This window comes from Clarias gariepinus, chromosome 2, assembly GCF_024256425.1.
Source record: "Clarias gariepinus isolate MV-2021 ecotype Netherlands chromosome 2, CGAR_prim_01v2, whole genome shotgun sequence".
Lineage (NCBI taxonomy): Eukaryota > Metazoa > Chordata > Actinopteri > Siluriformes > Clariidae > Clarias > Clarias gariepinus.
The window spans coordinates 33,573,355-33,635,093 of record NC_071101.1 but is presented as its reverse complement, the minus strand read 5'-3'; the positions used below and the strand labels follow the sequence as shown (position 1 = coordinate 33,635,093).

Below are 61,739 nucleotides of genomic sequence, written 5' to 3'. Positions count from 1 at the left end.
CAGGTTTCAGGAGCTGCGAGGGGGAACTTCTCCCCTCAGCGCCCGCGCAGGATCGTGCGTCGGAGTCTGTTCGGACCTGTGGATCACGGCGAGCTGGACCGGGACATCGAGGCGAAGCTGCGCGAGATCTCCGGAAAGGAAGAACAAGCGTGGAATTTTAACTTCGCCTCCGGGACGCCGCTGTTCGGAGATTACGAGTGGGAGGGAGCGGCGGCGGAGGCTACGCCGGCGTTCTACCAGGAGTCGGTAAAAGCAGGGAAGAAGAGGCCTGATGCTGTGCAGGTTCAGCCGCACACAGAGGCTCCGAACCGGAATGCAAGAACCGAGGGCACGCGCACAGGACGGAAGGCAGGCTGCACTAAGACGAGGAAAGCACGCGCACGGGTTTCTACATCCCCATGCCGCATTACAGGTGGGAGAGCAGTTTAGAGACTCAAATATAATAATAGTAATAATAATAATAATAAAAGTGCCTAAAAAACGTGTTGTTTCCTTTTTGCAGATTTTCTCGTCAAACGAAAGAAGCCAGGACCTGAGAGAGTGTCTCAGAAAGCCCTCAGCTCCCTCTCCTCTGAGGAAACGCCACGGACACGACTTCGGTGAAGGTACATAAGGAGATTTTTTTTTAAATAACCGTAATGTTTATTTTTAAATTTACCCCTTAGAGACCAGCACATTTTACTGGATTCCGTCTATATTCACATGTCTAAATGTAATTGTTTATAGAACCAAAACTATACTTCCATATTGTGATGTTTTTGATGTGTTTGATTTTTTGTGTTTGACTGACTATTTACATTTGATGTGTTTAATTTAATCCTGGATCTCAAAACAGAAAACTGAGGAAGGTTTAAGCACAAAATAATGGGCAACTTCATGTTTTTTTTAAAAAAAATTCAAAGGCGAAGTATGTGCGTTAAGACTTAAAATTATAGAATATTTTCGTTAATAGGTCTATAATTTCTGTACCAAATTAAAGGCAGACAGGCAAAAGCCCTGATTATTCAAAGCGCATTACACAACACCACCAGTAGGGGGCTGTACAGCTCCTCACAGCCACTGAATGCTGACAGATCCTTTAGACATAGATGTGGCTCAAAATAATAAAATACATTTATTAACATATATTTAATGATATGTAATAATACAAAACAACTTATATGTTTGTAAATGACTAAAAAAAAGTATTATTTTTATTGTCATTTATTGTCATGACATACGTTTTTATTGTTTCTAGTTTGGCTGGCTGTGACATTATCAGCAAGGAGACCAGACTTCGCAGGCAGTCACGTTGTGGTGCATCTGCAGGACCTGCTGGCGGGAGGAGCCGAGCTTGATGGACAGTTTGCAGCCTGAGCCGCGCCTCCGCCTGAGCCTCCCGAGTTGTTCCCGGCCTTGTCTCAGATTTGCTGGAATGGCGACCTGTACACTCCAATTTCGAGAACTCTATGTCTGCTCCACCTCCCGGGTTCAAGGACACCATGTCTGCGCCATCTCTTGGGTTTAAGGACGCCGTCTCTGCTCCACCTCCCAGGTTCAAGGACACCGTGTCTGTGCCACCTCCTGGGTTCGAGGACGCCGTCTCTGCTCCGCCTTCCGGGTTTAAAGACTCACAACATGTACACATTAACACACTGAGTAAAACAATTTGTTTTGCTGGAACACATAACAGGCTTTTAGGGATTTTCAATGTTTTGTTACCTGATGCCTTCAACCTAAAGAATTTGCCTTAAGTACCTCTGTAGATGTTAAAGTTATTTTTTTTTTAACACTTTTGTTGGTTTTTATCTACACAACTGTTACTTGATTTATTTTATGGCCACATTTTATTTAATCTTCTTTTCATCAAAGCTGGCTTAAATTTTTTTTGAAGAAGAAAAGCTGCTTCAAACATAAAGTACTATACAATTGGAAACATTGTTGGTCTTGTTACTGTTTCTGTGCACAAATCCAAATAAAAATATTTTCTTACCTGATTGTTTTTTCTTCCTTTTTTTTTTTTTACTGGACCATTACAAAGAGATGGAGGTATAGAGACATCCTAGAGACAGAAAAACACTCAACTTACTCAACCCACATTCATTTCTTTCTACTATCAGGGCATTGTTGGGATTCTACTGTACATTTTTTAATGTATCCCTGTCTGTAGTTTTGTAAAATTAGGCACTTCAACTATTACAGGATTTATTCATTTACATTAATTGTTTTGGATTACTTTGAGAGAATAAGTAATGTTCTATATTCGTTACATAAGGAATAGTACTTTATAGTTCTTTGCTGGTAAAAATAACCATTATGATATCAACTGTCTGCAACTGTGGTAATATTTTGATCATATCCACCATTCCTTTTCATAATCAACTTTAATTGTCTTTTCATTGTAGTAGCCTGGTTGGAAGTAACGTACATACATGAAATGCCTTGTTACTTATTTAGAATGATACAACATTGCTGAAATAAGATACCTGCTGATGTGAATTGAAAGCCATTAACCCAGTATCCTACTGGGGCCCTATATCGTGGCTCACCCTGTGCTCTGATCCAGCTTCTTAACAAACTGGGATATATAAAGAAAAGAGGAGGGTTTTTTTGTTCATAAAAATATTATCCACTATATGTATCACTATTAGTGATTGCTGTGATACTCAACAAGCTAACATTAGAATTGTTTTTAATTAAGCTTAGTGTCCTGACCACTGCACTTCTCATATACTGGATTATAAATGAGCACATTACATAATAATAATTGTAATAAAAAAAAATAACATAATATGCATTTAAAGGGATGGCATTCTTGTTTCTAACAGGTATCCAGGTGTCACATAACAGAATTTCTAAATGTTATAAAGGCAGTACCAAAAGTAAAGCAAATAGGAACATAATTGTTTTGTTAACTAACATAAGTTGTTTAAACTGTACATGTCAGTAGCTCTATTCAGAGGTACTACTGAACATACTTTCCATTACAAGCAGATTTTCACACCAAACGAAAGAAGCCAGGACCCAAGAGTCTGTCTCAAAAAGCCCTTAGCTCCCTTTTTTTTGAGCGAACGCCACGGATATGACTTTGGTAAAGGTACATGAGGAGATAATGTTCATTTTTAAATAAATTAAAGAGACCAGCATATTTTTGGTAAGTTCTGTCTATATTCCCTTTCAGAGGCTCCTCTTCCATCATTTTTTAAATTGGCCACAATCATCCCACTACATTTACCATGACGTGTCTAAATGATTACCGCCTTGTTGCATTAGCTCCAATACTGATGAAGTGCTTTGAGAGTTTGACAAAGGGCAACAATATCTCTTTCCTCCAACCTGCATTCGATCCACTCCAGTGCGCCAAACCGCTCAATAGCAGATGTTCTTTCCTTTGCTCTCCACATGAGCCTTGCACATCTGGAGGATAAGAATACCCGTATAAGAATGCTGTGTGTCTATTTTAGCTCAGCATTCAACACGATCTTCCACCAGGAACTGGTGAGCAAACTGTGCTCTCTTGGAATTTGTACTCCCTTGTGTAACTGACTACTTGACTTCCTCACTGACAGACAACAGTCGGTGACAGTGGGAAAAAACACCTCCAGCACTATCTGTACCCCCATAGGTTTCCCCTCAAAGTTGTGTCCTAAGTCCACTGTTGTTCACACTGATGATACATAACTGCAGCTCCATATCTGCTAAAAATCATATCATTAAGTATGCAGATGACACTACAGTGGTTTACCCCATTAAGGACAACAATTAGGTGTCCTATAGAGGGGAGGGGAAGCGAATGTTGAACTGGTGTAGTAACAACAATCTCATCCTTAACATCAAGAAAACCAAAGAGAGCAGCCCAGACACACACCGCTTGTCATTAAGTCGTAGAAATAGTCAGTAACACCAGATTCCTTGGGATACAACTAACAGGCAAATCTCATTCTAGCAACTTTCTAACATGGCACTATAGAAAGCATGCTGAGCAGTTGTATCCTGATCTAATTTGACAGACATTCGGCCTCGGATAGGAAATTGATGCAGTAGTGAAGATGGGCGAGAAGATTATTGGGGTTTCTCTTCCATCTATCCAAGAATCAGAGACTCCACACATCCTTTCAGTGGACTGTTCACTCTGCTGCCCTCTGGGAGGAGGCTCTGCAGCAATGTATACATTACAGTTTTGCTCTTTTTCGTGTAATATATTAACATCAGTCTTTCGTGCAATATATTGTCTTCAAAACAAAACACAATTTCGCTCAGAATGTGCAATACTATTGGATGTTTTTAAATGATGATAAAGTACACATTCATTCAGTTATCCATTCACCCTGATTATTCAAGGCGCAGCACACAACACATCAGGGGGCTGTACAGCTTCTCAAAGCCACTAGATGCTGACAGATTCTTTAGACAGATGTGGCTCAAAATAATTAAATTCATTTATTAATATTCATTTCATTGAATCATACAAAACAACGTATATTTTGGTAAATGACTAGAAACAGTTTATTTATTTTTTTGTCATTATATAATAAAAGGGAATCAGCTAACCACATATCACTTAACCAGAAAATGATTATCTTTTCATTTAAATGATTATCAAAACTGTGGTTGACTATGATTAATATACTGAAAACGTTTATTTAAATATTATGATTTACAGTATAGATATAATATAATGAATACTATGACATTAATGTGCATGCATTATGTTAAATAAATACATTGTTAGACCAGACCTGTGTAAGGGATTACTCCTGAAGGACACTCTGCACCTGTAGTGTGCTGTGTTTTGTACTTGGACTTGGCATGTGTATTTATTGTTTGGCTGTTTGTGACATTATCAACAAGGAGACCAGACTTCGCAGACAGCGTTGCGATCCAGCGTGATGCAGGAGACGTCGTGGAACATACGGTGGCCCCGGAACCGCAGTTGTGGTGCGTCAGCAGGAGTTCAGGGATAAAGTTGTGGAGGAGTTTAAAGCAGGGTCAGATTATATTTAAAAAATCACAAGCTTTGATCTTCTCACAGAGCACTGTTCAATCCATCATCCGAAAATAGGAAGAGTATGACTTCCCCTAAACTGACAAGCCAGGTGAGAAGTGCATTAATTAGAGAAGCAGCCAAGAAGCAGCCTTCTTTTCTTAAGAAGTCTACTAGACTTCTTATGGTTTTCTTTTAACAATGGCTTTCTTCTTGCCACTGTCCCATAAAAATCAGATTTGTGGCCTGTAGCCCAGGTGGCAGAATCTGTCTAGAGAACAACTATTAGTTGTGCACTAAAGAAATGTGCGGCAGAAAACTAACACCTTACATGGTGGTGGCAGCACCATGTTGTGGGGATGCTTTTCTTTGACAGGGACAGGAAAGCTGGTCAGAGTTGATGGAAAGATGATGCCAAATACAGGGCAATCTTAGAAGAAAACCTGTTAGAGTCTGCAAAAGACTTGAGACTGGGATGGAGATTCACCTTCCAGCAGAACAACGACCCTAAACTTACAGCTATAGCTACAATGGAATGGTTAGGATCAAAGCATATTAATGTGTTACAATGGCCCAGTCAAGGTCCAGACCTAAATTCAATTAAGTAATCTGTATCAAGATTGAAAGTTACTGTTCACAGACTCTCTCCCATCCAATCTGAGTGAGCTTGAACTATTTAGCAAAAAAATTCACTTTATAGATGTACAAAGCCGATAGAGACATACCCCAAAAGACCTGCAGCTGTATTTTCAGTGTAACTTTTAAATACAAATGCATGCCACTTTTCAGATATTTATTCGTAAAACATTTTGAAAACCATTTATCATTTTTGTTATACTTTACAATCATTTGCCACTTTGTGTTAGTCTATAAAAATAAAATCCCAATAAAATACATTTATGTTTGTGGTTGTAATGTGACAAATTGTGGAAAAGTTTGAGGGGTATGAATTTTGCAAGGCACTGTACAGACAAAAATGTTGTGGTTCCTAGTCCTCCAATGTATGAAATGTAAAGATATCATTAAAAACGAGTTGTGATCAATGTACAGACAAAACATTTAATTTATTTATATAAATAATAATATCTCAGGTCTTGATGTTTCACACAGGTGTTGCCTCACATCAGAAAACAGCTTGACTGTTGCTACTTGCCTTATTTAATTTCATATGTGTCAGTGACACTCCTTTAGATGTTAAACCCCTTCCCCTTACATGGAAAATAGATTCTTTGTAAATACTGTATTTTTTAATTGTCGATGGAACTTTAGTTCCCCCAAATCGAAAAAAGCCACCTTCTCTGCTCCAGGGCTCCTTCGGCTGCTACGATGCAAATATCCAGGTACGCAGAAATGCAAACTTAATACAAAATGACTCCTCTGGTGCTCATTTTATTGCTGTCCATATTGCACCGAGGTCCAAATAGGACTGTTCATGTTTTTCCCCTACTTTGTAGATTCGCCATTGTGATTTTTGTGTAATTCCCTTTTTTTGTCTCGACTCCATTGTCATAGGGGCCAGGAAAAACAACACCCCAAAAAAATGCAGTTCAACAATTTAACAGTCTAAAAGAGACCACCGCTTACAAACACACAACACAACACATCACAAGAAACTCGCGCCATTTTGGCGCCTTTCCAAAAGTCCCAAAGACCAATCAGAAGAGAGCGAAGGCGGGCTCCTGAGCAGAGGGTGGTCACTTACTGACCAATCCGATCGCTCTATTGTGTCGCTGCACGCTGCTGTCAGGCAACGAGCTCTTTAAAAAAATCGAGCATAGCAACGCTGCGTGTCACTTCAGCTTAGTTTGAACTGGTTTATAAGAGTCACGAATTGGCTGTTTTGAATTTACTGTCACCCTGAGGGTCTTACACGACTTCCTGACTTTATCTAATAAAGAAATGACGGAAATGTCCAGAGTTCAGGTTTCGCTTAGCAGTATTGGACCTGCAAGGGGGAACTTCTCCCCTCAGCGCCCGCGCAGGAGCGTGTGTCGAAGTCTATTCGGACCTGTGGATCACGATGAGCTGCACCGAGACATCGAGGCGAAGCTGCGCGAGATCTCCGAAAAGGATGAGCAACGGTGGAATTTTAACTTCGCCTCCGGGACGCCGCTGCTCGGAGATTACGAGTGGGAGGGAGCGGCGGTGGAGGCGACGCCGGTGTTTTATCAAGAGGCGGTACAAGTAGGGAAAAAGAGGGCTGTTGCTCTGCAGGTTCAGCCGTACACAGAGGCTCCGAACCGGGAGAACTGCGCTCAAAGCGACGCTGCAAAAACCGGAGCTGTTTCTCGCGAGGACACGCGCACAGGACGAAAGGCAGGCTGCACGAGGACGAGGAAAGCACGCGCACGGGTTACTAAATCCCCATGCCGTATTACAGGTAGAAGAGCAGTTTAGATAGTAAAATATAACAATAAACCCGAGCTTGTCGTATAAAAAAGTGTCGTCTTGTTTCCCTTTACAGATTTTTACGTCAAACGAAGGAAGCTAGGACCTGAGAGTGTGTCTCAAAAAGCCTTCAGCTCCCTCTCCTCCGAGCAAACGCCACGGAAACGACTTCGGTGAAGGTACACAAGAATATATATATTAAATGTATTTGGGCCACAAATTTTCCCGACTGCTTAGCGTGTGTTATGGCGGCAGTGGACTAGGTGTGGTGAGGAGAAAGCAGCGGTCAGTGTTTGTTGTTGCAGTAGAGGAGGGAGGAGGGGGTCAGGGTGAAGGTGGGGGAGGGGGCGTGAGCGCGCGCTGTGGCGGGAAAAACACTACACCACTAATGGCGAGGGTGGAGAATTCTTATCTTTATTTTATTTTCTTTGCCCACTTGTGGTCCTTAAAACTTTTTCTATATTCGACAAATCGATGGATTTTACTATCTTTTGCTGAACACAAACTGCCATTTTCTTTTTCAGGTTTGAACAGCTGAAGAAAACTGCTCAGAGTGAAGGAATGCAGCCCTCGTGGACACATGATGACGGATGGGCAATGTGCTACGTGCTTGAACAACACCTTAGCTCCTCATCTGAAACTTCACCCCATACTGGGAGTGTGGATGATCTGGAGGACTGCTGAAGAAGCAGCACTAATGACTGGGTGGATGTGATCTTGCTTCTCAAGAACTGATTTGTGAACCTGCCGAAGAATAGCACAAAAAGCAATTAAATGTAGCATTTGGACTGTTGGACTGTGTCCCTGACTTGTGTGTTAACACTGTTTACATAACAGCCTGGAGGTCTCTCCATATCCCCATGCTGTTTACTTGTAACACTGACCTGCATATATTCCGACTAGTCACTCCTGGACACCTTAAGCAGTTAGACATGTTTCTTAAAGAATTACAGGAAGTCTTTCTTTCCCCTGTATGCTGATTCCTCTGATGTTTTACATAGCTTTATGCTGGTGTTGTAGCTGGCAGCTAATCCCTGACTGTTTGCTTGATCCTCTATTTGGATGCATTTCTGTTAAACAGCGGCATATTTCTGTTTGTTTTTTTATTTATGTGTAAGTGCACATTTCACTGTAATGTTTAAACAGCTTGACCAGTCTGTTTCAGTCATGGGGACAATCGTGAATTTGTAAAAAGTCTTTGTTAATTCTTATCAAGATATAAATATTGAGCCTAACTTTATTAGTTTCTTTGTAGAGAAGTCACTAGTTTGTAGTGTAGCATTTTTATGTTTATGAGCCATTTTGTTTGTCACTACATTTTGAAATATAATATGTTCATCCAATACTTTGTGCGTTTGTAATGCTTTTTGTAGTTAACATTAATGACAGCAAAAACAGGTTTTGTAGAATGTCCACAATTTATAATTTTTTTTAATGTTAATGTTCAGGTATTTAATACAGCAAATCAACTAGTACAATGCCCCAAATTGTACTGATTTAAGTTGAAGGCCTCAGCTGATGCTCTGGTGTTTTTTTTTTGTTGTTGTTTGCACATAATTGGGCAAAAACTGTTCTAATGAGAAGCAATCTTACAGTTTGTGATGGTTTGATTTGTAGTTTGAGATGCTGTACATTTCTCCTTTAACATCAAATCTTAGGCTAGATGGGGCTCACCAAAAACTAGTGAAAATTAACTGAAAAAGTGGAGTAATGTGTGGGGATTGTTTTCTTGATGCACACTGGGTCCTTTAAAGAATATTTACTATGCAAATAAAGTCCTACTATCCTAAGAAAAGAAAGAAAGAAATACTCACATAAGTAAATATAAATAACATTGTAAGTATATATGATTGTCCAGGTAAAAGTCATATCATAAAAGAATAACCTAAATGCGATCTCCTATAAAAAAAAAAATTCTGAGCAGGTATAACACACCTGTCCCTCCAGAAAAGAAACCTCTGTTGTATTTAATCCTCCTGTTTGCTGCAGACAAAGCAGAGCAGACAAATCCTGTTCCCGCAAGGCAGTGTCACTTACACCTGTCCGTGTCGTCATCACAATGGGAAATGGAAATTGATGCTCGTACCACAAGAATTGACCAGGGCCAGAGTAATTGGATAATCCTCACAGGGCTGAGAATGAGACATTTTGATAGAATTATCTTTGGCTTTGTTATATAGTAGTATGTGTTGCAGGTATAGGTGCTGTACTGTTTGGAATCTAAGGGCCCTGATGTGCTAGTCTTAGCAGGTAGAGTGTCTCCATATTCTTATTTCACACACAAATATTTGCTTCTAACATTTGAATCACATGTTAATGCTTTGTAATATTGCTTTAATGGGCTTTTAGGTCACTCAGGTTAATACTTCAGTACATAGCTGGTCTTACTTATCGACTGTTTAAAAAGAACAAAGCAATGCATCTGGTTTGAATTTGGACATTTTAACTTGATGGTCTGTGGGGATTGACTTACTTTAGCAACCTAGTGGTAATTCAAGGATTGCATGTTTTGGTAGTTTAGTGTTGGACTTATTTTTAAGAACCAGAGGTAGCCGTTTGGTTTTACTTCTTAAATGTCATGGTGACTCAGACCTGTGTAAAGCAGTCATTCCTATAGTATGCTGCAATATTTTTTGACTAAAAGCCATAACTCCTGACCATCCACTAGAGGAAAAAAGGTCCCTTTAAAGAATGAAAATGGTGTCATTCCAAGCACTAACGTTGCAATTCCAAGGTACACTGAATGCAGTGATTGTTTGTCCCACAAGTGTCATATCTGCCTGTCCATTCTCACCTACATGAAAGTACTGTATAATCGCTATTTGTATGGGATCCCCATCCTAACACATAACACAAGTCTAGCAAAGTCACTCTGAGTCATGATTGTGACAATGTACATACGAACATGTTGTGCATGTGTTATTGTTGGTTGCCAGGCTGGTGAATCTAACAGATAAGTCTTTCCTGGTATAAACATTCTTTTTATGGTTTCACAAAACCATCACATTAATCTCTGCAAATATACAACTGGACCTGTCACTTACATGTAAATAGTGCACATATAATCTAGCATTAGTGTGTAACGAGACACACTTTAGCTGTGAGAGTAAAGACAGGGTGTGAGTCAAAACCCAGTACAAAACATTTGCCTCGGTCTGTTGCCATGTCATTACCAAGCCCTACCCTATACACACATAATCCTTGCAGTGAGTGACCTCATTACCACCCTTATGGTCTGAAGTAGATGCACTGGAGCATGGCTCCATGCTCATAACACATAAATGTGTGTAATTACAACCAAAGTAATTAAGACTGTGTGGTTTTACACATCATTCTTTATATGAACTCTGCAACACAAGGTTCTCATTTAAATTTATGTTTAAATTAATGTAAAACATTTAGAAGACGCCCTTATCCAGCCCAGTTCCAACATTCATGATTTTTGCTTTGAATTGCCATGAATTCAAAATCATAATGAGTTGGAATGGTAAGTTTGTGTTTTATTGGGGTGTGCCATGGTGACCTTGGTTACCGTGGCATGGTAGTTTCTGTACAGCTATCTGTGTCAATTTGTGGCCTTCAGTAATCAATCCACGGTACAGTAGCCATTAAAACGTCATGTCATATGACAGTGGTGCACCTTTGGCACATATATTGCACATTGTCACAAAAAATCTGAGCTTTACAGAACTGCATTTTAGTTTCTAACACACTAGGTCAGAAATTAAAGCTGTGTCGAGGGTTAGTACAGTCTGAAAAGTAAACACTCTAGACATGTAGGCATTAGATTAAGTGCCAATAATAAGTGTCAATAGTGTCTGGATGGCACTGTGAGGCAAGAGTTTTTGGAAAATGGTTTTCCTTTCTTACTAATTTTTTAATATTAGAGGAATTCATATCACACTGGGAATTTTTATTGTGCAGAATAATGGAACACAGCTATTAGAGTAAAAACTTTTTTTTTATTTCTATAAATAATCCCCTGCTACACTAATGGACTTACCCAGAGTTTCACTAGTGCTTCGATACCATCAAGGTAGAAAGTTTTCTCAGTACGCTAAAGCTATAATCAGACCGCCTGCATCACATCTGAAACATTAACCTTCCAGGAACTAACGATACTTGTATTGAGGTCAGGACTGTATGGGGGATGTGGCAATAAATCCCAGACGAGTTCCTTTAATGTACAAGAGGTGTTGGTAAATGATTGTGTGTACAGTTCCCATAGACAAATGCATCTTTCTCCAAGTTGACAAATTATTTATTGATTGTAAAGTATCAGGTGTTCTATATGCTGAATTTTCATGAGAACAACTGTGTGCTCAGATCCACCTTGCCCAAGATGAGATTGTAAGTCATACATGTATAACCTTATTTAAAATGTTTGCACCATACATAGAGTCTTATCATCGTGCTTTGTTTGAAGTCTTCTGTAAATGTCAGTCTGAATCAATAACCTGACCTTAGCCCTCTTTGAATTGAGAAATTAAATGACATTAATGAGAAGATGCATTGATGTCCCTGACAATAACTTCACATTAATAAATAAGATTAGCCCAGAAGCCAAAAAAAAAAAAAAAGAAAGAAATCAACACAAATGTGGGTGTTAAAATGGCAAATAAAACATGTCAGTCAGCCTATAAGGACTTATGAGTTGATGTGGAGGTTTGGAGGACCTGGTGGACCATCAGGCTTCCAGGGAAGAGGAACCAGTTGTCCTCCTGATCAGAGCAGAATATGTGTGTGTGTGAGTGTGTGGTGATTGGAGGGGGTTTCTTTCAGCAGATGTAATAGCTTCCTGAGTACTGGTGGTCACACGCTGTCTCAGTCACCTCGCAACTGTGTTGCTGTGAGCACCAGCTGGCCAACCACAGACCGTGAGGCAACCAGGTGGAGGAGCGGGTCCGGGTACGAGATCACACATACATCATCTCACATCCTTACTATTCTGTGACAGATGCACATTCAGATTAGAGATAAAATAAAAGTTTTGAACATATTACAGAAACAATTTGAAGTAGCCACAAATAAACAGAAGCAACATAAATATGTACAAAAGGAAGCCCTGAAGCTACAAGTAACAGTATCACACATAGACCGCTTTTCTTCTTTTTTTAATGCACTCATTCATTAGTAAATGTTTTGTCATCTGATGCTTATCATAAGATTTTAGCCTCATGATCTCTGCTAATGATAATACTGAGAATTATGTTTGACACATCTACCTATAGCAAGGCAAAGGGGCAAAACAGCTCATTTAAAACTGCAATAAAACACTACTAAACACTACTACATTTAGTATCTAAATCACTACTAATGGTTTAGATATCAATAAATCTTTAAATCTATTTTTCCCCATTTAAAAATTTAAATAATTTATGGTATTTATGTATTTCTGATTTAGTTGTGTGGCCAAATTACATAACACACACACACACATTGTAAGAAACTGCATTGATTTTACCACACTGCAAAACTTTTTTAAAAGCTGATTTAAACATTGTCTGTTTCTTATTTTATATTACTTATATTAATGAGTAAAAAGTAACACGGACATGTACTGTAAACCACCACCAACTGCAACAGTAAAAATAAGGAAACAATAAGCAAACATACAGTAAGTGTGTAGGTAGAACACAGGTAGAAATGAATGAATATAGTAAATTATTACAGAACAACAAAGCCGTTGAAAGAGAGAGCGGGTGTGTGCATGTGTATGCAGAAGAGAGAGAGAGGAAAAAGGGGTACCTGCATATCTATATACATTAAGCCATTTGGCAGACGTTCTTATCCAGAGCGACTTACATTTTTATCTCATTACACATCCGAGCAGTTAAGGGGCCTTGCTCAAGGGCCCAACAGTGGCAACTTGGTGGTTGTGGGGTTTAAACCTGGGATTTTCCGAACCGTAGTCTAATACCTATACCCTATATAGCTACCTATATAGCTATTCAGTCAATCAAATGGCAGCAGCACAATGCATCAAGCCATACGCACCCTGCCCAAAAGCCCAGTAAATGTCCTCTACAAACACCAGAAAGATAAGGGGCAGGTCGGCCCAATATCCCAGAATAGCCTATTCCCCCAGTCCTTTACACACGCCCTATGTGCATCTGCAGCTTACATACAGCATCTGACAGCTCGCATCAGAATGAGCAGATTGATTTGGGCTTGGCTGGCAACTCAGCTTTTTTTTTTACAACCATGTTGAGCGGAAAAGGGTACCTCAGTGTGCACCACACACCAAACCTCAGCTGGTTTGGTCATAACAGTAGAAGACCATATTAGGCTGCAGCTCCTGAAACACCCAAAACTGACCCATCTGGCATTAGCAGCATCTAGGCCAGAAAGACCATACCAGATCCCCACCCAATCATTATGCTGGGAAAGCACCCCCCCCATCCCCCCTGTCCTCCCACCCCCCAAAGCCTTGTGCCAGATCCTTTACACTTCACTGCCACTACTGTGTCCATGTCATAAGAAAACGGCTGCAAAAAAATTTAATCTCTCTAAGTAAGTAAGATAGTTTTTATTAGTCAAAAGTTGATGTTATTTCCTTGTTTCATCTTTTTCTAGCAGGATCAATTCACCCCTTTTAAAGTGACAGGGAGCATGATTGATAATTTGCTTTTAAATTTTAGAAATAGGTCAGAAGGTGTTTATTGATTTTCAGTTGCACATTATAGATTTATACTTATCTGCTCTTTGTAGTGTGTAATCATTTCTATATTACCAATAGCTGCTCTAAGATAAGTGACAAACACTATTGCATGTGACTGTACCTGATTAAAAAGCGCTATTTAATAATAGATTTAAATGTTAACAAATTTGGTGGGATATAAGAGGACAAAAACACCACTGGAAGTGGAAGTCATGTGACTCATTGAGTTTCATTGATTATTTAAAAAACAAAATCACTTACTTATCGTCTATACCGCTTTATCCAGTATACAGGGTCATGGGGGCCTGGAGGCTATGCCAGGAGACTTAGGGCACGTGACAGAATAGTCATAGTGTGTGTGTGTGTGTGTGTGTGTGTGTGTGTGTGTGTGTGTGTGTGTGTGTGTGTGTGTGATTGTGAATTAGAGGGCTGTGTAAGGACTGGCTTTAGAGATGTGAGGTGTCATGATCTTTTCACTTTGGGAGAGCACCACAGCTTTACTCGCGCCAAAGCTCACAGCTCTCTTATTCCAAAAACTGTTTTACATCCTGTGTGTTAACCAGTAGACCACACAGCCGCAAACACCCACTAATATGCACTGTTAGACATTATTTGACATTAGCACTTTCTCTAAAAGCTTAACCATTAGAAGTCAATGAATATAAAAAAGTGGCTAAGTAGTATATTAGAACATGCCTGTGAACCCTGGTGGGAAAATAGTATTTTGCCAAGTGTGGGATTCATCAGTTGGATATTTCCAATGAATAAAAAGTCTGTGGAAGAATTCAGAGCTGACCTACCTACCTACCTACCTAACCCATCCATCCATCCATCCATCTAGGCCATAATTCTGAATTATCTGGGAAAAAAGTTAAAACCTTTACTCACAAACTTGGCATGCACTTCTCTACTCTCAGATAAGCAAGTGTTGTAAAATCAACATCCAAACTTTTAGCATCAATAAAAAAGCACTATTTTAGGAGTTACACTGTATATACAATGTTCCAACTTCCCACTTCTGAGGTAAGTAGAATGGAGCATAAACTGCCAGCTGACAAATGTTACTGGTCTCAGTTCGGAGGTGTGAGGTACAGCAAAGAAGTGTAGTGGGTGATAATACCCCACATGATGGTGTGAGCTAACAGGAAGAAGTGTCATGGAGTGTGATAATACCCCACAGAGTTCCACTGGTTTTTAAACCTTTACCAGCCATAATCCTGTTCTCTGCCTGCAGGCCTTTTATAAGAAACAAAAATACAGCTAGATGTTCTAAGAACCCAAATGATCATGTTTTTTTACTCTCTAGTGCCCCTATCATTTCTGCTACCCTCCTGCAATGCAAATGACCTCATGCGTATTTAAATGAGTTGTCCTATCCATTGTTGACTGAGGTAGTGCTGAGAATGGTGGCAAGCTTCAATAAACCTTTGTTACGTTGCTCTTAACCAGTCAATGATTAATGCCAAAGAACCAGGATTTCCACCATAAAAAGCAAAAAGGAAGAATTTTGGGGATTGTAAAGTGGAAGTTGTGTCAGAGATTAAGGACACAATTACTGTTCCTGAAAACTTGACAAACAACCTAAAAGAAATCAGCAAGAATTTGTGACTGAAATACAAAACGACATTAAAGGATTTTGATAGAATTGACTTTTGCATCAGGCTCAGCTATTCACACACACATGATGCGTGATGCCCTCACGCTAGTCTCACACCCAACTATCTGAAATGAATTTGTTAGTGGGGTTCCTAGGAGGGATGGTGGGAACATGCCCTCACAATTCACTAGTCTCATTCTGTTTGGTGCAAAAGTCTTTCATCGGACTCTACCTACCAGATTACTATACTTAAAGCAGTCCAGTGGTGACCATAACTAAAGCGTCCTGAATTCTGTGTAGGTCAGGAAATTAAAGCAACTTATTTCTTGTGCAAGAAGATTTATTGTAGAGCTTGTTATAAAAAAATGCAGCTCTACAATAAATGCATGGTATGTTAATTTAACTGAAATTCTCTATATACCCACACAATGTCAACAATTCATATGTCTCTTAAATATTGTGAATGGTTCTATGTTTGGGTCAAAGTTTCAGGAAATTTATGTTCAATTTCCATCACATATTTCTTTATAAATCCAAGCTTTTGTGTGGGACACATGAGGTACACATGTTTCAAACCTATTTTTGAGGTTATGCACCGTTAATAAATGAGGACCCTGGTGTGAAAGCTTCTTGACCATCTGTTCTTGAGCTGAAATATGAAATGGCACAATGGCTGTGAAGGTTAGCTTTCACTGAAAATTAATCACACATCACTTGTCATACATTTATCACCCTCTCTTTCCTTTACACATTTACCTCCAAAATTATACTGTAATATAAATAATATATTCAACATATGAAAAATTGGACTGCTGTATAATTTAGCCTTTGAAATAAATGGGTAATTATTGTTTACCTGTCTTGTATAACAAACTAGAGATATTTTACCCCCAAATCACATACAATTCACATATATACAGTATGCATATATATGCTTCTTGGGTATTCGCTCCTCACTTGTTTAGATTAACAGCTCTTTAAATTTTTTGTCTCACTGTATCACAAGCTGTAAATACATCACATAATTTAAAAAACATAAAAAAAAATTAATTCTGTTTTAAGAGTATTTAATATTTCATGGAAATCCAACTTTTTTTAAACAGCAGATGTCTTGACATAAGTAATTGAAAGTAATGTTTTATTCATGTACAGTACGCTAGTGGCACCTAAAGTTGAAGCCTGCCATTTTACTCAGTGAGTCTGTTGGTGGGCAGCAGAAAAGTCACTCCCAATGTGCTGGCAACCTCATTCTGATAATTGCAAAAAGAAAGAAGAATTAGATATACTCTACAACATCTATAACAGTAGGAAATAAAAATAGTTATGAAATGACATTTTATAAAAATTACATCACACATTATTATAAGGCATTACATTTAGCATAATTAGTTATTTAGTTTATTTTTAAATACATATTTATGTGTAAAATTTTTATATATTGTATGTCAGTGGACATATTTTATATTGGAAGTGACAAAAATCAGAAAAGACAAAAAAGTCTTTGTAATAAAAAAATCAATTTAGGGAAAAATAAGATTACAGCAGCAAAATTACTTGAAAGCATAAATGTAAAGTAATATAAATGTCAATAAACAAACTCATTTAGAGAAACTTTGTTTTCAGGTTGGACTATTGTAATGCTGTCTGGTTGTTCAACTAGATGCATAAATAAGCTTCAGCTAGTCCAGAAAGCAGCAGCGAGAGTCCTCACTAGAACCAGAAGATACGAGCACATCACCCCTATCTTATCTTCACTGCATTGGCTTCCTGTGAAATTTCGCATTGTTTTAAAATAATACTCTTGACATACAAAGCATTAAATGGTCTTGCACCGCAGTATCTTTCTTAAAAAGCCAAAAATTATGGAATAGTCTTTCAAATAGTATTCGGGACAGTGTTTAGGTCCAGGCTAAAAACCTATTTATTTAGCCAAGCATTTTTATAAATAGATTTGCCTTAGGTAAAGGAGCAGATCTGGAGGACTCATGGACGTAGAGTATTATGGTGAACTGGTATGTTTAGATGCTGTCTTCCTCACTCTCATTGATTACTCAGGTTTGTTGATGGTGAGGTGATTGTTTGCTTTACATCTCAGGAAGCCCTCATGTCTGTGTTTCCTTCTGGCTCTCCCTTTTAGTTATGCCGGAGTCTCTGCTTGTACTCTACACTAAATATTCATTCTTATTATACATTATGTGACTGCGACCATAACTAACTGTTATCTTTCCTCTTCTGCTCTCCGCTCTCCTGTTCTCTCTCCCCTTCTCTCCTTTCCCTCTCTCCCCCTCTCTCTCTCCTTTCCTCTCTCTGTCGAGCTACACGCTTCTGGTTAGAGATCTCGTCACATGGATGCCCCATGTGTCTCTTTGGGATGCGTCTGGTGTCAGGGGGTGGTTTCACTCTACCATGAAGATGGTTCTGGCCTCGAATGGTGTTGAAAACTGTTCCCTGAGGACATGACTTGGCTGCAGTTGCTTGATAGTTCAAGACTGGAATTTCCTACAAGTCTACCTGAGTCTCCAATAACAACCTGGACTTCATATTAACATCAATTAACATCAACTATTATAGCCGAACTGCCTGCCACCTAACACATTGTATAAATGCAAATCAATTCCTGCTTTCTGTTTTACCCAAATGAGGATGGGTTCCCTGTTGAGTCTGGTTCCTCTCAAGGTTTCTTCCTATACCTAGTTTTTCCTTGCCACTGTCACCCACGGCTTGCTCACCAGGGACTATCTGATAATTCTGATTCATACGCATTTACATTGCATAGAACCTTAAATAATTCTTTTGATTGTAAAGTAATCAAAAGCTGCTTTGTGACAATGACAATTGTTAAAAGCGCTATACAAATAAAATTGAATTGAGTTGAACTAATAAAATACTTGATTAATCCCAAGGAATATATTATAATTATATTATATCATATATACAAAGTAAAAAAATATTTTACAACACTCATGCAACTGTAAATTTAGTATGTTCAGAAATCATTTATTTAAAAATATCTACATCATTATGTATTTTAGATCTGTATTTAATAATAATAATATTCATACTCATAATAATAATAATAATAATAATAATAATAATAATAATTATTATTATTATTATTATTATTATTAGCATAATGTTTTATCCCTTTTAAACTGATGGTCCATCCTTTTGCATTATAATATTTGATATCAAGGCAGAACCTTGATACAAGATACCTTGTGCACGAAAGGGTTAACGTCTTTAACGCACTTTTGTCCACTAGAGGGTGCTATCGACCTATACCATTTTAAACTGTCAACGTGAAATACAGTACGTACAGTAATACTATTCATTTGATGCTGTAATGTCATTTTTACATCCAGGTGATGTCAGTATAACATCCACCACACGGACTCCTTCTGTATTTTATTTTGTCTTATAGTTCATTTAAAAGATGGCATTAACATGAAGGCCATCAAGCCATAAATACAGATAGCAGCAAATTATCACTGATACTCACCGAGAATCCCTAAGTATCAGCCCATCCCATATGGAAATGTAATATACTGACATTTATAAATTTGAATATGTGCCATATAAATGGGATGCATACAGTATGTAGTATGTACAAACATTTGTATGTATGTAGATGTGCAAGCCTTAATTATTGCAAGTGTGTGTGTGTGTGTGGGGGGGGGGTATGCACCATATGCTTAACCACACTCAGAGAGTACGGGATGCCATCCAGCTCACGGCAGGTCTGGTTGTGTCTCCGCTCCAGGTCTCCTGGGACCATCACAGGCATCTCTGGCACTGCCTGAGGACATTAACAAAAATGAATAACCTCTACCTCTCCCTCTGGTTACAGGAGTTACAAATACTTACTGGCTTAAGGTTCCGGTGTATGGACAGCAAATCAGACATCCTATCATTGAATCCATCGGCGAAGAATGCTGGGATTAATGCCACAAAGCACTGACCCTGGAGCACAATAAAAACATTTTAAAGGGCCGGTGTACAGTACATTCTGAGTACTAGAGTGCTTTTACATTTAATACAAGAAAATGTACAAATGTAAATGTAAATACCAGGTTTGCCTTGCAGTCTGCCATTCGCCACATTCGTACATGTTTGCTATAGTTCGAACCAGAGAGAATCCCGCAGAAAACCTCCACCATTATTGCCAGGCCATAACCCTTATAACCTCCTGCCACACAGATTGTGACCACATTAATCGATATACTCTATATTAAATGCTTGAAAAAACACTCCTCCAATTCATAAACTGTTTAGGCAAACAGATGTGTAGACGGTATACAGTGCAAATAATTCACACTAAAGGGAATGCGGATTTAGGAAAATAGGAAAAACAACAGCAGGGTGGTGTGATTCAGCCACATGTAAAGTGCGCTCACTGCTGCAGCAACGAAGAAACTTATTTTTCAATATCAGCTCTTCCAAAAGTTTGTTATCTATTTTATATAAAATCAATTACTTTGTTTATAAGTGCTATAAAAAAATCATTGCCTCAACAATTTTGGGATCAGATCTTTGGGGGGTGTCTTGCTATTAATATTATTTATAGTAATTATAATTTTATAATTCATATTATTTTATTATTGTAAAGATAAAATAAATGATATAAGTAATACAGTGGAACCTTGGATTGCGAGCATAATTCGTTCCAGAAGTGGGCTCATATTCCAAAACACTTGTACGTCAAAGCAAAAAACACAGTCCAAAAAAATTGATACATAGAAATAATAAATAATAAATACAAAATATAAAGTAAAAATAAAACAAATTAATCTGCACTTTACCTTTTAAAAAAGTAAAAATAAATCCCCACAGATAAGTGTTTCTGGTTATGCATGCAGGCGCTGTGTGTTTGTGCGTGCGTGTGTTTGTGTATGTGTGTAAAGCTAAAGTAAGAGGAGAGGAGGAATCACCCCCTCCCCCTCTCCCCCTTCTCATCTTACACAGTAAACCTTTCTCCTCTCTTATTTGAGTTTCACACACACATACACACACACACACACCCACACACACACACACACACACATTACCGGAAAGACTGTTTTATCGGAAAAATTTGCAAGGAACATCGCTAATGACACTCGCGTGAGCGCACACTAACATAATCACTGCTGTAAAGTAAAACAAACAAACAAATGAACCTGCACCTTACTATTATAAAGTACCGCGACAGAGCACTGTTTCTGTGTAGAGCGGAGTGTGTGTGTGTGTGTGTTTGTGTGTGTAAGTGTAAAGCCTAGGGGAGGAGGGGGTGGGGGTGTGTGTAAAGGTGAGAGTGTGTGTGTGTGAAGGGGCACGGTGTCAAATTATGCGCACGCACACATAACGATAGGCTGATACATTCACCTTATACATTGTTAGACTGTGACCATACCTAACTGTTATTTCTCCATCTCTTTTGCTCTCTCCTTTTCTGCTCTATCCTCTCTCTCTCTCCGTCTCTCCTTTTTCCTCTACCTATCTCTCTGTCCAGCTATACATGTCGCTTCTGAGCTGCCAGTGATCCAGACCCCCTCTGCCCGCTGGACCTCTCTAACTCATCCTGGAGTCCTGCTTCTGGTTGGAGATCTCATCACATGGATGCCCCCGTGTGGTCTGCCTGGAATGCGTGTGGTGACTGGGGTTGGTTCCACTTTTCCATGAAGGTGGTCCTGTCCTCGACTGATGCAGACAGCTGTTCTCTGAGGACCTGTGACTTCAGTCACTCAATAGTTCAGGACTGGAATTTCTCACAGTCTACCTGAGCCTCCAGGAACAAACTGGACTTTAATCTTACACATCTCCTCTTATACTGAACTTCCAGTCTCGAATATTATTATGCACATCAATCCCTGCTATCTGTTTTCATCCAGATGAGGATGGGTTCCCTGTTAAGTCTGGTTCCTCTCAAGGTTTCTTCCTATTACCATCTCAGGGAGTTTTTCCTTGCCACTGTTGCCGTCGTCCTAGGCTTGCTCATCAGGGACAATCATATAATTTTGATTCATACATATTCACATTTCATACAAACTGAATTCTTTTGATTGTGTAAAGCTGCTTTGTGATGATGTAAATCGTTAAAAGCGCTATACAAATAAAATTGAATTGAATTGAATTGATAAAAAGAGAGAAAATGAATCATTAATCTCTCTAATGAGACTTTCCTTTGCTTTACATGCGCACACACACACGTGTGTCATAAAACCAGTACACGCACACTGTACACACGCTTACAGAATATACCAATGAGAGACGCACACTAAGACCCAGCAGGGAAGACGATTACCCATAATTCTGCAGCGCAAGAGAAAGAAAAACATTAGCTCAATTGTGATCACGTGACGCTCGATGTCAAAATAAGAAGCATATGCATGATACATGATAAACCAAGACTTGTACATTTTTTAAGTAAAAATGTTTTTTCCATTTTTTCTCGTCTTGCGAAACACTCGCAAACCATGTTACTTGCAATCTGAGGTTTCACTGTACTAGTAATTACAACTATTTAAAAAAAGAAAAAAATCTGCCTTTGCTGAATGCCTAAATTGTTTGGTTTATCCAATATATCATAATAAGTCTTAGTTTGGGTTATGGTTCTCTCTCTCTCTCTCTCTCTCTCTCTCTTTCTTTGTGTCAGTAAATTATTACAATTTTATGCAGCTTGTCTTGTTACAATCAAAGCAGAAAAGTATAAAGCCCTCAATCCAAAAATCTCCTCTTTTAGTTAGAACTCTTATATAGTGCTGAGACTCCTCTCAAGAAAGTTAAATAAATGTCTCCTTACAGTAATATTCACCATATGAAAGACCTTGGTTTACATTATTAGTGGTTGTAATGACAGGGGTGACTACAGGCTGCTGTAGGCATGTGATACCAAATTGGGCATGAGAGAGCCTCATGGAGCAGGAAGTGTTGGACCAGACAAAAACAGAGACCTGTCATCTCACTTCCACCCACAGGCAATAGGCCTCCTCCGGACAGCACTGCCTGGGGGTCAGAACAGGGAAGGCCATTAGCATCACAACCCCAACCCTCTGGGATTAAGCAGCTATTACGTGCATGAAGCTCCACCTGGGAGGGTGAAAGGGAAAAAGAGGACATTAAATTTTTCTGATGTTTCCAGTTATCCGCATGTGTGTTTGTGCCTACCTTTCCAATAGCAGCAGCCGAGGTTGCCATGTCCAGCACAAAACTGTCTCCATCCTTAGCAGGAGCTGCAATGCTAATAGGGTTTGTTCCCAAAGTGCACTTTACACAAAACAAAACACACACACACAATTTATTATATATACAGAAAAGAGCCATAACATTACAATGCAAAACATTATGCCCAGTACTGGGTCATTCCTCCTAACTTGGCTTGCAAAACTCCACAAGACATCTCGGGTCTCGCCCAAGGAAATTGCCAGCAGGTTCTTTGGGTGCTGTGGGTAGCAGGGGTGGGGGGTGTTAAGTTCTGTGAGTCAAACTTTGTTTGTCTGGCACATCCAGTGGATGTCTACTTAGATTGAAGTTTGGGCTCTTTGCCTGCATTTACTTTTTTATTAATTTGTACTTTTCAATTAAGCAGACAGTTTAGCCTTTGGTCCCAGTGGGCATGGGTGAGCCTTGGGTGCCCACGATCCTGTCAGCAGGTTGCTGATATATTACTGATAATCAATTTTAATGTTATGGTTGATCGATGAGTGCACATATACTATGTACGTATGTATTTATGTATTTATGTATGTATGTATGTATGTATGTACTATGTATGTATAGATGTCTATGTATAGAAACTAAGTGATATCTAAAATCATAGTTCTTGTACCTTATATTGTTTTATTTATTTTTCATATAGGAACCTATTTAACTGTAAACTAAATTCAGTTTAATTATTCATTATGTATTTCGTTTATTAAAATCACTAAATTATTCGAATATCTGTCCCATAAATTAAATGTTTAAAACATGATTCTGGTTATATGTTTGTGTTTATGTTAAATTCCTGGAACACAACTTGATGTTATAAATACAGATAAAAACTACAGGTAAATCAATTATAAAAATATAAATCTTATAATAATAGAGTTCCCTTTCAGTCAATTCACTCGGTACAACACATATTGTATGGGATATCACGCCGTCTTGTGTCCTGGCTGAAGACACCTATATTCACGCCGTAAAGGCAGGCAAACCTGTGGTGACGTAGGTGTAGCGCCTACACCTATAAACCATTATCACCACGGTTGACTTTCAGTTCTTACGCTCTTCACCTCGCTGTAAACACCTTTTCTGTAGAAGCTTTCTAGATGCTGTTAGCCAACTCTACATTTGACTTTACAAGACTGCGCTTGTAAAGCGACAACAGCCTCATTTTGGTGAGTCGTCTACCCGCGGAGCGCTGACTTTAAGATCACTGTGAGTCGGAATATTAACGACATCTCAGTTTGGTTGGCTTTTGTTTAGCTGCGTTAACAGTGCTTGCTGGCATGAGCATGGAAGCTAATGTGGCAAAGAAGAAGTTAGATGTTCGCCCCTGTACTCAGGAGTGTGGCTGCTCCTTGCATAAGAAGAACCAGCACGAAGCGTGCCCCATCTGTCTGAGAATTCTCCATGCGGAAAAATACAGTTGCTCAGCAGGACCCCCTCCTTTCCAATTAAGCAGTCCCAGCTTCACCTGTGTCTGCTGATGAGGAGTTTTCGTCAGCTTAGCTTGGCAGACCAAATAGAGTATTTCGAGGGTTCGGAGGACCGTAAGCTCTCCTACAGAGCTGGCCAGGAGCCAGGCACCAAGCAGCGTGCTTTCAAGGATGATGACGTGCTCGACATCGGCCTAGAAATGCATGGCTTGTCGGAGGACGAGCATGAAATTTTGCCGCCTGCTCAGAGCTCCGCTGCTACTGCGTTAGCGGCTTGGGAAGACACTTAATTTTTCACTCTCTACCGCCAAGCGGCCCAGAAGCTGGAGGTGGAGTGGCCCTCCCTATAGCCGGCTCAAAAACCGTCATGGTTCGCGGGTTTTTTCCCCTCCTGAACCGACAACCGTCAAAAATTGCTTGCCTGTGTTTCTCGACTTTGTCGCAAGTTAACGTCGTCATGGAGAAAGCCGCTGTCGACCCGCGTTTCAGACAGTGGGTAATTAAACGGAGCTTACAAAGCAGGACTATTAGCCTACCGCCAATGGAGCCATCTTTCACTGCTTATTTGGCACCCTCTCATAATCATGTGTCCAACTGTCCTTCCGTCCAAACACTGTAGATTCTCCTCTGCCCAGCTGGAAAAGATTTATCACGCTCAAGCGGGCACTGCTTGAGCGCTTAATTCCGTTACGCTGCTTCAAACATATCAGGCAATATGTTTGGCAGAGCTCGGCTTACTGGTGCCTCAGGAGAGCCCGTTATGTGCGCTGCTTAACGAGGTCAGGACCGCGCCAGAGTGCATTTTGCGCATGTCTCGTTGTGCTGCTTTTTTTTCTCTGGAAAGGAATGGCGAGCACAGTGGTAGCACAGAGGCATTTAAGGCTCACACTCTCTGACATCACAGATAAAGACAGGGCCGTCTACTTGGATGAACCGCTGTCTGCTGAGGGTTTGTTCGTCCAGTCACTCGATGCCATTAAGCGTTGTAAGACATCATTCCGCGACGAGAAGTGAAGCCCAAACAGGCTCGAAAAATTACCATTTCGCAGCCCCCTCATAAAAGACCCCTGCCGGCAGCTTCGCCTGGTGAAGCAACAACCTCCCGGGCAAAACCCACAGCAGTCGGCCTGGTGTATGGGCCCCCCACCGGGCCTCCCGAAGGATTCAGCGACTAGGAGGAAAAATCCTCACTCCTCCTGGCTCAGATTTTAGAGGGAGAGGAGCTCTGGCAGCAGGGAGACACGGTTTCTCCTCTCTCAATGCCGCCCAAGAGGCCGCTATGTTATGTTCAGGGAATCATTCCCAAACGGCGTTGCAGTTCTCTAACACAGTCTCCCAAGCACAATTACCCCCCTCACACTCAAGTGTATCTATTGAAGTTATGAACCCCAGTTGTGGCATGTTAAAAAATTCTCAGGAACTTACAGCAAGTGCCCTGCGCTTCTCTTTCGTAGTCAACACTGTGGTGTCGGCCGCCGGCACTGCTGTGCTTCAGGGGGGCGTGGCCTATGAGTACCTAGTATTTAGGAAGTGTGTCGAGGCAGTGCTGTCTCCTTTTCGGGAGAGAGGCATTGGCATATTGGCCTATTTATACGACTGGGCACTAATAGTGAGCTCAAGCGAGCAGGCGGAGAAAAAGACAGCACTAGTTCTGTCTCACATTCAGACTTTAGGGTTCTCAGTAAACATGCAGAAAAGCTCACTGACTCCGAGTCAACAGTTTTCATTTCTGGGTCTGAAGATATGCTCCGTTACCAGCCGAGCACGTCTTTCAGAGCACAAAATAGCCGCGTTTCAGCGCTGCCTTGCTCTGTTTCAGTTGCAACACAAACTTTGTTTCCGAGTGTTTTTACAGTTAATGGGAATGATGGCATCTATGATCGCTGTGGTGCCTCTCGGGCTTTTGAACATGCGTGCATTTCAGCGCTAAGTGGGCTCTCACTGTCTATGTGTGGCGCGCCACCTCAACAGGAGGCTGACAGTGACGCCGTCATGCATTAGCTCTTTTGCCCTGGAGGGAATCCAGGCTGTTACATCAGGGATCTCCGATAGGCAGGGTCAGGCAGGTCATTTTGTAAAGTGGTGTCAACAGATGCCTCCCTCAGCGGCTGGGGCGCTCTGTGCGACGGCTCCGCGGTCAGGGCGTCGTGATGTCACAGGAACAACACAGGATTCACATCAACTATTTGGAGCTGGTAGCAGTGTCTTCAGCCCTGAGACATTTTCGTCAGACTCTGACAGGCCATCATGTTCTGATCAAGACAGACAACACAACAGTGGTGTCATATATAAACAGACAAGGGGGGACTCGTTCACTTCCCCTGCAAAAACTATTTCATTCTCTATTGCCATGGTCCAGTGTTCATCTTCTGTCACTCAGGGCCAATCACATTCCAGGGAACCTGAATCTGGGGGTGGACCTGCTTTCCAGAGGGGGCCTGCTTGTGAAGGAATAGAAGTTACACTCATGAGTGGTAGCTCAGGTCTGGGAGCACTTCGGAAGGGTAGCAGTGGATCTCTTTGAATCCAAAGAGAATGCTCACTGCCCACTATTCTTCTGAATAACAGATCGCAATGTCCCTCTGGGGAACGATTTGCTGGCACACTCATGGCCCCCAGCTCTTTTGTATGCTTTTTCTTTGGTAGAACTGATTCTGCCTGTCATAGAGAGGGTATAGCGAAGTTGTGGTATGCAAAGATAGTTAGCCTGCTAGCAGCAAAGCCATGGAAACTTCCTCTCCTCAGGGACCTTCTGTCTCAGATAGGGAAGAGGTAGTGCACCCGCGTCCCGAGCTGTGGAACTTGCACGCTTACCTGTTGAAAGGTCCAATCTGCTAGCTAAAGGGCTTCCCCCGAATGTGATTGAGATTATTCAAAGTGCTCAGGCCTCTTCTACGAGTGGCTTATATGCTTACAAGTGGCGAGCTTTTGAGCAATGGTGTAGAGAACGTAATGTTCTTCCATTTCAGTGCTCCATTATGGAGATTTTATCTTTTCTACAAGAACTATTAGAAAAAGGCCTTTCCTTCTTTACTATTAAAGGATATCCTTCTCGGTGGCTCATTCTGTCCTCTCTGCAGGGTCCATGATGCAGTAGCTATCAAGGTTCTTGTGGCTGACTTTAGTAGATGCTCGGTGGGGCGTGAATATATGTCCCATGCAATATGTGTTGTACCGAGTGAGTTGACTGAAAGGGAATGAATGGTTATGACTAGTGATGCGGTTTAAAAGAAATTGACATTAAAAAAGTGTCTTCATTAAAAGAAAAAAAGGTCAGGCTGCTAAATCTAATGTTTTAGCAATTCTTTTTTGCACAGCAAACGTAAATGATAAATGAAAAAAAAAATGTCAGTGGTTATTTAGCGCAGGCTGTAAACTGTAGGCCTGCCCTATACAAATCTAAAATAAAACATTGTTTAGCTCAGATTACAAACGCTGCTTTGTAAATGTTTAAAATGTGAATCATTATCTTGTTATTAATATGACCTGATTTATTGTTTATATTCATAATTATATGTCGTTGCCAGTTTACAGGGTAATGTTTCTTAGCACTTTCAGGCTGAAATAAAGGCTGTTTTCATTTGAATTACAATGCCTAGTATGTCTATTTAATGGTCGCGGGGCGGGGCGGGTTGTAAAAATAGATACACAGGTGTGGTTCGGGCTGGGGCGGGCCAAATAATTTCATAAAAGCGGGACCCACGGGTTGGAAAAATACCCGACCCGCGCATCACTAGTTATGACTATAACCTCTGTTCCCTAAAGGAGAGGAACAAGGTACAACACATTGCTGCCCCGGCTCACAGTTACGCTCGGCAAAGAGCGGCTGTTGAACGGAAAGTCAACCGTGGTGACGATGGTTTATAGGTGTGGGCGGGGCTACACCTACGTCACCACAGGTTGCCTGCCTTTATGGTGTGAATATAGGTGGCTTTAGCCAGGACATACAATATGTGTTGTACCTCGTTCCTCTCCTTTAGGGAACAGAGGTTATAGTCATAACCATTTGTTTTGGGACTTCCAATATTGTTTACAAGCATGCTGGCAGCAAATTGTCACATGGTTTGTGACAAGAACTTTCTAATTTTTATTATTTTCTAATTTTTTAATTCTGTAAAGCTGCTTTGCGAAAATGACCATTGTTTAAAGCACTATGCAATATATACACTCTATAAATAAAATTGAATTTAATTGAATTTTGCACAACTTCTTAGCAGACTTTATTAGCTTGCTTAGGCTGAAAATGTAATCAGTATTTGATCTGAGATCAGGTGTATGTTAAAAGTAGAATTGGTGTGTTGCCATAACGAAGCCCTATGTGTTGTGTGAACTCATCATGTCTAGGCTATGTTGTAATAAAAGAGTACCTACAGTGAAAATATAAATAATTAAAAACTGTAAAGTGATTAATACTGACCTCTTTAGCTCGTGTTGGAACCACTAAAGGAGAGGAATTAGTGTAGCACATCCCCTGTGCACAACAAGTAAGAAATTTCATTTAGTAACAATGTTACTAAGTCATGAGATTCAGGTAACATTTACGTGAATTTTCAGAATGGAGAAACATGTAATGCCATGGACTTTAATCATGGCATAGTTGTTGGTACTAGATGGACTCGCTAGAATTTTTCAGAAACTGCAGATCTACTGTGATCTGATGTACACCTATTTTTACACACAGCTTTGGGGAATACCTCGTGATGTAACAAGGGGACCGGGCAAAGACGTCAGAGAATCCTCTGTGAACCCGGAAGTGAAAGTGCACGAATTATCCTCGGTTGTAGCGAGGAGCGCGGGTGGCGCAACCAAAAGCTATGCTGATTCCTGACGTGGGTCCGCTTTGCGATAGAGGAGAGAAGAGCAGAGAGCTTCGACTAACTTCCTTTAGGAGTACAAGCGCGGTGTGCGTCGCGGTAGGTCCTCCGAAAATGCAGTGACGGGAGCGCGTCACTAATTGTGTAATGGAGAGCTTGAATTAGCGTCTTTTGCCAGGTAAGGGTGAACGAACAAATCCAAAGGGGCGAGTCTGGAACCAGATTCCTAACACAGGCAGGGTCATACACAAAAGTCAGTCCAAGAATCAGGAGAGGTAAACAGGGGAGAAAATGAAAGGAAAATCCGAAGGGGAGCTGGGTTGGCAACGAGTCAAAATCCAGGGATCAATAATACACAGCGGCACAGGTACTTGATCCTCTGTAACATCCGGTTCCAGGAATGGGGTTCCTTTGTGATCATGCACCAAATGGTCGCTTTTAGGTTCTGGTTGGCTCGCTCCGCCTGGCCGATTGTCTGTGAGTGATAGCTGGAAGATAGGCTGGGGATAGCGCCAATTAACTTACAGAAGGCGGACCAGAACCGAGCGGTAAACTGGGAACCCCGATCCGATGTAATGTCTGTGGGGAGTCCATGAAGTCGGAAAATGTGCATGATTAAGAGCTCGGCAGTTTGTTTTGCTGTAGGTAGTCCAGATAGTGGAATAAAGTGAGCAGACTTGGAAAAGCGATCCACCACCGTGAACACACAGGTGTTACCCCCGAGTCTGGGAGTCCTGTGACAAAATCAAGGGCAATGTGGGACCAGGGCCTGCGAGGAATCGGGAGAGGTTTAAGGAAGCCAGCGGGGGTTTATTGCTGGTCTTGCTTCTGGCGCAAAAGTCGCAGGCGTTTACAAAGCGGTGAGTGTCCTTTCTCATGGTGGGCCACCAAAACCGTTGGTAAACCAGAGCCAGTGTGCGTGCCGCACCGGGGTGGCAGGCCAGTTTCAAGCTATGTCCCCATTCCAGAACATGGGACCATTTTGCCTCCAGAACAAAAGAGTTTGCCTTCTGGTGTCTGTGAGGGGCCCGGCTGTTGATGAAGCGCATTCTTGACCCGCGATTTAACTTCTAGTAGCGCCGCACCCATGAGGAAGCAAGATGGTGGCTTTAGGTGCCCGATCGTTGGCTGGAGAGAACTGGCGAGAGGGAGCATCCTGCTTTGTGTCCTTAGATCTTGGGTGGTAGAACAGGGAGAAATTAAAACGTGAGAAAAACAGGGACCTGCTTGACAAGAGTTTAGGCGTTTGGCTGTCTGGAGATATTCCAAATTCCTATGGTCCATCCAAACCAGGAATGGGATTTCACTGCCCTCTAGCCAGTGCTTTCACTCTTTCAAAGCGAGTTTGACTGCCAGTAGCTCCCAGTCACCAATGCTGTAGTTCCTCTCGGCAGGGTAAAGTTGGTGGGAGAGAAAACAGCACGGATGCAGTTTGTTGTCTTTGAGGGACCTTTGGGACAGAGCTGCTCCAGCACCTGAGTCGGAGGCATCTACTTCGACCACAAACTGAAGGGATGGGTCCGGTTGAAGTAGAACAGGAACCCAGGTGAACCGCCTCTTTAAAATCCCGAAAGGACCTGGCCGCTTGCATCGACCAAATGAATGGGGTCTTGGCTGAAGTTGGGGAGATGAGTGGGACGGCTGCCAAACTATAATTGCAAATGAATCGCCTGTAAAAATTTGCGAACCCCAGGAAGCGCTGAAGTTCCTTGCGTGTTGTTGGGGCAGGCCAGTCAGCGACTGCCCTCAGCTTGGTGGGGTCCATTTGTATCCTAGACGGGGTGACAATGAAGCCCAGGAAAGAGACGGTGCTGCTGTGAAACTCACATTTTTCAGTCAGCTGGTTCTCAAGCAGCCTCAGCCGGGGCGTTGGCCAACTCAAACTGCATGGCCAGATACTCATAATGCCCCGATGGGGTGTTAAAGGCAATCTTCCACTCGTCCCCTTCTCTAATCCTGACCAGGTGATAGATGCTGCAAGGTCCAATTTTGTGAAGAATTGGGCCCCCGGCAGGAGGTTGAAGGCTGTGGACATTAGGGGCAGCGGGTACCTATTCAGGAAGGTATCATAAAGTGACTGAGTGTCCCACTGAGCAGTGGCTGCCAGGGTTCGGAACTCAATAGCGTAGTCATAAGCGGATTGGGAACCCTGACAGAGCTCCAAAAGCTGCTTTGAACAATGCATTAAAATGCTTTAAAACAATGCAATCACTTCACATTATTGTATTTTTAGCTATAATCTTATAATTGATGGATAAGCATTAAAAGGGAAATGTTCTCAGAGTTAAGCCATGTTTTATCTAGACTGGATAAGTGTTAAATTTTGTGTTACTTGATCTCTACAAATTTTAGCCGAATATGGTTGATATATAGTATACAGTGGCCTAAATATGACTTACAGTTTAGTAGTTTTTACTAACATGTTTTATCAGGAGCTTTCTTGAACCAAAGCCTCTGTGAATTGCCTTAATTACCTGTTATCAATGTCTATAACCTAGTCTGGACACTAGGTTATAGGTCTAAAATATTATGCAGATTAAAGTGACCTGTTGTGTTAAGTCGGGTATTAAAGACGCACAGGTTAATTTGGACTATAACCAAAAGAGTGCAGTAGGTGAAATGTATTAAGTTCGCAATTTCAACAAAAATTAGTTGACAGATACCTTATCTTCCTAATTTCTAAAAACAATTGAGAAAGTTGTAATGCTAAACTATTCTAAACCTACAATATACATACAATAACTTGTTATTAAAATAGATCTTATTGGTCTAAAAAATATGCATACCTCAAATCACTAAAAATTTAACTTACAGTAATAGGCATCCATACAACACCCACACAAACAACGATGTCCACAGAAAAGTAACACACAGACAGACACCAACATTCACACACAGACTTAATCATGCACACCACTGTGTTTGTTTCTCCTATTTCTTTCACACATACACAAATAACATCACTGTAAAACTCACAATCATGTTTTTTTTTCAGTGCTTGGAGTGAATAGTAGCCAGCAATGCCATAATGGTTGGAGCCTAAACAAAGACAAATGGAAAAATAAAAATTAGATGATCTGATCTTTGTGGTGACCTCTGTTTACAAATGTTTTACTTTCCAGATTCTCATTTACAGACAAGCACTTGTACTGTGTATCTACAGTGTAAAAATTTAATTCAAAATATGTTCTGAATTTGTTGGACTTGTTGGACTTCCCGTGAGCGACCACCCAGCCTATGCCCACTTCTTGTGCTTTCTTCAGAGCTAAATTCATGCAGTAGTTTCCCACAACTGGACCAAGTAGGTTCATCCCATTCACAAGCGCTGTAGCCGCTGACTCCTTTTCCACCACTGGCTCGCCTTCCTTTGCACAGATTCCTGCCTGAGTCTCCTTTACATACAAAACTGCAAAACAACCCATTAGTAATAGATCGTAGATAGTAATAACTAGAGTATATAGTTACATTTCGTTAGTATGTGCTATTTAGAGGGTAATATATAACAAATACAAGACTAGTAAACCTATTTCCAGTTTAGTTTTTACTGATTTTAACTTTTAAATAGTCTTGTTTAATTATGCCAAGTTTTAACATTAATTTCTGTAAAGAACAAATAATCAGCAATACAATAAAAACACTGTAAACCTTGAAATTAGTAGAAATATCTAGAACTATGTCTAACAACTTTATATTTCAGTTCATTATATTTATAGTTCATTATAATCCTAATAAAAGGAAATACCAGTTCAAAAATATATTTACAAAATTACAAAAATATATTTACGATATTTAAAATAGTGTCCATTTTTATGACAACTTAGTTGTACATTTATTAGTTTTAAAAGGACTAAAAAAAAATTTACAAGAAAATTAAGTAAATATTAACAAAAAGTAAATTGCTTTGCACATTTATAGCATTACACACAAATGCTCAGACATATTATAAATATAAATTGCTGATGAATTCCTGTGGTATAAGAGAAACAAAATACTTCAGGATATGCAAAATAAATGAAAACTTCTCAACATTGTGTAATGACACACACATAAAGCATGACACAAAATGATGTTTAACAGAACATAAAGTTCATACACACCCATGCGATTAAGTCCATGGCTGTAGTGGCCGCGCAAGTCTCCCTCCACTAGCACATCTGCTAGGCTGTTGGCATGGCTGGCTTTAGTACCCACAGCAAGCATGCACTGTTTTATAAACTCCTTAACCTCTGAAGGTTTCAGCAGGCATCTGTAGGAGTCACATGTAACATAAAACCTACTTACAGCAAGAATAAAATATACAGGCTCTTTTACCAATTAATTAATTCATAAAAGAGAATAAATGAGGCTTGCTGTAAGTAGATTTTTGTACATATAAAAAAAGTTATTCATGAAAATCCCAACATATTTTTGGGTTATTAAATTAAAAATAAATAAATAAATAAATAAATGTAAGAATTTATAGAAAACATTCATCACTGCATATAAATTCAACACTGGATCAACTATGTCAAACTCCATAGGACACCTTAAACCACATCCAGGCTGGTTCATTTAGTTTATATTATATATTATTCACATTGTTGATTTTAATGGAACATCTTTTGTCCCATCAGCAAATATTGACTTTCATAACAGCATATTCATGGCACGATTATAAAAAAGGTGGTTGATCTACCTGCTATATCTGTTAACCCTAGAACTAACATCATGTCATTTTAATAATTTTTGTTTATTTCAGTAAAGCTAAATTTTATGCTTTTAATATCCATTTAACAGTTTATTGTCTTTGTATAAGCATACAACTGGGGAACAACTTTTGAAACATAGTGACAAAGACATATCTAGTGTGAGCAGAGAGTGCAGGTTTTTCAGTTTGCAAGTAAAAAGTTGTTCTGCATCTACATAACAGACCTTATATACCACCACATAAAGACGTCTCCAGGTGTGGTAGCTATTCCTACTAAAACACCAAACACCAAAAATGCATGTGAGATAGAGCTGGCATACAGTAGTTTACATAACACACATTCACATAGTGAAATAGATCACATAGAGTGTGATCTTGAGCTTGGCTAGTGTTTTTCCTTAGTGTTTGACACGCATTAGGAAGTGGACAGAGGAAACAGACACATCGAATCTGTTACACGTAGAATATGTTTTAAAAGGATATTTATTTTATTCCTTGACTGCTTATGTACAGTTCATGTTATAAATAGGCACAGAGGTTTATACAATCAACTATCCAGAATATTGTATTAAATATTTTTGATGCAGCCATGACAAAGTGATAGCTTAATATTGAGGAACAAGACATGTTATGTAAACTTTTGATGTTCAGCTTGACAAAAGATCTTGCTTTTCCATTCAACAATCAATAAAGTGAACTGGTAAAGTGCCAATAATTTGGAAACTAAAGTTTTGCAGAAACAACTTGCCATTTAGATTTGAAATTTATGTTTTTACGTACCTAAGTATGAAACGTATGGGCTTATATTAGCTCATTGAAGCCTTTTTTTATATTACAAAATTCTCTCTCTCTCTCTCTCTCTCTCTCTCTCTCTCTTTTAAACTTTTAGATGTCTGGTCTTGTTATAGTCTGTGTGAAAACTTTATACCATTTTAAAAGGACACCTAAACCTCTCACTTTCATGGCCTATACACTGGTAAAACATAGTACTAAATTTGGTGGTAAATGTTGACATATGCCAGCAACATATCATCTATGTTCTTACAAGTTATTATTGGAACTGGGTGGGATCTGAAAATCACCCAACAAGTTTCATTTGATGAGTTGAACCATTTATCATTACCAGCACAAATCCCCTATCCATTTAGTCGAGAAGATTATACCTTAAGCTTAAAACATCACCGAGGTCTGCTCTGTAGTCATGTACCGTAGATGTTAATTTGAGATCGAGCATGTACAGGGACTGTGTGATCCACCCAAATACTCTAAAGCACCAACAGTGCGGTGAAATGACTTGCCTACTAATCCACATTTGCAAAAGTATCCTAATCAGTGCACTAAATTAACATGTATGCCTAAATACTTCATTGTTTATCACATAAAAAACAGCTTTTTTTCTTTTTTAAATCTATTAAACCGGGCCTAGCATAAAGCAATAGCTCAATAACATTTTAAGTAAAAAAAGAAACCTATATTAACTTTCAAAATATTAATCTTATTTTTCAGTACAGATACTCCTCAGCAGGATGAGAAATTAATTTTCAATATGTTTTAAAACCTACCTGTTGAGGCTCATGATGCACACACAGTGGTACCACGTGTCAGTTCTCTATCTTTATTACTGTAGTTCTGTTTTAATTTCTTATAGTCAAAAGCCAACCGTAATAATGTAAATGTGCTGTTTTGATTGGCTGGAATCTTTTAATTGTGTCTTGTGATCATGAGCATGTCAACCAAACACAGTGGGTCAGATTAATAAACTGAATAAAGGGTTGGGGCAATGGAAAACACTCCCATCTCCATCTACGTAGTCAGACAGGTGCACTTATGCGCTGTGCTTTGAGTTTCTAGGCCTGGTAGCACTGTAGAATAATCCCAGAGGTGGTACAACCTATAGAGGAAAGCATGTTCTGTGTCTTGCCAAGCTTGCCAACCTAACCACTGACATAAAAGCACATCTCTGAGTTAACTGTTACTTCTTTACAATTCATTCATGAGATGAACAAAGCACATTTACTGTAGGCCATGAAAAAATATAATTCATAATTGGGTTATGAACAAACTATGAAACCAGTGCAGTTTTTGTGTAGGCATACTGTATATTTTACACTCGTGAACAAATTGGATGCTATGTAATTATCCTACACAAAATTTAAATTGTGCCACTATGCTGCTTGTTGTGCTGTTAGTCTGTTTAGTGTGCTGTTAGTTTTTAAAAATACCAGCAACATTTTTTGGGATGTTTAGCATTTGACTAACACTATGTACAATATAAAATGCAGAATATTTTATGTTACTATTATTATATCATTATATCGCACTTTTTTACTCTGGCCCTTAGAGTCAAAGCACTCCAAATTAAACATGAATTTGAAATGCTTACAAAAACCATAACACAAATCCAGCTCATTGCTCCCCCACCATGTCTGTGCACTTTCAATAAAGCAAACCTCTGTTTTGTGCCATTATTTTTTTCATGTGCTTTGGATTTTGTATGTGCTTTGTCTTTACGAGCAGTAGTGGTCAAAACGCCTAGAGCAATTGTACCTAAGTATGAAACGTATGGGCTTATATTAGCTTATTGAAGCCTTTTTTTATATAACAAAATTCTCTCTCTCTCTCTCTCTCGCTCTCTCTCTCTCTCTCTTCCCCACCCAGCTTTTTTTGTCACTCTCTACAATCCGCACAAATACATTTTTATGCCTCATAAACCATGCTTTATTGTGGGAGTGGTGTTCTCAGGGTAAAGAGCACTACTGGGTTTTCACCAAATTAGTTTTTTATTTATTATTATTATTATTTAAATAAAATGTTTTAAGAATGCTCTGCAGGATGTTTAAAGATTGGATTTTTTTTTGTTCACCTAAACCTGACTGATACATTTGGAGTGCTTTCCCTTTATCTCATTAAACACATGAGCAGTTTAAGTAGTTAATGGCCTTGTGGTACGTTGAAGGTTCTGGGGTTTGTACCTGTGATTTTCTGATCAGTAGTTCAGCATCTTACTACTTAAATATAAAAAGTCTTCGAGAATTGTTTTTGGCAGCTCCTGGGTCTTCATGATGTGTATTTACATGTGTTTCTAAATTCAAGATTGAAAGAACTTTATTAATCTCAGAGGGAAATTTCTCTCTAACAAACTGAGGCGTTCTAAGAAACAAATGTATTGTGGTCACATGACACTTAACACAGGTCAGACAACCCCCTGCTACTCCTACCGCAATATTATAGAATACTGATGGTCCGTGGCGTACAATGAGTTCCAGGCTGTAACAAATTTCAAACATTACGAAAAAAACAAAAGTTTAACTATAATGAACTTATTCCAGACACTGTCTGAACTTTATTCATATTAACTCATGTTGATTTATGGCAAATCATGTAAGGAACCGACTACAAAGAGAAAATGCATCCTTTCCTGAGACCAGCTTAGTAATAAAGTATATACGTGTATTTCAGGATAAAGAAGGACTGGGTATATGTGTTGTCTTCTCTTTAATCAGTCCTTCCACATCTGTCTCCACTCTTAGGGAGCAGAAATAGAGCAGGCAGTGAGCACTGGCAGGCAGGTCTGTCATTTAGATCATATAAATACCAACAGAGCGAAGAGTGGTCAGCAGAGGAACCCAATGGGGCAGGGCAGCCCACAGCACATACACACACACCGCAGTATTATAGAGGAGACACCAAACTTGGAAAGAGTCACCAAAGCACCATGTTCACCTTTCAGGAAAAACAAAACTGAAGATGGAATCGTACCTTAACTAAATAAGGGTGGAAAAAACAACACTGTCCTAGTAATCCTTCTGTGCTGATGTACTTTACACTTATCATTATATTTTCCGTGATTACACTCTCTCTCTCTCTCTCTCTCTCTCTCTCTCTCACACACACACACACACACACACACCTAAACGACCCCACAAGAGGCTAGACTTTGTGGGGTCATTGCACTTGTTAGAGATTCTCACTATAAATTATCATTAGGGTTCAACCAAAAGAGTGACAAGATAAAAGTTATTCCTGACATTAAATAGTTTATTCCAGTATTTTTTTCTTAAATAAAGAGTGATGAGATAAAAGTATTGAATATTTATTATTTACCATTCAAGAGTCTTAAAGCAAATTTTAGATTAATATTAATAACAATAATACAATAAGTCACTAGAAAGAAGATTAAAAATAAGTTGCTAGGACACAAAGGGTGATAAGTCCATGGGTAACTATTGTTCTTTGGTGGATTTTGTTGTCGGTCTTTGTTGTGGTCGCCAGCTGTTTTCTTCGCTTTCTACCTGCTAAAGAGCTTCATAAAATTCTTGAAGCCGTCTTCTCCGAAGAAGTCGAAACTTCCCTGCAAGCTGCCGAGGTGGACGAGAAGCAGCCCGAGAAGCCCGAGAAAAAGCAGAGGCACCAGGAGGTTCCAGCCGGACGCAAGGATGTTGTACCATTTAGCCTTGTCTGAGCACTCCTGAGCAGCACGCAGGTCTCCCAGGGTCTTCTGGTCTCGTGCCTGTGGGTGGTGAGGAGCACACACACACACACACACACACACACACACACACACACACACACAAACAGGATCAATGCAATATTATGGTTCTCTGGTTTGCCCTTTGCAGAATAAAGCTTTGGTCAGACAGACTAAAAAGAGAAACAAAAACAACAGTGACACAAAACTAGACAAGCAAGGAGAGAGAGAGAGAGAGAGAGAGAGAGAGACTCCAGTAGTGTCTGTAATCCTAAAGAATGGCTATATTACTAGCTACCCACTAATTACATTCCATTTATACACATGAATGTCTCTAATTTTAGAAGAACAGAGGAAGTGTGCCAGGCTACTGCCTCCTCTTTCTCTCTCTCTCTCTCTCTCTCTCTCTCTTTTTATCAAACCCATTCTATTCTTTTCTTGCCCTCAGTGCAAAATGTTCTTGCTCTGTCCTTAAATCAAAGCAACAACCCACGTCACTCAGTTGAATCAACACCCAACCAAGGGGAAAAAAACATACACCACACAAATTCCCAGTTTTTAAATAATTAACGAAAGGTAATACTAAATAAAAGCAGTTATTCTGATATTTGTCTTCTTACTTTACTTTAAAAGTCTGCAGAAATTGAGACAGGATGGAATTCAAAATATTTGAAGATATTTCACCTTGATGGAGTAAATGAGGGCCATGAAGCCGAGGCAGCAGAAGTTGACGTACAGGGTGTTGCAGAGGGACCAGACCAAGTAGTCACTGACAGGTTTCTTTGGCACAGAGCCCATGTTGACCACCGTGGAGCCGACAGGCTTGCGTGAGGACTTACAGTTCGTGAGTGGGGTGCAGTCAGATGAATAGCTGTACGTAGCGTTGTCCATCCTGCTTTTGGTCTGAGAGGAACTGATGCTGCTGTAGCGCTAATTCCACTGAGACTCTGGAACCTGTGATGCAAACTTTTATCCTCACCATGAAGGGGTGGTGACTTAGCGGGTACACATTTCTGTGTGTGTGTGTGTGTGTGTGTGTGTGTGTGTGTGTGTGTGTGTGTGAGAGAGAGAGATCTGTTATTATGTCTGATGGATGCTAGGAAGGAGCCATAACCTCCCTATCTACTGTGGCTACACAAACATACACAGCTGCATACCTCTATATTTTTTTCTGCTATATTTATCAGTGGTACCTACCCTGCTGAAAAAATAACATTTAAATATAGACTTATAGGGGCATGTTAACTTATTGGTTCGTACTGTAACCTCACAATTCCAGGGTTGAGGGTTCGAATCTGGTCTGTGTGTATGGAGTGTGCAAGTTCTCTTCGTGCTTGGTGAGTTTCTTTTGGGTACTCTGGTTTCCTCCTACAGTCCATAGACATGAATTGTATGATGGTTGATGCTTCCAACTATCCAGTTTATATATATATGTGTGTGTGTGTGTGTGTGTGTGTGTGTGTGTGTGTGTGTGTGTGTGTGTAAACTTTGTTTCCCGGAATAGCTCCAGGCCACCTGCAACCCTACACAAAATAAGCAGTATGGAAAATTGATGGCTGGATAGTCTTCTGTTAGGAAGTATGAACGTGAGTGGCTACTGCCCTCTAGCGAATAAAGTGCAATTTTCAACTTTTCATGATTATCAAATAAACGGCCAGGGCTGTTGAACCTTGTTATTATTCAGGTAAACCACCAGAATTCCATTCATTCATTTTTTATACCGCTTATGCTATGTAGGAGGCTTGGAGCCTATCCCAGGGGACTTCGGGTATGAGGCGGGGTACATCCTATTCTATTACCCTATTAATTTGCATTTCTTTGGATGACAGGAAGCCAAAGTACCCTGAGAAAACACATGCATACTCCACTCAAACCCCCAATCCTGGCAGTAATATTCCGCAGTGCTAACTCCTATGGCACTATGTTATCACTAGACCAGTGCTGAGTGCAACAGTGACACAGACAATGTGGTACTTAAGTACAACTGGTACTGAAACATTCTTGTATGAAAGCGTTAAGGAGAACTGCAGGCTCCTCTACAGGTAGGTTCTTGCATTTTATGGTTTCAGTTCTAACATCAGCAATATCAGCTGAGCCATATCTGACACTAGTTCACCACATACAGAGACGCCCAACTCCATAAAAGTGTACAACTTTTACAACTAGCTTTAATACTTAAATCAGAATTCACTAGATGTCTGCCAATCAAGCATGATCTGAAGGTATTGGCAAACAGAATGTACATTATGCATTTGGTCAACAGTTTCCTCTCTAACTGAGAGTTAAAACTGAGGCACTGAGTACTGATGCTTGTACTCAGTAAACACACTAAGCTCACTATCATTGGTTTGCTGTTCTTTCCTTTAAATGCTGGTGGTGAAGGTTGACATGTTGGGTTGAAGCCCAACTCAGCATCTTTGACTGTACTATGCAGCACACAGACATAAACTGAAGTTCGCAGAGTCATTATTAAATATTTATACAGAAGAAAATCATTTATATTAATTGTTTTAACAGTACATCACAGATACTTTCATATGCAGTTGGCAGATTTTTAGATGTTCTGAAAATGAGGAGATAATGGCACAGAGCTAAGCAGAAAGTGCAACATGGAGCATGAAAATTCTAATAGCTGAAGCTGAAAAGTAAAACCAAAAATAACACCAACTTAAGTCTTGTTATGCATTATAATATCTAGTAGTCCAAAAATATAGTTTTCTAAAATTTTCACGTCCGACTTTTCAATCATCGATACAAGATCTTGCAGAGAGATTAATGCAGCTCTGGGTGTACACACACACTATATATATACTGTATATATATATATATATATATATATAAATGCATGTTAATGAAATAAAATATTGTAGCGTTTTTCACCGCTAAGAATGAACTTGGAGAGACGAGTAAGCTTCCTTGCTGCCCAATGCAAATGGCTGGGAGTAATTTAATCAGCAATGGCACGAAATAGCATACACGACACATTCAACATTAATAAAGACACACTTCTAACTCACACACACACCCTGGCCAAAGCCACTAACCCAAACACCTTTCCTCGACAGGGTGAACACCTAACACCCCCTCCCGCAAAGCATGATGGTTACTAGTGCAAAACCCTGCCCACGCCACAATATTAATGAAAAATGTATTTATGGCAGTAATATCTCATAAAACTAGATAATTACTAAAGACCATTAAAAAAATCAGAAATTAGGACTTCTGAAAAATATGAACATGTCCAGCGCTCAATACTTGGTCGGGGCTCTCTTTGCATGAATTACTGTGGCACTGCTGAGGTTTTATGGAAGTGCAGATTGCTCTGATAGCAGCCTTCAGCTCCTTGTACATTGTTGGGTTTGGTGTCTCGCTTCTTTCTTTTCATAATACCCCACAGATTCTCTATGGGGTTTAGTTTGTGCACGTTTGCCGGCCAATCAAGCACAGAGATACCCTAGTCTTTAAACCAGGTATTAGTACTTTTGCCAGTGTGGGCAGGTGCCAAGTCCTGCTGGAAAATGAAATCAGTATCTCCATAAAGCTGCGCTGTATCACTACAATGACAATAAAGTCTCTTTATCTTCATCTTTAAATGAAATAAAAAAATTTCCTTTCATGTAAAGAATAGAATGTTGGCCCACTGCAACAGTTGTAGCTCATGTCCTGAATAAGTCTGTGTGTGGTGGCTCTTGAAGCACTGACTCCAGCTGCAGTCCACTCCTTGTGAATCGTCCCCAAATTCTTGCTTTGTTTTACAATCCTCTCAAGACTGCAGTTATCCCTGTTGCTTGTGCACCTTTTCCTCCAACATTTCTTCCTTCCATTCAACTTTCCATTAATGTGCTTGGATACAGCACTCTGTGAACATTTAAAGCAATTACTTTTTGAGTCTTACCCTCATGTGTATCAATTAATGTCTTCTGGTCATCTGTCAAGTCAGCAGTCTTCCCCATGATGAAACCATGAGTCTCCACTATTGAACTTTTACACAATATTCCAATTTTATGAGATACTGAATTTTGTGTTTTTATTAGCTGTGAGCCATAATCATCAAAAATCATCAATTAAATAAATATTAAAAATCACTTGAAATATATCAGTCTGTGCGTAATTCAATTTAATTTTTTTTTTTTTTAATATAGCGTTTTTAACAAGGGTCATTGTCTTAATGGAGCTTCACAAAATGAAAAGAAAATGTATGGTAGTGTGTATGATGTAATGAATTTATATATATAATGAATTTTTATAATTAATAAATCTATTGGAGTGAGGCCATGACTGTGGGGGAGTACAGCATGTTGTAGTAGAGTTCCTGTAACTGTAAAGACAGTTCGCACAGACAGATGTGTCTCTTACACAATTTGGTGTCCAGTTATCAGCCGATTTTTAAAGATCAGGTGTTCCACTTGCTGGATGTTTACCACATTCCTGAGCCACCAAAGCCGGGATTATTCACGTTATTCACACAAATACGTCGTTCCTTAAAAGAGTTGGATCATTCAAATGCTTTGCTGTGGCTAAGATGTTAATGCCTTTATTCACAAGAAACTTCTTCATAGTTTGAATTAACCTATCATATTTTTAATAATACGATAAATACTGCATAAATTCATGCATTCAAAAACTCAGGCCATGGAAGCAGACTTTAAATTACATAATATTACCAACAACAACAAAAAATCATGTTACAGTACATTTGTTTTCATCCTACTCTGAGCAATATTCTGTATTCTGTCCTTCATGTAAAAGTGTTGTCACTCCCTTGTAAATGTTTCAGGGAGGCAGTGAAGGCACTTCTTTGTGCTTTGGAGTCTTTTTGTGTTTCATTAGGGTTGTGGTTTTGTCACATAGCCATGTTGACTTTTCATTTGTGTCACATTTTGCTTCGTTGGTGTTTACAAGAGTTAAATGGCTCAAAACAACACTTGATTCCCTTTCTGCCATTGCGTGACTGACTAACGGGGCAGATTGCTTCTCTCTCTGCCTCACTACTGCCTTTCTGTAAACTATAGAGAGCAGAGTTAAGCATTTCACTGCATATCGTACTGTGTATGACCGTGTACGTGACAAATAAAATTTGAATTTGAATTTGAATTAGAAGGCAGTATGAAAAGTAACCAGCGGTTTTAAAATCACAACATAAAGACAGCTGAGGAGCGATTTTCACTACTAAGCTATCAGAAATAAAAGATTACAAGGATGCTGATCTGTACTTCATTTAGCATTAATTTTTCTAATTGCAAGCAGTTAGACAGAAATAGATATGCATATGTGATTGCACACATAGTACATCTTACATATAGTCAGGAGACACAGTGCAATGTGAGGACTGTCCAGAAGTTACTAGTGCAATGCTACATATGTATATAGAAGCATATAAATAAAGCATATACAGTAAATAGTTTTTGTTCTTTTTTTAAAGAACTAATAAGTGAAATGAAGTTAATTGCAGTGCAACCTTGATGTGCAATTTTATGTGTGAAAAAGTGACAACAGTGCAAATAGTGGTAATAACCGCTTCCCCATCACGTTCGCTTACTGGACTTCATTATGAAATGTACAAGACATATAATTTTAAGTTGGCCTTTATATATTTATGCCATTGTGTCTTACTTTTCTCTTAAGCTATTATCATATTAAATTGTAAGGTAACCTCAAGTGTTTTAAAAGGCGTTGTTAAATTTTTTAATTATTATTATTATTATTATTTGTAGAAGTAGTAGTAGAAAACCTTACAGTCAATTAAATAACCTTGAGTGTTTTCTGCAAAGGCGACTATGACAGGATATGGTGAAACCACAGTTATACCTTCCTTCTATGATTTCACTTGCAGCAAGTAAAACAAATGACCTGTTAGTCGTTGAAACTAATCTTTGTAGACTGATGATTTTCCACTAAACTTTTTTCAGGCAGCTTCTTTTAAGGATACAGCAGAACCATGGCTAAGAGATCTTTTATCTAGCTTTTACATAGTGAGTTACATACTTTATATCTAATTTACTGTAACAGAGTAAAGCTTGCATCTGAGGATGCTTGGGACCAAGGGGACCAACATGTAAATGCCAGATTTGTTATTTTTAAAATAGCTAAAAACAATATTTTTAACAAATTTGCAGACAAAAAAATGAATCATATTTTTGCTTTGTGCTGAGTTATTTATTTATTTATTTATTTATTTATTATAAGTCAGATGAGACATAGTTTTAGTGTCCTCTGTGACCTCTGCAACAACTTCATATTTTACCATCACAAAGAACACTATGATGAGGATGATTTGGATAATGATAAGCGCAAGCGTACACCCGTTGGTAATACACGCCTTGGAACCATACAACCTAGCTCCCGTCGTGTCCCCCACCAGCATACGGTCTCTAGACTGAAACACACACACACACACACACACACACACACAGGAACAATGAAAAAATTATAACCTTACACAATCAAACTGCATCATATTAAGCTTGTAGTTGTGTTTAATTTATTCTTATCTAAATATCTATAATGCTGTTCCAGATGTGTTGTAGATGCTCTTGGTTTCCAATAGAGAAAGACCCTGTTTTAGAAATGCATTCTTTATAGAGTAAACATTTCGGTAACAAAACATAAACACACTCACACACACATACATTTATTCATATACACAAGCTTTACGTCATGTTCACTCCTAAATCCCTACCCTGTCCATTTCACCTTACCTTGATGGAGTAATAAAAGGCGAGCAGACCCAGACAGCACGGGTTTCCATAAAAGATGTTGGCAACTGACCACACTATGTAATCAGGTGGATGCTCAGGCATGGACACCACCACTGCCCCTGCTACTCTGCCATCATCAGGCTGGGCGTTCAGTGGAATCATAGTGCTCTGCATCTCGCTAAGTGTCAGACCTCACTGCACTGCATGTGAACCGTCAGGCTTCAGATTCAGCTGTTCAAGTTTGAGGTTAGGGGCAAGTCCTCATTGACATATTCTAACCACACTGTGTCAATAGAGCAGAATTTAGATTGTTTTTTAGCAAAGATATATATATATATATATTTGCACACATATTTTCCATTTAGAGAATTAGAAAGGGAGCACTAACAAAACTTTAAACACAGTCTTGCATAGTAAATCATGATTTATTCAGTTTACAGAACACATCACACACACAAGAAAGAGAGAGAGCAGGAGAGAGATTGGCCATATTAAAACTCCTAAATCCGGTTCTGAGTGTGAGTTTCTTACTCTGAAATCTGGGGTCAAGGGCTATTAACACTGATTCATATAAATTGAGATAAATTCAATCCTAATAATTATTGAGGCATTTGTCATTTGTGTAAACAGTAATGTGGGGAAGATCGTGCACAAGATATTTGCAAGATTGCTTGACTTCTAAACTTCCTTACCAGGCACAACATCCTGAATAGATATCAGATTGGATTTTGAACGCCTCATATGTGTAAGCATGGTTCAAGTCAAACCAGGACTAAGTGTTCCCTTTATTTTTTTTGCGCAGTATATTGTCTTATTTTTATAAAATGTTTCATACAAAGTGGTGTGATGGACTGGCAGGGTGTACCCTGCTCCTAAGTCTCCTGGGATAGGCTCCAGGCCCCCCGTGACCCTGTACACATGATATATATATATATATATATATATATATATATATATATATACAAAAGTGTTCAAAATAATAGCAGTCCAACATCAGTAAACAGATCAATATTTATTTTTGGGAGAAATTATAATTCTTTATGGTAAATATTTTACTTGTAGGTGTAGTGGAGTAATAGAAAACAATAGACCCAACAGTCATGACTTGCATGTACCTGATTTAGTGTAATTGAATTATTAATTGAAATTGGGCCATGTTCAAAATAATAGCAGTGTGGAGTTCAATTAGAAGGATAAATTATTCTGTAAAAAACAGGTGTCAAATAGGTTCAAGGTAAAAAAAATTCAAGGATTGTCATGTGCATTTCTCTCTGAAAATAAAATGGTTCGTTCCAGACATTGTTCAGAAGAACAGCGTACTTTGATTCAAAAGTTGATTGGAGATGGGAAAAAAAACATACAAAATGATATCAAATGCTTTACAATGCAGAACAAAACCAGAAAGCTATCAGCAAGAAGCCCCCGCAAAGTCCAATTGTTAAAAAAAAAGACATGTGCTGAAGAGGTTACAGTTCGCCAAAGGACACATTGACTGGCCTAAAGAGAAATAGTGCAATATTTTGTGAACTGATGAAAGCAAGATTGCTTTTTTTGAATCTAGAGGTCTCAGACACAGAAATCAAGCCACAGTACACTGTGAAGCCAGTGAAGCATGGAGGGACGAGCATCATGATATGGGGATGCTTCTCGTACTATGGTGTTGGGCCTATTTATTACATTTCAGGGATCATGGATCAATTTGAGTACATCAGAATACTTAAAGACCTTATGCCGAAGAGGAAATGCCCTTGAAATGGGTGTTTTAAAGGGGTCATACGGTCCTACATGCACTTTTTCAAGCTGTTTGGACTGAAATGTGTGTTAGGAGAGTGTGTACACAACCACTCTACGATGATAAAGAGCCGCCCAGTGGTTTTATTTTCATTTATTACAACAACATGCCCCTTCTAAAATCAGGCCAATCTCAAATGCCTGTCGATGTGACGCCACACCAACAGAGGCCGCTCCTACACTAGTTGATTGACACTGGTGTTTTAGCAAAAACCCGCCCCGAGTGAGAAGAAGCTGTCGGCCATTGTTTTTTCGCCGCTGGAGCAAAATGTCGCCTAAGCGAGTGTGGTCTACAGTTGTTGGGTGTCATAGCGAACACAGCAGTCGTTGTTCACTACCGACATCTGAGCTGCTGAGGACGCAGTGGCTGAATTTTGTTCTTAAAGCTAACGTCCCCGCTGATCTACCCAAATGTGTTCATGTGTGTGCTAATCATTTTTCACCAGACTGCTTTATAAACACGGGTCAATATAAAGCAGGTTTTGCTAGGAAGCAGCTCCCAAAAAATGGATCTGTACTAACGCTTCGTGTTCCTGCTTCATCTTCACCAGGCTCAGTGAGTAATTTATTTTTCTATGACTCTTTGCAGATCGCCTTTTTTAATAATCACGATGAATGCGGAGTGTAAGTTAACTTATACTCTCATAGAACATGGTTATGGCTTCTTCTCTGTGTACATCCGTCTCTATATAATCCCTAATCGCCCGTTTATAATAAACGATGCATTAAGGTTATTGTCTAGTTGCAAACTGTGTACGTAGTCGGAAAACTATATTATGCTTTCCTTTGTAACGCTAGATGGTTTATAACGATGTCTGTCGAAGATTAAGAAGTCATATCAGTAAACACATCGTGTTTGTATATCCCTCAGTAAGCTTCTCCGCTTTTGTTGTTGTTGCTCGCGGGAGCGTAACAGCCCGTTAATTCATGCCCATGCAGTGATGAGAAAGACAAATCGAGTCGATGCATGTCCATTCTTTTAATTTATGCATTGTCAGGCGATATTACAAACTTCCAGTTGGGTTCCATTCTTAAATCAAACCAAAAACTACTTAAGAAAACAGGCTCAGGCTCTATATTCCAGCGTTTTCCAGTTTGGACTGCATTACCCACAAAGCATTGGCCGCACTGGACTACACTCCCGTGGCTATACCCCACGTGTGTTGTGAAGACACGCCCCACAAAACTGGGTGGCGGGCTCAGCAGAGATCATAAGCATTTAAAGGAGCAGGTACTGAAACAGGTTGCTGAGAACAGAGCTAGTTTTTACCAGTTAAAAGTAGTGTTTTTTTACACAACCATTGAGAATTTTCAATTAAAGTATATTACAAATTTTTCATTAGGACCCTAAAGAATCATATTAACATTTACTGAAAAATGGGACTGGATGACCCCTTTAACAAGACAACGACCCCAAACACACCAGTAAGTGAGCAGCATCTTGGTTCCAGACCAACAAGATTAACGTTATAGTGTGGCCAGCCCAATCCCCAGACCCTAATCCAGTAGAAAACTTGTGGCATTAAAAATGCTGTTTCTTGGGCTGGAATACCTGTTTAAAGGTGCCAGAAGTTGGGATGTGAAGCAGTTCTCAGAAAGCATGGTTATACAACTAAATATTAGTTCAGAGATGCACAAGAAAGATTGAACTTCAAGCCTTTTTGTTTAAACGGTAAATTTATCACTTTGTAAAGATGAGTGATGACACTGCTATTTTTTTGAACAGACTAATATTAGTTTTTCTTCACTTATATTAAACTAATAATCCATTTAGCACATTTTTCTTCATGTTGTGATTCAGAATAGAATGTGCAGGGTGTCCAATGCATTTGTGTGATTTAAATTAAAAGTTATTATATGGACATGGAGCTTTACTCACTTATTTCAACACACTGCTATTATTTTGAACACAACTGTATGTGCATCAATGATGTGACCTTGTTGTCCCTAATACTGTATTTGTACTCCTTAGGATTTCAAAGTTGGGAGAACAGAGGAAGGTTTACCTCCTTTAAAAAACTGCTTCTTTTTAAACGATCTAAAATTACAATGAGCTTGCATGTTCGTTTTGGGTTGATCTATTCTAGAAGAATAAATATTGACCTATTATTTCAGTTTTTAAGTGCTTTTGGGCCACTATGCGTCCAGCACTGCACACAATTTATTACCTAAATTTATGGACATTAAAACATTATACCTTTTATTTCTTAATTTATAGATAATTGTTACAAGCAGGCCTGGGCTTAGTGAAAACCAAGCACCCTAAACATTTCAGCATTTTCTTTTAATAAAAATTTAATAGGTTTGGAAAGAACGTCCATCTTACCAATGATACAAAAGCTACACAAAATACAAACAAATATTGGCTATACTACAGTACTTCACTTAAAATTATAGTACTGTTGTAACTACTATATTAACGTGGACAGTGATAATTACTAATGTGACAATGCATTAATTTAATAAAGATTTAAACTGCATCACATGTATAAGGGGAAGCTCAACCGTTGCTCCTGTGCCTACATAGTTTCTTAAGTTTCCACCTACCTTCCCCCAAAAAATCCTGGTAGGGCAAATGGTTACAACAATGACTGCATGAATGTTTTTAGACGTATCACACATGGACACAGATGTGACAAATTATTGGACTGCATCACACAGTGAAGAAACAGTGGAATTACAGGAATTGAATTCAGAAATCTCAAACACATTATTAAAACCTGGATGGATCATTAACTTTGAAGAAGAAACTTCGACAAACATTCATGATAGGAGACACAAAAAAAAATCATAGAAATCATAACTATGTTTAATAGTAAAAGCAAGATTATTTCCACCTGGGACAAGAGCTCTCAGGATTGGGACATTAGCTGTAAGGACATAACTTACATAACACAATTAAAGCTGAACACAAACTAAATCAGATAAAGTTGCAACATTCCATAGGGCAGGCAGTGTAGTACAGCTCTAACCTGTACGTAAAAATATGGAGTCATGCAGTTAAACCTTTTTCTTTTGGCATAACAGATACTGACATAAATGCCCTGTGACCCTCAACTCATCCATGCATCAGTTCTGTCAGCATATTGGCCATTTAACTATGCTAAAATGGTACTGTCCTTGTTATGTCTCCTATTTGTCTTGCTTATAAATACCATCTGAACTGCTTGAATAGACCTGCACCGCTGATTATAAAAAATAAAGCCATGATGTACCACCGGAAGGAGGGGTAATAAAAAGAATAATTATACTAAAGCCAAGATGATTTTGGTCATTAAAACAACAGGAAAGCAACAAGCTTTTTAGAGCACATAATGCTATAAATAAAATGCTTCAGTACTGTTGGAACTACTATAGTGGCTCATACATGGTGGTATCTGATAAATAATAGCACCAGACATGTTCACTTATGCTTTAAATTGCACCCCATTTTATAGCATGAACAGAGGCCGGTCTTGGGTTTATTTACGCCTTCCAGAAACCTGCTACTAGAGGATTTGTTTAATCGGCCCCCAGATGTGAACACCTACATGAGTGTGTGTGAATGGTGCCTGCAATGAAATCGTGCAACTTTTAGTCCTGCCTCTGCAAACATGTAAATAAATGACTCAAGATTCTGTATGGCAGAGGTTTCTAAACGTTTTAAGCCAACAAGCTCATAGAGATATTACGAGTATTCTGCAACCGCAAACCTTAAGCTCTCTTTTTTTATTCCACATTTACAATATACTGTAGGAATACCGCAACATTTGCACATTTTATTAAAATAGTAACATACATGTGCCTGTAATTAAAAAAAGGATTAAAAACATTTTCTTGCTGAATTATAAAAATGTTAGGCAGATATATGCAAAGTAAAAAAAAAGAAAAGAAATTGCCACTTTGACCAAAAGATAGCTGGACACGTGTATTGGTGCCTTCAGGTAATCAGAAGGAAGATAAAAGGTTACTTCCTGTTGGCTGTGGCAGTTCCAATAACACAGTCATTCACCTGCAACAGTACACAAAGAGTCAATAACTGTAAATTTAAAAAATGAAATAATTAAGTATTTTTTATCACAATAACATTACATAAGCTATGGGAAGAGAAATACTAACCTTGCTGGCGAAACGCAGGGAATTTAGTGATTCACCGAAACTGTCCTCTTCAGGTGAAATGTTGACAAACATCAAACTAAACATAAAGAACAAACCTAATTACAAATCAATAAACTTGGATGTAGCCTATATCTATCACAGGTAAACAAACAGGATACCTGTACAGATAATATTGCAATGACTCTTATTTCCTGAATTATTGCAACGTCAGCTTCAGAGCCTTAAGTATTATCCTTACTTACTTATTACATATCTTTCTGATTACATATTAAACATTCTTAATTTGCACCTAATGTTCAATTTCAATCCTGGAACAGACCACATACAGTAGATGGTAAAGCTAGTTTACCTTTATTAACATCCCTATTGTTTTTTTTTAAAGGATTAATAATCATAAATTTAACTGCTTAAGGAAATCAGGGCTATCGGGCAGCCAAGAACATCATCTGACTAAGAAGGGAAAGCCGATTTATTAGTCATATGGAGAATTATACACATTCTGATACAGATGAGGAGGCCAGTCATGAGACTAACCTGGATTTAATCTTGAAATGAGATAAGAGAATTTATGAAAGATGCGATACATTAAATAGTAATAATCATAATGAAATTCATATAAGGCAATTTTTTTATGTTAATTTCAGACCCAAAGTATTTCGTTTTCACAGGAGCAATTTTGATGTTAGTTTTCATTCAACCGTAATACATCAAAACATTAATACTCAAGAGATAAGAAAATACCTGAGAGAATAAAACAACTAATGGGGGAGCTAGGACTCTAGCACTGCTCTATGACCGAGCGTCTCTGTCAGCAACCTGGAATCTTTTTCTTTTTCTGTGGCTTTAACAAGGAACCTCCCTACCACTACTTGCTTTTGCCTCCTTTTGTGAATTTCATAGAACATTAATGTTGCATTGTCATTAAACAGATTCATTTCCCGCACTGCTACAACCTTATTAACCTTTTTCTTCATGGGGGCCGTTGTTGGAATACAGCTACTGAAGAACGGTCACTACATTCATACACCAAATTTTTTTAAATGCTTTACTTGCAGACGTGGTCAAAATGCTGTAGTAAACAATACCCGTGCACACGGATGTTGACTATATAAGTGGCGCATGCACACTGAGACTGACAATTACTTACAGCATGAAAGGTTGAACAACCATTGGGTCAGTTGTGATTATATGACGCTCAGGAGACAAAGCGTATACATATTACTCGTATTTTGTAAAATCTTGCTTGTTTATGAAGTTAAAATGTGTTTTAAAAAATTTGCCCATTTTGCAAAACACTTGCAGACCAAGGTATTTGCAATCCAAGGTTTAACTGTAATTATATGCGCCTTGCACAGAAGAGGATGGAAAAGAAAATTGAATATGGAAATTACCATCTGATTTTGATCCAGGGTTACAAAATCTTTACCCCTATCTTGGCAAAAAGAATTCAAGTAATCCTCCCCAAAATTAAACAGCTTTCATTCCAGGAATACAGATATAAATTAATATCTGCAGGCCACTACATGTGATGGATCATACAGTGATAAACAGCACTAACGAGCCTAGAAAGAGGAACATGGCTGTCCAATGAGCCCAGTACTGTTTGCAAGATTCATTGATACACTAAGCCAGAGTATTACCCAAGATTACAGTATTGCAGGAATAAAGATGCACAGTGAGGAAAAAACATTCTAAAGAAACAAGAAAGTTCTCTTAGTACACCAGAGCCATGATCGGACTGTATGCATGTCTGAAATGCTGACCTCCAGGGAACTCAATATTGTAGTGTTTAAAAACATGTACAGTACATGCAACAGCTCATTTTGATTTAATGTAAAGTACAAAAACATTTGACTGATTTTGTCAATAGATTATTATTGTTATTACTGTTATCACATAGATCCAAGGTGGGAATCAAACCGTTGACGCTAGAGGTGTGTGGTCACAGTGCTAACCATTACGACACATTTAAATCAGAAATATAAAATCTTAGCCATTAACAGTAAACTCATCCATCGACACAATACTTTTAAACTTCCCATTTAAGATGGGAAGTTTAAACGAATTAAAAGTTTAAAAGTATACCCAACTTACGTTTTGCTGTTGCCACCCAGACACGACTGAAGAAGGTACGTAAGCTTGGAGTTGCGATATGGAACAAAGTTCTCCTAAACACAACAGTGGATGGAAAAGTCAACCATATACTACAACAACTGATAGATTTACAAAATTCATACAAAGTATACTAGTTTTTTTCTTACATACCTTGTTGGCTAAAGCAGTGATGACAAGTCCCAAATTGGTGAGCGAAGAGTTAATGGAAGTCATTTCCTTAAACCTTTCTCCTTGAGACTGGCTTTTCTGGATCCGCTCACTACCAGCCAAGTCCACCAAACAAAGTGAAGCTGGAAAAATAACAGAATGAAAATAAAAAAAATAAAAAAACAATGGTGAAAATATTAGTAATGGTAAAGGTACTTGGGGGGGACTGGAGGAGGACAGTTGTATAGTTGCGAGGTATCTGTGTGTGACTGGTAATAGCATAATTTAACCATTAACCATTTAAATGTCTCAGAAATCAAGACTCATCAGACCAGACAACATTTTTCCAGACTTCAACTGTCAAATTTTGATGAGCTCGTGCAAATTGTAGCCTCTTTTTCCTATTTGTATAGATAAGTGGTACCCGGTGGGGTCTTCTGCTGTTGTAGCCCATCTGCCTCAAGGTTGTGCGTGTTGTGGCTTCACAAATGCTTTGCTGCACACCTCGGTTGTAACGAGTGGTTAATTCAGTCAAAGTCACATTGCATTTTCGCCCACAGGACTGCCGCATACTGGATGTTTTTCCCTTTTCACACCGTTCTTTGTAAACCCTAGAAATGGTCGTGCGTGAAAATCCCAGTAACTGAGCAGGGAAATACTCAGACCGGCGCGTCTGGCACCAACAACCATGCCACGCTCATAATTGCTAAAATCACCTTTCTTTTCCATTCTGACATTCAGTTTGGAGTACAGGAGATTGTCTTAACCAGGATCACACCCCTAAATGCATTGAAGCAACTGCCATGTGATTGGTTGATTAGATAATTGCATTAATGAGAAATTGAACAGGTGTTCCTAATCCTTTAGGTAAGTGTATATACACATATATAATTCTAAAGTATTACTTCTTTATCCAGGCTCATGAGAATTTTCAAGGAAGCACAGTGGTTAGGGGACGGGCAGCTCATGCAGATAAGGCTCTAGGTTGTTAATTTGAGAATCTGAGGATCCGGCTTTGTTGCTCATGTTAGGTATAAACAGGACACCACAGACAGATTAAAGGCAATTTAGAACGACTTGGCATTTACTAATGGGACCAAGTGTTGTTTAAAATGACAAAGTTATCATACGTGCTTTCTTGCTGAAAGTTCTTCTGTGACTTGTTTTCAGGTAAAGACCCCCCGTAAAAAAAAAGACGACACCAAGGACCCATGCTGGTGACTGACAGTTAGAGTAATTTATGATCATCTGTGCCGTGGAGTGATGCATATAGTTTAACGTCCTACTTCTTTTATGCTCTGCATCACCACTTATGAAATGCCTTTCTTCCAATCTGTTTCAGTTCTGACAGTAGTGTTTCATAACACTGTACAAAAGAGTTGATTCAAAATTTTGTAACGTTTCAAAATTAAGTTGAGTAGTAGTCCATTTACCACAATTCCCAACACGCCTTTGAAATCAGTTACATTACTTTCAAAATAGAAATAAAGTAATGCAATATACTGTAGTTTGGTTATTATATATGGGTAAAATGACTTTTAATAAAGCATTTAAATTATTTCATTAATCCTTCTGAACGGAGAATAAATAAATAAAAATATTTTTCCCCATTCAGCTTTGCAATATTTACAGTACTTACATTTGCACTTGGTTCCTCTGCCAGGATTCTCTCCTTCAATGTCAAGCTGGAAAATGGAATGGGAACGAGATGAATGATCGTTCATGTTTGTTCGGGCAGTGGACCTGTTCTGGTTTGCCAAGATGATTAACTTGCAAACCTAAAATAAAAATAAATACATAAATAAGTTTAGTTTAAACACAAAAAAAAAAAAAAAAATCCTAAATTAAAATAGTCATGTACAAGAGCTAGGCAACATAATATCCAAGTTAGACAGTAAACATTTTTCTTTAGAACAATTAACAGACAATAGCTTGTTTAATCTAGAAAAGGCGACACTGCTCCTGATTTTACTGTCATCTGGAAGTTCGGATTTTAATCATTAAGATGATGCAAGAGCATTTATCACTTCCAAATCCAAAAGTAGTTTAGGCACGATTTCCAAATAAACAAGTACGCGTCAAATTAAGGGAGGTCAGATGTGTCTTGGATAGCAATCAACCTATGTAGTTGCCATATAATATAAGAACCACCCACTCCCACAATACAGATACATTTAAAAATATTGATTAAATACCTCTTCCTCAGTGGTGACTTTCTGATATCTTAAATTGGTAACTGTGATCGTGTTATTTGCGCTCTTTTTTATTTCGTGGTCTGGCCTCTTGTTTGGATTACCCATATACAGCAAGTCCCGGAGGGTTTCATTATAAATTTCCACAAAACTGGCTGTAAATGTGTACTGTGGAAGGAAAAATAGAACAATTTAAAATAAAAATATCATTTTGACTTCAAAAGCATCTTACATGAGCATTTCTTTACACAGGCACAATTTTGGGGACATTTTTGATATAGACATCGAGATGAAAGGAGTCGCAGAAGTAGAAAACAAGGATTAGGTACTCGATACATTATTCACCGCAATAATTCATCCTAAAAAGTTGAACTATTTACCTCCCAGCCTTGCTCACGAAGCGAGTTCGAAGTCTTAAAAATCTGCTCCACTGCTCGTGGAATGACTCCTCTCATGTCGTCCATATCAGCACCTTCCATGGTGAAAGTCTTGCCACTTCCGGTCTGTCCATATGCAAAACAGCAGACGTTGTAGCCATCCAGAGCTGACTGCACCAGGAGAGAGATCTCCTCAAATACCTCGCTCTGGCAGCTGCGCGGCCCAAAAACGCGATCAAAGCTGAAGATGTAATTCTTTTGAGTTTCCGCAGTACGACCCACATGCGACTGAGGAAGCAAGAACGAAAGAGTAAAACACACAGCCGCACTATATTTCTCTAGACCACAGGACCCCAAATCCTGGCCCTGGAATACCCTTTTTACTTTTTAATAGGTTAATTAACAGTAGTTGTGAAAAAGGAGCTAACGTGTTACCTCTTCTGTTTTTGCAAGTATAATAGCCTTGTTGTCCTGATTAGGCAGTTGAATATGTGGGACAGTTACATCCTTGTCGGACAAAAGCGGACGTACCCTGCAGAAAACTCTGATGTTACCCTAAAAGGCAGAAGAAGGGGGGGGACGTGTGAGTATCCACTTAAATTCACTCAAGTTACAGATTGCCAAGGATTCTTTAACCAGATGCTTCATGCACAATTAACTCATCAACAAAGTAAAATTATGTAAGTACTAACGCAAGCTTATATTATAATCCTCCATTAAAACAAAGTAAACCAAGAAAAAAATTGTTCTATTCATTGTATTATGTTGTCAAAAGTATGTGGACTCCCACAATTCATTTACATATATGCATTTGGCAGATGCTCTTATCCAAAAATGTGCTTTGAAGTTTCCATCATTGGACAGATCCTTACACTGGGTTAATAGGTTACTAAGTGCCACAGTTGGGAAGGGGGTTTTATTTAATTTACCCAGTACTGAAAGGAGAGCAACCTGCCAAAAGCCACATTCAAATCTAGTCAGTCAAATCAGACACACTTTCAGCAAGAACACTTCAGATAATGTTATCTCCTTAATAACTTCTATGTCATGCTTCCAAGTCGTTCCAAATCGCCCATGACCCGTCTGTGTTCTTGTATTTCTACAAAGCTTACTCTCCCCTAACACAAAGCCCAAATCGTTTAGGTTAAGACGCTCAGACCATTTCCAAATTAACCCAGCAAGCAGGGGTACAGCATTTACCCACATTAACAATGACCTTGCAGCCATCCACAAAGACGCTTTTACTACCAGTAGCTACGACTAGAAAATGAAAAGGTTAACAAATTATCTATCAAAGAAAATGTCAATATTATGATATTCTGCAATGCCTTCAATTGTATTCCAGGATATCCCTAAACTCTACGTCTATACCAGCTAATTAAGCTCACCTTGAGCTCCTGGATCGTGTTATGGAGCTTCCTGCGCTCCATCTCTCCATAATGGACCTCATCTTTCAGCTTGGCCACCATTTCCTCAGACTGTTTCAACTGATCCTGACAAACCTGAAGATTCTCCTGACAAACCTGCAGATTTCCTTGACAAACCTGCAGATTTCCTTGACACTGCACCAGAGCAGCAGTCTGAATAGACAATTGGCTCTGAAATAGAAATGGAAAAGGGTAAACGTGGTGAAATTAAAACATTACAGCAGGTAAGATGTACAAGTTTCGAATGAATCACAAAGCTGAGCTTATGAACAGATCTGTGCAGACATGCCTGTATATTGCAGAGTTGAGAACTCAAGTCATCGCCTCTCTTTATCAAAACCACATTTTCTTCCTTTACTCTGTTCACTTCTTTCTTAATCTCATCCTTTTCTTTAACGGTGCTCTCCAGCTCCTCTTGCAGGGTCACTTGCTTCTCTTGAAGGGTCCTACAAAAACATGTGTAAAAAACAAAAGCTGATCATACAACCCAAAGCACTGTATTACAATTCAAATATAGTTTGTGCTCCAGTTTACCCAATACGATGTTTTAACTGTTTGATCTCCTCTTGGGCTGCTGTTTTGTTTTTCTGTATTTCTGCGTTTGAGGCTTTGAGGTCCTCGTTTTCTTGGTTGTAAGACTTCAGACGGCTCTGGTAACTGTGGACTTTATTTTCCAGATCAGAAACTTTGCCCTTTAAGTCCCATCCAGGTCTCTTGGATGCTCCTACACAGGCACATGTTTAAACGAAGAACTTAGACGCCACAGAAATAACAAACATTGGGCCTTTAAGTCTCTCAGAGACAGAAGGGTTTGGCAAGACGGGTTACAATACCAAAGTTACAAGAAAATTAGTTTATCTTCCTACCTTTAGCAACTGGTGCATGTACAGGTAGCTTTTTTGCATCCCCTAAAAAGAAAATTAAATAATAATTAATTAATTAATTAATAAGTAATCTGGTAATTTACACATTTTTTAACTTTATACAGCCATGACCACAGGACACTTAGTCAGTGTTTTAAAAGCCATAGCTATTTACTTAGGAAGGAAATAACACTGGTGATAGTGATGTGCTCTTTATTAGTATTCATGTGCTTCCTAAATGAGCAGACATACTGCAGATTATTACCACACTAATATACATCATATATTACTCATTAATACAACAAGTGGGAAATATTTTTGGAGCTGTGCAGTCTTGAATTTTTATTACATCAAAACATGTTTTATTACATCAAAACACGTTTCATGGAGTTCACCCTTAATAATCCTGCTTGTTATGAATTATTGTTATATATTAAATAAGGTCAAACGCGCTTATAAATAGCAGAATATGGCAACTGCCATGACTCTACTTAGCCAGATCCCACTTCAAAACTCATACGTGCAAGAATAAATCCTTACCTCTCGCAGGAGCTCCTGCTACAGTCACTGCTCTTGCTGGAGGAACAGCTTTACCTATAAAACAGATCAACACAACAAATCATGCTCTACCTCTTTAAAAAGAAATAAAGTAAGGACAGTAGTTAACGTTCATGTAGGCTTTATTGTCACTTTAATCATATACAGTTAGTACACAGTGAAACAAAACAACGTTCCTCCAGGACCAAGGTGCTACATGCAACATAAACTTACAACATAAATTAACAGAGAAGCTAAACTAGCTAACTAAGAGGCCTAGTTAGCTGGCTAGCAGAGACAAGACAGATAGTCCTAACATAAATTACAACATAAATTAACAAAAACTTACTAAAACTAACTAACTAAGGAAGACTATCTACAGTAGTCCAATAATAAACAAATGCTCCTAAGAAGTACTTCAAGTGATCATTTTAAAGATTATCTCCTGCAAGTGTCAACACATTGAATATTATACAACACCAACAATAATAATAATAATAATAATAATAATAATAATAATAATAATAATTATTATTATTATTATAGCACATTTCCATCACTTACTGGTTGCTCTGACTGGCCCAGAGTGTTTAGGAGGAACCACGCTGGCAGCAGGTTTGAACCTTTGGACACCTGTCTCGACTTTGCGTATCTTTTTCTGGATATAATATAAAATGAGGTCAGAAGTTATAACAAAAACTAATAAATGGGCTGATTACATAAACAGTCTGAGTAATAATTTTATTTACTTATTTATGTATTTATTTTTACACACCCGTGCTGGCTGTTGAAGCTCTCCATCAGGTTGTTGGTGTTCTCCATCATTGACGCTGGAGAGAGGCCTCTTCGATATGATCGGTAAACGGGACATGGCACTCTGCCAGAGGATCAACAATGGACAGTTAATAGATACTTAAGATAGCAGACTTTTTGAAGTCAGGTAGCCTACAAGGCCAGAAACTACACTACTACATTTCTTAAACTGTAAAAACTATAGATATCTAAACTCAAGAGAAAATCTTTCACTGCTTGTGATGAATGCTTTTGCATTTATACACATCCTATCCAACAGGACAATCACATGACAGCTTTATGATGCTGACCTGATTTGCACTGATCAGCCAAAACATTAAAATTGAATTATATACCAGTAAAGTCATGGGCACCCAAACCTATTCTACACCTTCTACACCTAGCAAAGGCTAGCCTGTCTGAAAAGAAAGAAAAAGTAATGTAACACAAATAGCTGAAAAAAAAGTCAATGCTGACTATGACAGAAAGGATTCAGAGGACTCAGCACATCACAGGATGATGCATACAAGGTTTAGTAGGCAAACATGCCTGATCCATGACAATCCCTATGCAAATTTAAGCCTAATGCTTTAATTTCTTAAATATTATGGCTGATTGGTGTCTATATAAAGGTGGCCAGAAGTATAGAGACAAGAGAAATTTAATGTGTTAAGGACAATCTCAATATTTTTTAAACAATGACAATCAAGATAATTTGCTATTTTACATTACTGTCTGTACTTTGTATAAAAGTCGTTCATTCTTAAAAACCTGTTAGATCTGGCTGGCATAGTGTCAAAATGACGTCAATACTTTTGTGTCAATCATTTAATCCATGTCTGTTTGATTACTTCCTGAAGATTATGGACAGAAGGCGGTCTCTTGAATGCTACTGCCTTCATCACTATTGTCCAACAGTTTTCTATCAGGTTTAGGTCTGGAGATGACCCAGGCCATGGCTACAGAAGCTGAATACCATTGTCATATAACCATCTTTCAGTTAATCTGTACAACTCTTCAGCCAGATGGAGGCTAGAACTAAGTAGTGCAATCACAAGCTTCGTGAACAGGAAGAACTAAACAAAACACATGATGTCTGAGTATTTTTAAACACACAGGATTCTTCAGTGCCTAAATATCCACACGGCTGTTTGATGGACCTCAAAAACAACAAAGCCACATTTTCTGTCTTCACTCCTTGATGTTTGAAGCTTTCGACCTTTAATTGTTGAACTTTATGCATTACACTGGGGACGTGTAACTAGTTTAGTATCTAACAACATGAACCAATCTAGCACAATGTGATTAATTTACCATAACAGACTAATCTCTGCGCCAGACCTAATACTAACAAATGAACATAATTATACATTTATTACATGTATTGTGATTATTTTAGGTAAAATATAACCTTATGCCGGAATGCATATTTAACGAGATCCTACCAAGAGCCGTTAGTGTTTAAAAAAAAAAGAATGCAGCGCAGAACCACAATATATTTTCTCGTCTATTTTAGGAAGATGTTATATACACACTCCTGTCCTCCATTCCCTCTTACTCTTCTGGTTAACTCTTATAACACACAGATTGTACAAGCGGAATAAAACGGATTACCTGCGACGCGAACCGAGAGCGGAGCACCGAACTGCGCGCGTGAAGTGTTTTCAAACCCGTTTGAATTCAAACTTTCTTCTTGATGTTTTATTTCCAGTTGGCAAACAACATAATAGCATGAGCGCCCCCTCTTGGACCGGAGAGCAAATCAGGACTACTAAAATATTATTATTAGGAATTCCCCAGTTATTATTCCCCTTCCTGCTGCCACATTTTATTACTCAGCTCAAATAGCATTATATGATTCACTTAGGTCGTTTATCATAAACATTACATAACATTATTAATTCTTGCCTGTTGAAGACATAAAAATAAAAATTCTCTATGGTAACATAAAGTCAGCTCAGACGATTCCGCTAATCATCATTTACAGAAATCCAGGGCCAGACTCTCTCACACCTTGTCGTTTTCGTAGACAAAGCGCTAATTGCTGGAGATTTTAATATTCATTTTAAGAATCCAGAAGACCCTCTGAGAAAAGCATTTATGTGTATACTGGATTCAGTAGGAGTAAATCAGTGTGTAGTAGGACCCACTCATAAAGTAGGTCACACTTTGGACTTAATATTATCCTTCGGATTAAGTATAAGAAACATAATTACAATTCCACAGTCTAAAGTTATATCAGACCACTGTCTTGTCTCGATTAAAGTATCTCATAGTAATAATGTACGCTCAGCACTGCGCTACCACCTTAAACGTACGTTCCTATTAAATACCACACTATATAATACCAGCTTTATACCACACTATATAATACCAGCTTTATCGATAATCTCCCACAATTATCAACTTTAATTGAATTGCCATCTGACTCCACAGAACTCGATCATGCGACTGAATATCTAGAGTCAACACTTTGTTATAGCTTAGATAATGTAGCTCCAGTTAAAAG

At 38.9% G+C, this 61,739-nt stretch overlaps 6 protein-coding genes across 6 annotated transcripts in view; 2 read left to right on the top strand and 4 right to left on the bottom strand.

The window, feature by feature from the left end:
- The window catches only part of LOC128517317 (cyclin-dependent kinase inhibitor 1C-like), a 1,802-nt gene extending 128 nt beyond the window's left edge, over positions 1 to 1,674 (top strand). Inside the window, exons 1-3 of the mRNA XM_053491018.1 lie at positions 1 to 412; positions 503 to 605; positions 1,238 to 1,674. The exon at positions 1 to 412 is cut by the window's left edge and continues 128 nt beyond it. Coding sequence (XP_053346993.1) covers positions 1 to 412; positions 503 to 603 — 513 coding nt within the window. The 3' untranslated portion in view covers positions 604 to 605; positions 1,238 to 1,674. The remainder of the gene's footprint in view (positions 413 to 502; positions 606 to 1,237) is intronic.
- A 4,548-nt stretch (positions 1,675 to 6,222) lies between these two features.
- Positions 6,223 to 8,772, top strand: LOC128513022 (cyclin-dependent kinase inhibitor 1B-like). Its single transcript, XM_053486618.1, has 3 exons — positions 6,223 to 7,343; positions 7,428 to 7,530; positions 7,876 to 8,772. The coding sequence occupies exons 1-2, from the start codon at positions 6,863 to 6,865 to the stop codon at positions 7,526 to 7,528; spliced, it is 582 nt and encodes a 193-aa protein (XP_053342593.1). The 5' UTR covers positions 6,223 to 6,862; the 3' UTR covers positions 7,529 to 7,530; positions 7,876 to 8,772.
- An 8,003-nt stretch (positions 8,773 to 16,775) lies between these two features.
- Positions 16,776 to 35,301, bottom strand: LOC128515678 (uncharacterized oxidoreductase YjmC-like). The gene is made up of 11 exons (XM_053489792.1): positions 35,288 to 35,301; positions 33,136 to 33,284; positions 32,257 to 32,444; positions 32,018 to 32,078; positions 28,642 to 28,697; positions 22,753 to 22,851; positions 22,539 to 22,674; positions 19,677 to 19,795; positions 19,474 to 19,569; positions 19,295 to 19,405; positions 16,776 to 16,859 (listed from the first exon to the last, which is right to left on the bottom strand). The coding sequence occupies exons 1-11, from the start codon at positions 35,299 to 35,301 to the stop codon at positions 16,797 to 16,799; spliced, it is 1,092 nt and encodes a 363-aa protein (XP_053345767.1). The 3' UTR covers positions 16,776 to 16,796.
- A 2,452-nt stretch (positions 35,302 to 37,753) lies between these two features.
- On the bottom strand, positions 37,754 to 39,123 carry LOC128515713 (interferon-induced transmembrane protein 5-like). Its single transcript, XM_053489852.1, has 2 exons — positions 38,878 to 39,123; positions 37,754 to 38,235 (listed from the first exon to the last, which is right to left on the bottom strand). The coding sequence occupies exons 1-2, from the start codon at positions 39,082 to 39,084 to the stop codon at positions 38,014 to 38,016; spliced, it is 429 nt and encodes a 142-aa protein (XP_053345827.1). The 5' UTR covers positions 39,085 to 39,123; the 3' UTR covers positions 37,754 to 38,013.
- A 3,328-nt stretch (positions 39,124 to 42,451) lies between these two features.
- LOC128540906 (interferon-induced transmembrane protein 1-like) lies at positions 42,452 to 45,074 on the bottom strand. The gene is made up of 4 exons (XM_053510901.1): positions 44,892 to 45,074; positions 44,391 to 44,569; positions 42,615 to 42,621; positions 42,452 to 42,511 (listed from the first exon to the last, which is right to left on the bottom strand). The coding sequence occupies exons 1-4, from the start codon at positions 45,063 to 45,065 to the stop codon at positions 42,452 to 42,454; spliced, it is 420 nt and encodes a 139-aa protein (XP_053366876.1). The 5' UTR covers positions 45,066 to 45,074.
- Positions 45,075 to 49,470: 4,396 nt separating this feature from the next.
- kifc1 (kinesin family member C1) lies at positions 49,471 to 60,903 on the bottom strand. Its single transcript, XM_053510680.1, has 16 exons — positions 60,845 to 60,903; positions 59,214 to 59,315; positions 59,003 to 59,096; positions 58,442 to 58,495; positions 57,905 to 57,946; positions 57,573 to 57,762; positions 57,328 to 57,484; positions 57,000 to 57,209; positions 56,047 to 56,166; positions 55,615 to 55,899; positions 55,238 to 55,402; positions 54,682 to 54,820; positions 53,046 to 53,185; positions 52,875 to 52,948; positions 50,781 to 50,856; positions 49,471 to 50,673 (listed from the first exon to the last, which is right to left on the bottom strand). Exons 2-16 carry the CDS (start codon positions 59,307 to 59,309, stop codon positions 50,629 to 50,631), a joined length of 1,887 nt encoding a protein of 628 aa, XP_053366655.1. The 5' UTR covers positions 59,310 to 59,315; positions 60,845 to 60,903; the 3' UTR covers positions 49,471 to 50,628.
- Positions 60,904 to 61,739: the final 836 nt, after the last annotated feature.

What these genes read in the sequence shown, in the direction of transcription:
- LOC128515713 (XM_053489852.1), bottom strand. Translation starts at nt 39,084, where the DNA reads ATGGACAACGCTACGTACAGCTATTCATCTGACTGCACCCCACTCACG. An exon ending in CCCTCATTTACTCCATCAAG is followed by an intron (nt 38,236 to 38,877) that starts GTGAAATATCTT and finishes CACCACCCACAG; the next exon opens with GCACGAGACCAGAAGACCCT.
- LOC128513022 (XM_053486618.1), top strand. Translation starts at nt 6,863, where the DNA reads ATGACGGAAATGTCCAGAGTTCAGGTTTCGCTTAGCAGTATTGGACCT. An exon ending in ATCCCCATGCCGTATTACAG is followed by an intron (nt 7,344 to 7,427) that starts GTAGAAGAGCAG and finishes TTCCCTTTACAG; the next exon opens with ATTTTTACGTCAAACGAAGG.
- LOC128515678 (XM_053489792.1), bottom strand. An exon ending in CGGCTGCTGCTATTGGAAAG is followed by an intron (nt 22,675 to 22,752) that starts GTAGGCACAAAC and finishes TCACCCTCCCAG; the next exon opens with GTGGAGCTTCATGCACGTAA. An exon ending in TACACCGGAACCTTAAGCCA is followed by an intron (nt 19,406 to 19,473) that starts GTAAGTATTTGT and finishes TAATGTCCTCAG; the next exon opens with GCAGTGCCAGAGATGCCTGT.
- LOC128540906 (XM_053510901.1), bottom strand. Translation starts at nt 45,065, where the DNA reads ATGCAGAGCACTATGATTCCACTGAACGCCCAGCCTGATGATGGCAGA. An exon ending in CCTTTTATTACTCCATCAAG is followed by an intron (nt 44,570 to 44,891) that starts GTAAGGTGAAAT and finishes TGTGTGTTTCAG; the next exon opens with TCTAGAGACCGTATGCTGGT.
- kifc1 (XM_053510680.1), bottom strand. Translation starts at nt 59,309, where the DNA reads ATGTCCCGTTTACCGATCATATCGAAGAGGCCTCTCTCCAGCGTCAAT. An exon ending in TACTTGCAAAAACAGAAGAG is followed by an intron (nt 55,900 to 56,046) that starts GTAACACGTTAG and finishes TTGCTTCCTCAG; the next exon opens with TCGCATGTGGGTCGTACTGC. An exon ending in CTGGGTGGCAACAGCAAAAC is followed by an intron (nt 50,857 to 52,874) that starts GTAAGTTGGGTA and finishes CTTTATGTTTAG; the next exon opens with TTTGATGTTTGTCAACATTT.